We start from the raw sequence: 66,622 nt of genomic DNA on the forward strand, positions 1-66,622 counted from the left end.
GGGTGTAGGCAGTGCGGGCAGGAGAATCCGGGGGACCCCTGGGCCCTTTCTGCGGGAAAGTGGCTCCCTGCAGGGCAGAGGTGCGGGTGGAGGGGTGGGCGGTGCAGGGTAGGACGAGAGGACTGAAGGGCCTATGAGGTGAGAGATGGCCGATGGAGTTGTTGGGGTGTTAGTGTGAGAAGCTCGGCTCGAGGGGACTGGGGCACTGGGATGGATGTGTGTCGCTAGAGGGGACTTGGAAGCAAGACCAGGAGCGTCCAGGCAGGCGAGTGACCCTGAGCCCGAGGGCCCGCGGATGTGGAGCACAGGTGCTCAATATGTTACTGCCTCCCTCTCCGCGCCCTCCCAGGGGGAAGACGAGGTGCCCACAGGGGGCCGGGGAGGGATCTAGGAGCCCCAGGAGGGCCAGGCTGTTGGGGAGGGACAGTGCGTGTGGGGGGGGACACAAGGACAGGGCTCTGAACAGTAAGACTGGAAAGACCGTCCCCCAGCAGCCCGCGGAGCCAGCCGGCCCCCCAACCTCCCAACCCTACCCACCCCTCCGCCTCTGCACCTCACACACACGTATGTCCTGACTGACCTCGGGAAAGACATCTTCCATCTCGGCAATGGCAACGTTTTTCCTACCTTTCCACAGAAGAAGATAAACCTGTAGTCGCACGGCACCGCTTTTTGTAAGTTTATTTATTTTTGAGAGAGACAGAGACCACAACCAGGGGAGGGGCAGAGACAGAGGGGCACAGAGGATCCGAAGCTGGCTCCCTGCCCACAGCAGAGAGCCCGACCCGGGGCCCCGAACCCGCCAACCGTGAGATCATGACCTGAGCCGAAGTCGGACGCTCAACTGACTGAGCCATGTCGGCGCCCCGCGCAACACGATTTTGAATAGCTTTGCGCGCATATGGCCTGCAAGGCCATCCGGAGCAGGTGGCGGCCCCGAGCCTGAATTTGGTGGCAACCATGGAGGATGTTTCCAGGTTTTGTGCGCTTGAAATCTCCTAGAAAGGGAGCCGTGTGGTGGGCTTCCTTCTGCCCACGACCCCTTCCCCTCACCACGGCCCTGGGGAGATGTATCTGTGCTGATCCTTGCCGATGGCACATTTATCAGCGTCCACTCGAGGGGTGGGGAGGCGGCCGTCGCTGGTCCGAGCGCCCGGTGGTGCCGTGCCCGGCGTCCTGGCGCTGACTGCTTTCCCAGTGCCAGGCTCTCTCCAGACGCTGGCAGGAGGCTCGCCGGGTCACAGGCCATGTGCCACCGCCATAATTTCCTACTCAGGTATCCTTCCGTCCCTCCGGAATGGGTTTGTTTGCATGTACCTTCTCCTTTTCCACATGGGGGGGCTGTCCACCTTGCCCCTGTGTTCAGCCCACCCCGCTCCACTGACTGTCCCAAGCCTGTGTGGCCGTGGCTCTTTCTTCTGTCCTTTTGGTTGATTTCTCTACCTCTGTTAAACTTACTAAAGCTTGAAAGCTTCTTTTTCTTCTCTTCCTCCTTTTTCTTCTCCTTCGCTCTCCCCCTCAGTTGGCTGCTCCTTCTTCTCATCATCTTTCAAAATTATCTTGCCTATACTAGACCCTTTAGTTTTCCTTAAAAGTTTAAGAAACAGGGGCGTCTGGGTGGCTCAGTCGGTTGAGTGTCCAACTTCGGCTCAGGTCATGGTCTCACAGTTTGTGGGTTCGAGCCCCGCATCGGGCTCTGGGCTGACGGCTCGGAGCCTGGAGCCCGCTTCGGATTCTGTGTCTCCCTCTCTCTCTGCCCCTGCCCCGCTTGCACTCTGTCTCTCTCAAAAATAAACATTAAAAAAAAATTTTTTTTTTAAGTTTAAGAAACAGTTTGTCAAGTTCCAGGAAAAACTCTGTTGGGATTTTTTTGAAGGGGTAAATAGAGATTTTGTTCCATTTTGAAAACCTTTGGAGACTAGCTACCTCTAAAATTTTGTTTCCCCGTCTATGAACATAGCGTATCTCTATTTAATAAGGTCCTTTAAATACACATTTCCCCAAAGGACACGCGCATCATTTGTTACATGTCTCATACCATGATAAATGCTGTCTTCTTTTTAATTTACCTTCTGATAGCGCTGCTGGTATTACGTCTAGTAATGCTTTTTGGAGTCCTTTTGTGGATCCTGTTTGTTTTTTATTTATACAATCATGTCATCTGCCTGGTGACTACTTTGTTTCTTCTTCTGTAGTCCTTTTTTTTTTTCCCTCAAAATGTTAATTTGAACTCTAGTTAGTTAACCTATAGTGTCATGTTGGTTTCAGGAGTAGAACTCAATGATTCATCCCTTACATACGATACCCAGTGCTCATCCCAACAAGTGCCCTCTTTAATACCCATCAACCACCTAGCCCACACCCCCCACACCCACTTCCCTCCATCAACCCTCAATTTGTTCCCTATCATTAAGAGTCTCTTGTGGTTTGCTTCCCTCTCTCCTCTTTCCCTCTCTTCCCATATGTTCATCTGTTTTGTTTCTTAAATTCCACATATGAGTGAAATCATATGGTATTTGTCTTTCTCTGACTGACTTATTTAGCTTCACATTATACTCTCTAGCTCCATCCATGTCATTGCAAATGGCCAGATTTCATTCTTTCTGGTGGCTGAGTAACATTTCATTTCATTGTCTATATGAACCACATCTTCTTTATCCATTCATCCGTCGATGGACATCTGGGCTCTTTCCATACTTTGGCTATTGTTGATAGTGCTGCTATAAACATGGGGGTGCGTGTGTCCCTTCGAAACAGCACCCCTGTATCCCGTGGATAAATGCCTAGTGGTGCAATTGTTGGGTCGTAGGGTAGTTCTATTTGTAACTTTTTGAGGAGCCTCCGTACTGTTTTCCAGAGTGGCTGTACCAGTTTTCATTCCCACCAACGGTGCACGACGGTTCCCCTTTCTCCACATCCTTGCCAACATCTCTTGTTTCCTGAGTTGTTAACTTTAGCCACTCTGACCTGCATGAGGTGGTATCTCAGTGTGGCTTTGATTCGTATTTCCCTGATGATGAGTGAAGTCGAGCATCTTTTCATGTGTCTGTTGGCCATCCGGATGTCTTCTTTGGAAAAGTGCCTATTCATGTCTTCTGCCCATTTCTTCACTGGATTATTTATTTTTTTGCAGGGGGATGTTGAGTTGGATAAGTTCGTTATAGATTTTGGAGACTAACCCTTTATCTAATGTCATTTGCAAATATCTTCTCCCATTTTCCAGTCCTTTTAACTGTAGTTTCTTGTCTTTCGCTTCCTTCCCTGGATAGTACAACATGGAATCAAAGCAGAAAGAATGTTCTCAGTTTAACCGTTAAGTAGGATGTTTGCAGGCGGTGTTTGCTAGACGCCTTTATGAGAGTAAGGAGACTCCCTTTCAGTCCTAGTTTGCTATGTGTTCAATTCTTATCGAATGCTTTTTCTCAGTGCATTGAGATGGTAACAGGAGTTTCTTCCTCTCACCTGTTAATATGGTGAGTTACAGTAATTGATTCTCTAATGTTAAACCACTTTTACATTTTCTGGGCTAAACTCAACCTTGTCATGGTGTATTCTTTTCATATATAGTTCGGGATTGGCCTTTCTTCCTTCCTCCCTTTCTCTCTCTCTCCCTTCCTGCCTGTGTTCCTTCTTTCCTTTCTTCCTCTTCTTTCTTTCTTTCTTTCTTTCTTTCTTTCTTTCTTTCTTTCTTTCTTCTTTCTTTTGTATTATCCTTGTTGAGTTTTGATATAGAGGCATCATAAAATGTGTTGGGAGAGCATTTTGCCTTTTCTGTTCCTTGGGACTATTGATCTGAGAGAGAGTTATTAGTTTCTTGAAGATTTTTTTTTTTAATTTTTTTTTCAACATTTATTTATTTTTGGGACAGAGAGAGACAGAGCATGAACGGGGGAGGGGCAGAGAGAGAGGGAGACACAGAATCAGAAACAGGCTCCAGGCTCCGAGCCATCAGCCCAGAGCCTGACGCGGGGCTCGAACTCACGGACCGCGAGATCGTGACCTGGCTGAAGTCGGACGCTTAACCGACTGCGCCACCCAGGCGCCCCTAGTTTCTTGAAGATTTGATAGAATTCATCTATAAACCTTGTTTTTGCAGTCTTTTGCCCCTCTTTCCATACATTTTAACCTTAAGAAATGTTTATTTTATTTTTGAGAGAGAGAGAGAGAGAATGAGCAGGGGAGGGGCAGAGAGAGGGAGACAGAGAATCCTAAGCAGGCTCTGGACTGTTAGTGCAGAGCCTGTCTGGGGCTCGATCTCACAAACCAGTGAGATCATGAACTGAGCTGCCCTTAAGAGTCAGATGCCTAACCAACTGAGTCACCCGGACGCCCCTATCCCTACATTTTAAACTACCTATCCAATTTCTTTAATAATTATGGGACTGTTCAGGTTTTCTTGAGTCAATTTTTTTTATTGTGATAGAAAATTCATAAAGTTTACCATCCGAACCATTCTAGGTATACATTTCAGTATGTTAAGTACACTTACATGGGTATGAAACAGATCTCCAGAACTTTCATCTTGCAAAGCTGAAACTCTATACCCATTAAACAACTCTCCTTTTGCCCCCCTCGCCAGCCCTTGGCACCTATCATTTTATTTTCCATTTTTATGAATTTGATCCCTTTAGATTCCTTGTAGAAGTGGAATCATACAGTATTTGTCATTTGTGCCTGGCTTATTTCACTTGGCATAATGTCCTCAAGGTTCATGCGTGCAGTAGCCTATGACAGGATTTCCTTCCTGTTTTAGGAAAGTAGTGTTGCATGGATAGACCACATTTTGTTCGTCCATTCATCAGCTGGTGGCTGCTGAGGTTGGCCATTGTGAATAATGCCGCCATGATCACGGATGTACAAAAATCTCTGCTTTCAACTCCTTTGGATATATATCCAGAAGTAGGATTGCGGGATCATGTAGTGGTTCTAGTTTAAATTTTTTCAGGAACCTCCATACTGTTTTCCATGGTGCTTGCACCATTTTATAACTCCCAACAGTGCACACGTTTCCAATTTCTTCACATCCCTGCCAACACCTGATATTTTCCATTCTTTTTCAAGTTTATTCATTATATTTTGAGAGAGAGAGGCAAAGAGAAAGAGAGAGAGAGAGCAGGGAGGGGGCAGAGAGAGAGAGGGAGAGAGAGAATCCCAAGCAGGCACCATGCTGTCAGCACCAAGCCCGACACTGGGCTCGAACCCGTGGACCGTGAGATCGTGAGTCAAAGAGCCAAGTCAAGAGTGGGTCACTTAGCAGACAGAGCCACCCAGGCTCCCTGAGATCACGAACTGAGCCAAAATCAGGAGTCGGACGCTAAACCGATTGAGCCACCCAGGCGCCTCGGGAGTTTTATAGTCTTAGGTCTTACATTTAGGCCTTTAAGCCATGTTGGATGGGTGTATGTGCACGATGTAAGGTAAGGGTCCAACTTCATTCTTCTGCATGTGGATGTCCGGTTTCCCAGCTCTGTCTGTTGAAGAGATCATCCTTTCGCCCACTGAGTGGTCTCGGCACCCTTTCGAAGATCGTCTGGCCTTCTCTGTCAGGATTTATTCTGGGGTCTGTGTTCTGTCCTGTCGGTTTGTCTGTCTGTCTTCATGCCACACCACACGATTTCGGTTCCTGTAGCATGTTTTGAAATCAGGAAGTGTGACTCCTCCAACTTTGTGCTTCTTTTTCAGCATTGTTTTGGCTGTTTGGGGTCCCTTGAGAGTCCATGTGAACTTTTGCACGAGTTTTTCTACTTCGACTTAGTTTTTGATAAACAGTATTTTATTAGGAGCATGCCCCTTTCGTCACAATTTTGCATTTGTTAGGATAAAGTCTTTTGGTTTTATTATTACGAAATTTGGTAGGTCAAAAGCAGATGGAATTGCTTAATATCCAGCTATCTTTGGCTTGTAAAAATGGCAGCTTCATCTTATCCGACGTAATACATACACAAGAGAACACACCAGTTCTGTGCACTGTGTAGAGAATGACGATAAAGCGCTACGCCTACATCTCCGCCATCCCCTGGAGGACTGCACTCCCAAAGCCTCTGAAGACCCCAAGTACCCTCCTCCTCCCTCAATGGAGGTAACCATGATCCCTCCATGTTTTTCTTTTTTTTTTATGTTTATTTGTTTTTGAGAGAGAGAGAGAGAGAGAGAGAGAGAGACAGAGCATGAGCGGGGGAGGGGCAGAGAGAGAGAGAGGGAGACACAGAATCCGAAGCAGGCTCCAGGCTCCGAGCTGTCAGCACAGAGCCCAACGCGGGGCTCGAACTCATGATCCGTGAGATTATGACCTGAGCCAAAGTCAGACACCTAACCGACTGAGCCACCCAGGCACCCTTCCTTGTTCTTCTTTATACTTATCCCAAATATGAATTATCCCGAAACAGTATGATTTAGTTTTGTATATTATGCACTTTATATAAATGGAATCGTAGCAGATGCAATTTTCTGTAACTTGTCGCTTTAATCCCGTATCACACTTGTGACAGAGTCCAGCCTGCTGCACGGGGCTGCGGTTTCCTCACTCTTATTGCCGAGGGCTCGCTGCGGCAGCACATACGCTGAAATTGGCGCGATACAGAGATTAGCATGGTCCCTGAGCAAGGATGGCACTCTTATTGCCGAATAGTTTCCTGTCCTATGACTCTAACATACCGTGTTTATTCTCCTGCTACTGGACACTTGGCTCGTTTCTGGCTTTGGCTTGTTATAAGATGGTTTATTTGTAAACCATCTGGTTTATTTGTAAAAGAGCTTTTCCAGGATGTGCCCAGGGGTGACATCCTTAGGTCATACATATGTACATCTTTAAGTCTACTGGATAAGGACAGATCGTTTTCCAGAGTGGCTATACCAGCTCACATAGCACCCCCCGCTCCGCGCCGCAGTGTAAGAGTTCCTGCTGCCCCATAGCATCGCCAGTGTCCAGGGCGGTCACACTTTCTAATTTCTGCCAATTGGTGGCAATACAGGGATATTTCACTGTGACTTTAGTTTGCATTTGCACAGGCCTTCTGTCCTAACTACATCAAGGGTGAAGTCTGGTCTTCTGCAAGACGTGGGGCAAGGATGTGAGCGTCTAGCAGTTTCTTTATTTTTTTAAATATTTTATTTTATTTTATTTTATGTGTATTCCGTCTTGAGAGAGACGGAGGGAGAGCATGAACAGGGGAGGGGCAGAGAGAGTGGGAGACAAAAGATACGAAGCGGGGTCTGCATTGACAGCAGAGATCCCGAGGTGGGGCTGGAACCCTGGAACAGTGAGATCACGACCTGAGCCGAAGTCAGATGGTTAACTGCGCCACCCAGGTGCCCCTTTATTTTACTTTATTTTTAAAAAATATTTAGGGGCACCTGGGTGGCGCAGTCGGTTAAGCGTCCGACTTCAGCCAGGTCACGATCTCGCGGTCCGGGAGTTCGAGCCCCGCGTCGGGCTCTGGGCTGATGGCTCGGAGCCTGGAGCCTGTTTCCGATTCTGTGTCTCCCTCTCTCTCTGCCCCTCCCCTGTTCATGCTCTGTCTCTCTCTGTCCCAAAAATAAATAAACGTTGAAAAAAAATTAAAAAAAAATATTTATTTATCGAGAGAGAGAGAGAGAGAATCCGAAGCAAGCCCCGCGCTGTCAGTGCAGAGCCCAACTTGGGGCTCAATCTCACCATCCACAAGATCAAGGACTGAGCCGAAATCAAGAGGCTGACGCTTAACCGACTGAGACACCCAGGCCCCTGCAGCTTCTTTATATGTGTGTGTGTGTGTGTGTGTGCGTGTGTGAGTGTGTTTAAGATCAAGCAGCTTCCTATACAGATTTTCCATCAATCCCCCCCACCCCCGACCGAGCATGCACACATATTTTCTTCTGAGAGATCTCATGCCTCCAGGTCTTGCGCAAACCAGCCCCTGCTCCTGGCTGCCTCTTCCTGCGGTTTTAAAACTTTGCTCTGGTCTCCTGAATCACCTGTTACTCCCCCACCTGTCCTCCAGCTTCTAAAACATCCTTGGTAGGCACCCATCCCATTTTCTGTGGTGAGTTCATTCCTTTCCGCCTTGGTCATCCCCTTAGTGTCATTTGCACCAGATTTGTCGAGCCAGGACTCCCCAGGTGCTCACGCTCCCTCGTAACTTCTCTACTTCCGTTCTGGCCAGAGACTTGTTTATTTTACGAGTTTCAGAGAACACACTTTGCGTTTTATTGATCTTTCTTTTTTCCATTTCATTAATTTCTGCTGTCTCTGTGATTTCCTTTGGTCTGCTTTCTTAGCGTTTATTCTGCCGTGGTTTTTCTAGCTTCCTGAGTTGTGCTCATCTTAAGCTCTTTAAGGCTATACATTTCCTCCTAAGCACTGCTCGAGCTATACATCCCGTTAAGTTTTCATACGTAGTGTTTTCGCTGTTGCTCACTTCCGTTTTTAGAATTTCATTATAATTCTTCTTGCGCCAGTCAGTTAGGTGGAAGTGTATTTTAAAATTTACATTTGTACATTAAAATTTCCAAATATATGAGAGGACTTAGTTGTGTTATGGACTTAGGATTTTATTCTCTCACAGTTTGAGAACGTCATTTGTACAATACCAATTCTTTTAGTATTTGTTGCAGCTCGTTTTGCGGCCTGGGACGTGATGAGTTTTAGTAAACGTTCAAGGTGAACTTGAAAAGAATGTGTAGTCCCTAGTTTTGCGATGTCCATTAATGAAGCGTGTTCAATTTTTCCTATAGCGTTACAAGTTCTTTCTTTAATGTTTATTTTTGAGAGAGAGAGAGAGACAGAGACAGAGACAGAGGGATGGAGAGAGACAGAGAGAGGGGGACAGAGAATCCGAAGCAGACTCCGTGCCGACAGCACAGAGCCCGATGTGGGGCTAGAACCCATGAACCGTGAGATCATGACCTGAGCCGAAGTCAGAGCTTGGTGGACTGAGCCACCCAGGCACCCCTAGTCCCACAAGTTTTGTCTCTTTGAGCTACCAACCGTAGTGAGGAGCACCTCCTCCCCAGGCTCCTCGCATCTTCACCCGCCACCTGCCCTCCTTCAGCGAAGGCTGCCATCACCCACCTGGCCACGTCAGCCAGAGCCCAAGGGTCATCTTGACTATCCCTGTCTACCTCCCCCTGAGTCTGATCCCCGCCCCCCCATGCTTCTTGACTTTCTTCTAATCTCGCTCTTATATATCCAGGATCTGAAGCGTCAGCACATCTTGCCTGGGCTGCTTAAAGTGGTGCTTTAAGGGCTTTTACCTTTATCTATCATCCATCATCTCTCTGTATGTATCATCTCTCTATTACCTATCGATCATGCATCATCCAGCTATCATCAATCAATCAATGTATCTATCACGTATTATCTACAGATCTATTTTCTGAGGTGAAATTCACATGACCTACAATTCGCCCTTTTAAAGGGCACAGTACAGTGGCACTCGGTACAGTGACCATCACCTCTACAGTTCCAGAACCCCACCCCAAAAGGAAAGCCCATGTTCCTTACGCAGTCCCTCCATTTCCTACCTCCCTGGCCGCTGGCACCCACCCGTCGTGTTCAGCCTCCGCAGATTTGCCCATTCTGGACATTTCCCGTCCGTGAAATCACGCACCATGCGGGCTTCTGTGTCCGGCTGCTCTCACTCCACCCCGCCCTCCAGGTCCTGTTGTGGCAGGTCCTGTTGTGGCAGGGGTCAGAACCGCATTCCTCGTTCCGGCCGAGTCGCCGCCGTCACCCGGACAGACCGCATTCTGTGTGCGTTCATGTTGATGGGCTTCTGGGTTGTTTCTGCTTGCAGAGTATCATCGACACCACTGCTATGAACGTTCACATCGAAGTGTTTGATTGAACATCTGTTTTCAGCTGGCTCGGCTTTAAGCCAGGAGTGGACGTGCTGGGTGGTATGGGAGCCCCATTTCCCTTGCTACCCGCAGGGGACGGGGACCAAGCTGCGCGCTCTTGCCTCCTTCCAAACAGCCCTCCACACACCTGCCATAAGCGGAGCTGCGGGTCGCCTCCCTCTCTCCTGCTGAAAACCCTTTGCTGGCCTCTTCTCGTCGTAGCCGCCGAGGTAAGTCCAGGCTCCCCAGCGTGGCCCCAGCCCCTCCCTCCCTCTGCCCTCTGCATCACGTGGACGTCCCGCGTCTGGCTCCTGATTCACCTCTGGGCTTTTGCACCAGCCTTCCCTCCTCCTAGAAGGTCTGGAACCGTCTTTTCCCTGCCGCCCGGAGGCCAGCAGCGTCGGGACGCTTCCTCCTCTGTGGCCCCCTCCCTCTGCCCACTTTGCAGGGATTGGGCGTCAGTCCCCTCCCCTCCACCCCAGCGCTGTGAGGCCGGGATTGCACCGCACTCCGGTTGGCGCTCAGCCAGTATGTCTGGGAGATGTTGCTAAATCTCCCTCCTCGGCATGTCCCCAGGAGACTACGCCGAGCTGTGCGTTTGGGTGGGGGTCAAGTTTATTCTTCGAGCCCAGGCGACCTGATGCCCGCTCCGCCTCTCCCCCAAGCCCTGCCGCACAAAGAGGCTAGGCGACGCCACTGCACTTTCCGTGGGAGGCTTTTACTGAGGGATTGAGGGAGGCTCCCCGGCCAGAGGGCTGAGGGCCTGGAAAGGCACATGCGGTGGTGGCTGTGGTGGGGTCTCCCTCTTGGGTGGGTGCTGGCTTTGCAGAGACAGCTCCCCTGGCTGACCCCTCTTTGGCACTGAGCTGGGCACAGAGGTGCCCTCATGCCCGGCAGCCCCAGCAGTCATCCCCCATTCAGTTGGTCTGCAACCCCCACCCCCCCGGAGGTGGGCGGCAGTGTGGGCTGGTGGGGCACAGGGCCTCTGGGGGCTGGCTCAATGGCTAGGCCGCCTGCGGAAGGACCGTGGCCCGGGCCGCCTGCGCTGCTGGCAGGGTGCCCATGTTGGCAATCGAGATGGCTACAAACAGGGATCCAATAAATTAGCTTGTAGAAGGAAAGAAGGCTAGGGGCCGAGGAGGACAGGGACCACATTCTTGTCATCGCTTGCTGAGAAATACTGTGCGCTTCCTCCCAAGGGCTCCTGGAAACAACTGGTGGGGAGAAGGGGTTCACACTGGGGGCCCCTTCCGCCTGTGGGCCCCATTCGCCCGTTCCTATGGCAGGAAGGGCATCCCGTGGGATGGGAGCCTCGGTGGGCCATCCGGGGGGACCTCGTGGGGTCTCCGAGGGACTGAAGAGGAGGGAATGAGGGGGACCACGGTGTCAGGAGGGCAGGGCCCCGCAAATGCCAGGCTCTGCACAGTCTGGCCGGCAGTGCGAGCTGGGGGTGTCACCTCCACCCCCACCCCCTCCTGGAAGAGAAGAAAGGACCACCCGCCCGGCCCGGGGAAGGGGGCGCAGGGACAGGTGCGTGCTTTCGCTGGCGGCCAGGAGGCCCGGGAGGGAAAGGCATGCGGGGTGGGCCTGCGGCAGGGCTGGCTGGAGGGGTGAGCGGCCGGGTGCTGCTGTTTCCTCCACGTGGTCCCGGGGCTCAGGGAGAGGCGGCACCCTGGAGGACCCCAGAGCCCTGGCCCAGGATCTGGCAGAGCTCCTGGAGGCGCCGCTGCATCTTGGGAATGCCGGCCAGCTGCTGCTCAAGCCGCTGCTTCTCCTCAGTCAGGCTCAGGCGAGCGGCGGAGTCTAGCTTCTCGAACTTCCAGCCACCCTCCCCATCAAACTGCAGCAAGTGCGTGTGGTACTTCCTAGGCCGGGAGAGGGACGGGGGCGGAGGGGCAGAGGCTGTTCGGCAGGAGACACTTGGCACCCTCCTCCCGCCCCACTGCCATGTCCCCGGGGGTGCCGAATGCAGGAGGGAAGGGAGGGCACCTACCACAGGGAGGGCCGGTGGGTGATGGAGAGCAGCGCAATGCCAGCGTCCTTGGCCGCCTGGAAGATCTTGCCTTCCACATCGATGCTCACGGCGCTGGTGCATTCATCCAGGAGAGCGTACTGGGGCCGGGGGCCAGGGCCCAACGTGGTTGGGTGGGGGGACCCCCTTTCCCAAAGCCTGGGGCCCCCCCCCCCCCCCGCCCCAGTGCAAACCCCGATTCTGCTTTTTGGGGCCAATCCGAGCCCGGGGTGAGGCCTCCGAATGGTCCCGGGGCACCTGGCTGTCCCACCCAGCGCGCTGGGATCACCCAGGCTGCCCTTTCGGCTCTGCCGCTGGCTCGGTGCGGGAGGGAGCCCGAGCGCCGCGGACAGCCCAGCTCACCTGTGGTAGAACATGCGCGCCATCCCGATTCTCTGCTTCTCACCCCCCGACAGCACATCCTTCCAGTCACACACGGCTTCCCAACCTGGGCGGGGCACAAGGGGGTTCTGCTGGATTCAGCAAGGGCTGGGCATCAGCAGGGGCCCAGACCCGGGGGACGTGGGAGGGGCTGGAGAGGCTAGTGAGAGTGGAATACGGTGGCACGTTTGACTTTGGAGAAGGCTGGCCACTGGGCACGCGTGTCCTGCCTACTTACCTACCTGGAGGTAAGACTTTAATAGCCCAAAAAGACGTGATCAGAATTGTGCAGACGGTCGTGGCACAGCCCCACGGATGACTGCAGCAGCGTCTCCTGAAGGGTCCTCACCCACGGGGACTGGGTGTTTGTCACTGCCTGTCGCCAGTGCCTTAGCGAGTCTGAGCAGAAGCAACTACCTCCACTCGGTCCTCCCTCGGGACTCGAAGTTTTGTCGGGGCGCACGCCCAGCCACAAGAAAGCCTCTACTCCATACCTTGCCTTGAGGCCATAGCTTGCCCGGAGGTGAGGGGCGACCGGGTGACTGATTTCTGGCCGACGTGTGTAAGTGTGTTACACATGTGGCAGCTTCTGGAACTTTCTTTAAAAGACACATGGCATGTGCCCTTGGCCCTTCCCCCCCTTCTCCAAGCCACGGCCTGGGATGTTATGTGGTAGCCGGAGCAGCCATCTTTGGACCACGAGGTGGCTTCAGTGGCGGAGGCTAACATAGCTGAGCGACCTGAGGGACCTTTCACAGCGCAGGGCTGCCTCCATCAGTGGTGGCCTGCTTTCCTCAGGACTGTTATGTCATGGTAAGGTAAACTTGTGAACGATCTTGCTGATGCTCGTTCGGGGAAGGGGGTTCTGCTGCTCACAGCTGAACTCAGTGCTAATAGGTTGTGACGGCAGGCCTCAGGGGCCCAGCGCACTCAGGGGTGCCAGGGAAGACAGGAGGAGGGGTGCACCCCCGGCGTGGGGCCGCTGGAACAGAAGAGGGCTGACCAGGACACAGGGAAGCTGGAGATGAAGCCTGGGGGCACCACAGCCACCAGGGTCGGCCCAGGAGGTGCCGCCCCCCCCCCCCCCAAATCCACCACCTCCAGCCCTCTTTGTGACACAGGCGACCACATCTGGGAAGAAGCTTCATGAATCATCTGCTGTGCCCTGAACACCTGCTATGAGTCCTTACAAGACGGATTTTGTGTCAGGCTGGTGCTAAGGGAGCTGTCCCCTTTTGCAGGGGAAGAGTCTCAAGAGGTGAGGTCACTGCTTACAGCCAAGCTGTCCCCAAGTGACGAGGCAGGAAGCGCAGCCCAGGCTCTCAGATTTCAGGAAGAAAATTGAGCCCAGCCCCACCTCCCTTTCCTCCAGCAGCTCCGCAGCCCTGGGCTACCAGCTTGTCCCTCCACTCCTGCCGTCTCCTTCCCAGGGGATGGCGCCTCCCAGGCTCAAGACGGAAATGCAAGCGTCCCCTCTGGCTGTGTCCTGCTCCCTGTGCTAGAGGCGCTCTGCACGGACACCCGTGCTCTGTCCTCTCGCTAGACCTGTCACTTCCCTGCCTCGAGCCTTCCAAAGGCTTCCTTCACTGTCAGGGAAAGCCTGGGCTCCCTGCCTGGCCCACAGGAGCCTCCCTGCCCCTGAGCCCGACGGCCTGAACAAGGTGATCCGGGCCAAAAGTGAGCACCCCCATCGCACGCTTCCCGCTGTGCCTGGCTGCCCTTGCCTCATGACTTCCGCCCACCAGCTGGGGCATTCCAGGGCGCTAGCACTTTGGACTCCCGGATGCAGGGACTATCTGTATCCCTCAGGGGCGAGAGGGAGGCAGGGGTGGGGGTGGCAGCCGGTTGGCAGTCTTGGGCCAAAGGGCAATTGATAGGTGGCTCACTCCCTGGCACTGATAGGTGGGACGGGCCACCCCCTCCCTTACCCCCTTCCCGCTGCAGTATGTGGTTCAGGTGCACGATGTCCAGAATGGCCTCCAGGTGCTGCTCCGAAAAGCCTTTCCTTCGCATGTCTTCCACAGAGTCTGGGTAGATCACCTGGTCTCGCAAGGAGCCCACGGACATGTAGGGCCTGCGGGGAAGCTTCACGTCCGCTAAGGGCAGGGTTGACCGTGTTCCCCACCCCCTCCCACCGACGGCCTGTGCCCTAGTGGGTCCTGTCACCCCCTCCCCCCACCAACAGCCTGTGCCAGAGTGGGCTCTGCCCCCACCCCCACCGACGGCCTGTCAAGGGCGCTGGCTGCTGGACTCGGGGCTGACTCGGAGCCCACAGGCCCTTCCACAAAGTGGTCCGGGCAGTGCTCACAACGTGCCCCCCCCCCCATGCACGCGCACCACGCGCTGTGCAGTCCCCCCACGTGCATAAGTGTGTGCTCACACATCTGGCACGCTCACGCACGTGCACAGACACACACCCACTCGCGCACAGACACACGGTCCCCCCCCTTCTGTGCGCACACAGTCACATGCGGTGGAGTCGCCCGGCGGGCAGGCGAGGGCGGGGCAGTGGGTGGAGGCGCTGTGGCCCTTGGACTCCGGGGCAGAATGTTGCCATCCTCTCCCGATGCCCCAAGCTCTGCTGGCTCCTGGGCGGTGGGTCCCACAGGAGGGGGGCGCAGGGGCAGAGCTGGGCGCCGGGCCCCCTTCCCCCTCACCTCTGAGGGATGTAGAACATGCGCTGGGGCGGGGGCTTGTACAGCACGCCGCCGTATGCGGGCCACAGCCCGCCGAGGATCCGGAACAGAGAACTCTTGCCGCAGCCGTTGGGGCCCGTGATGAGCAGGTGCATGCCTTCTTCCACCTGTGGGGGCAGCGGCGCGGTGTGGGGCCCCGGCAGAGGCAGGGCCGCGGGGGCCCTCCCTCCTCTGACCGTGGCCCACACTCAGGGGCTCCCCCAGCCGAGGGCCCGAGGCATGAGGTCCAGCGCCCAGAGCCCTAACCCGATGCCTGTTTCGGGTCCCGGCCTGTCCCCTAAGCTCCTTTCATGTGCCGGAGAGCATGGGGCCAGCATGAGGAAGGCCTCAGAAAGTCCACGTCGCCCTCTCTGCCATGCCGTCCCGCCTCGCTAGGAGTCCCCGTGTGCTCGCTGTCCTAGTAGGGTCGCTGTCCCTTGCTTTCCCGTGAGGGACTGTCCTGGGAAAAGCAGTTTCCTTCGGGTTCTAGGTGGACGGTACAAACTCCCAACTCTGTTCCTCATGCCTGGCCAGTCCTCCTGCCTCCGTGGCCCTCTCACTGTCCCTGCGGGTCCTAGGGTGCTGGGAAGATGCCTCTGTGACCCCCGGCCTCAGTGTCAAGGCCTCAGGCTCCCCGGTCACCTGATTCCATGATGCCTGCTGGTCTTATAGAAACGCCTGCTGCGGGCTGGGGGGGGGGTAGCCTGGGGGTGCGTGTGCAGGAAAGAGGGGGTCAAATGGCAGGGAGACCACCGTCCTCGGGAGGCAGGGGAGAGTACAGGGCATGAGGCCAGGGCACCCGGGCACAGCTCCCAACCTACAACGCCCCCACCCCCCGCCCAAAGCCACGTTAACTTCCAGTCTCTCAGAGCGTGACTGATGGTGGCACCGCTCTCCTGCTGACCCACGTAAGTCCCTAGGTGGCCTGAGTGCACCGGCGTTGTGGGTTGAGCGGGGTCCCTCCAAATGCACATGTTGGAGTCCTACCCCCCAAGACCTCACTCAGAATGTGACCTTATTTGGAAACAGAGTCTTTGCAAATATAATTAATTAAATTTAGATGAGGTCATCCTGGAGTGGGGTGGGCCCCTCATCACACGGGGACATTCAGACGCAGAGACGCGCACACAGGAAGAACACCATGTCAAGATGATGGCACAGTTTGACGTGAAGCCAAGGCCGGGAACACCGCCGATGGCCTGGGATAGACAGACTCTCCCTCACCTACCAGACACCCTGATCTGGACTTCCGGCCTCCAGAATCCACTCCTGTAGTTTGAGCCCCTCACTCTGTGGTCCTCTGTTACACTATAAAGTCTCTCTAGCGGGGCTTGGGCCCATCAATGTGCACCCAGCAGTCCGGCAGGCCTGGCCTGGCCCCCAGCCAGCGCCAGGCTGCCTCTCTGGTCCCCTTCCCTGCCCCTGTCCCACTTCTGCGCCTGGGCGATCACGACTGGGAACCGCTTCCTTCTCTTCCCCAACGTCTTCTAGTCCCGGAGCCCAGCTTCTGCTTAGCCACCCACCCCTGCTCTTCCCCCCCGCCCCCCGCCACGGTCACCCCTTCTCGCCTGGCCATGCTCTCTAACCAGCTGCGCCCTAGCTCGCCAGGGACCCCAGTCTTGGCCTACTTGGCTGTCACTGGGCCTGCCTGGAAATCGTTTGCCTTGGGCAAACCAATCATCGGTGGCTTCCTGCCATGCCGCAAGAGTGACCAAAGGCAGGGGCGATGGGGATCACACCACGATCCTGTGCTGCCTGGGGTGACAAAATGTGCCCGCCTCCAAATGGCTCTCAGGGCCCTCCCGGCAGGCCAAGGAAAGGAGCCCCAGGCACTTGCCTCTTCTCACTTACCCCTGGCCCGGCCATGGCTCCTGCCGATCTGGCTCTGTGGCCAGGTGCACAAGGCCTCTACGGGACCCGGCCCTGAGATCCCTTAGTTCTGTGCTCCTGCCACTTCATGGCCTTCTTTCTGCCTGCCCTAGGGGGAGGCCTTCATCATGCAGCCCACCTGTCCCGAGGCTCCTGGGTGAAGCTTCAGGTGACCTCCGTGCACCACAGGGATGGGACTACTCTTACTGTGGCCTGCACGGGATCCTGGGCAGCTAACTGGGGACCTTTGTAATACTTTTGGGGCCCCAGAGTGGGGCCTCCCAGAGGGCAGGGCCCCTCCAATTTACCTCTAGTTCCCAGTGCCCAGCCCAGGGCTTAGGGAATATTGGTTGAACGAATGAAAAAATGAATGAATGAATGAATGACTCCCTCTCACTTCTCATCCTGACCCCCTGCCCCCACCCCTGCCAACAGGTCTCTCCTTCATCCTATCATTCCCTGACCCTGTCCAAAGCTCTGGCTAGGGACAAGGTGACTGGTGGATGTTGGCCACCAGATAGCCTCTGTAGTGGCTGAGAGCCCTCCCAGCGGGCCAGGCTGAAGTCCGCACACACCTGCACTGGGGGCTTCTCGAAGCAGATGGGGGGACCCCAAGCCCAGGTCACTGGAGCAATCTATTCTACCATAGTTGGACTTGAGCCAGAGTCCCCAAGTCCCAGGCTTCTCAGGGATGGAGCCGGGGAGGGTGGCAAGGATGGGGCCAGGAGCCCTCGGGTGACCCTCGGCCACTCCTGATAGTCGCTAGTCGCTTTGATGAGCTCTGACTCCACTGCGTCAGAGCCAATAGTCAGGGACACGCTGGCCTCTCAACTTGACCTTAGCCCGCCTGCTAAGTACATCCGGGGACTGACAACATATGCAGGCCCGGCAGGCCAGACACCAAGGACTGGGGGCTCATAGATGCAGAAGGCCAGGCCCAGGGTAGCTCAGCCCAGCTCAGCCCACACTTCTGGGCCAGGCATCCCCCACCTGTCCCCCACGTGACTTACCCGGATGTTGAGGCTGGACACCACCACCTCTCCCGTGGGCGTGATGATGGGGATGTTCTCACAAATAATTCCCTGTTCCACATCTACCACTTGGCCTGGAGAGAGAATGCAACGAAGGAATGGAGAGAGCAGTAGCACTCCCTCTGACTTCTGGTGGATTCCATGTGCCCCCCAACCCGCTCACAGCATGCCAGTGTGTGGTCCGGGGCCCCCTTGGGAATATGCTGGGTCTTCCGGAAGTCCACCCCCAACCAGTGTCTGGTGCCGAGCTCTGGGCAGGGGAGGGGCGAAGTCAATTCTGTGGCTTCTGGAACCTGAGGCACGGAGTCCAGCCTTGTTCCGTAAAACCCTCTGCTCTTGCTACCATTTTAATGGCGGCTTCAACGCTTGGGCCCCTCTTCCACAGCATCGTGGCCTCTGCTGTAGTCTTGAACTTTCTCTTGCTGCCCACACGGGGGAGTGGTCCCCTCTACTCGGGGACCGCGTCCCCCTCTTTTGCAAAGAGAAATAACAGAAATCTCAGCCAAGGCACTGGGAAGGAGCCGGCAAGTGAGGGGTTGGCCAGCGGTTACTGCTCTGGGAAAGAAGGCTGCGGGGGAGGGGGGGCACAGCAGTCTGGGGGAAGTCCCTCCCTGGGGCGCAGCTCGAAGATGCTGCCCTCTGGGCCTCTGGGTGGGGGGGGGTGTCTGCAGGGAGGGTGCCCTTACCTCGGATTTGCAGGGGCCCCTCTACACGGACACCAGAGCGCGCCACAGCCCCGGCTCCTGCCTGAGTGCTCTCCAGCTCGCCAGGCCTCTTGAAACGGCAGTGTTGGACATCTTCGAATACCTGGAACATCTCGTGTACTCGGGCCGTGTAGCCGGCCAGCTCTGTCACCTGTGGGGAGGGTGACGCTGGCTCAGACCCTGCCGGCTGGGGGGTGGGGTGGGCGGCACAGCGGAGAGGGGCGCGCGGCTGGGATGGGGGGGTACCTCCTTGTAGGACGACATGATCCGCTCGATGGCATCCGCGGCAGCGGTGAGGAGGTTGCGGGCAATGGTGAAGGCTTCTGTGCGTTCGCTCACGAGCTCCCCTTCCCGCATCTCCAAGGCGGCCTTCTTCACTGCCTCTGAGTCTATGGAGCACAGTGGGAAGAAGGGAGGGGAGAGTGGAGAATCAAAACTGACCCACCAGGGGAAAGACAAGTCTCCCTGGCAGACGGTGCGGGACAGGTGGGTACCCACTCGCCAGAGAATGACCCCTGCTTTGCACCACGCACAAAAACTAACTCAAAGTGGAGCACTGGCCTGCACGTACGTGCTGAGACTGTAAAACTCTCAGGAGAAAGCAGGCGTTAAGTCTTTGTGACCTGGGATTAGGTCTGGCTCCTTAAATATGACACCAAAAATACAGACAACAAAAGGAAAACAGATAAATGAGCTTCATCAAAATTAAAACCTTTTGGGCACTGAAAGAAAACAAAAAAAGTGCAGAGACAACCTATAGACTGAGAGAACATATTCACAAATCACGTATCTGATAAGGGTCTCATATCCAGAATATGTAAAGAACTTTTTCTTTTTTTTAATGTATTTTTTAATGTTTTATTTATTTTTGAGAGAGACAGAGTGTGAGCAGGGGAGGGGCAGAGAAAGAGGGAGACACAGAGTCCGAAGCAGGCTCTGGGCTCTGAGCTGTCAGCACAGAGCCCGACGTGGGGCTCGAACCCAAGGACTGTGAGATCGTGACCTGAGCCGAAGTCGGATGCTTAACCGACTGAGCCACCCAGGCGCCCCTGCAAAGGACTTTTTAAATTCAAAAACAAAGAGACCCAGTTAGACAATGGGCAAAAGATCTGAATTGGCATTTCTACTGTATTTCTTAGATCTACAAACGGCCAATAAGCATGTGAAAAGATGCTCAACGCGATTAGTCGCCAGAGACATAGAAATCAAAAGCACAGCTAAGGGCTCCTGGCTGGCTTCGTCTTGGTTTCGGCTGAAGTCATGATCTCACGGGCTTGTGGGTTCAGGCCCTGCATTGGGCTCCGTGCTGACAGCGTGGGGCCTGCTTGGGATTCTCCCTCCTTTCCCCTCTCTCTGCTCCTCCCCCACTCACGCTGTCTCTGTCTCTCTCAAAAATAAATAAACTAAAAAAAAAAAACAAAAAAAAAAAACAACCAAAGTGAGATACCACTTCACATGCCCTAGGACGGCTAGAGTTAGAAAGAAATGATAACAGGTGTTGGTGAGGAAGAGAAAAGATGGGCTCACACACCGCTGTGAGGGCTGTAAAATGGCCCGGCCTGGAAGACAGTTCGGCGCTTCCTCAAAAAGTTCAACATAGGGGCGCCTGGGTGGCGCAGTCGGTTGAGCGTCCGACTTCAGCCAGGTCACGATCTCGCGGTCCGTGAGTTTGAGCCCCGCGTCGGGCTCTGGGCTGATGGCTCAGAGCCTGGACCCTGTTTCCGATTCTGTGTCTCCCTCTCTCTCTGCCCCTCCCCCATTCATGCTCTGTCTCTCTCTGTCCCAAAAAAATAAATAAACGTTAAAAAAAAAAAAAATTTAAAAAAAAAAAGTTCAACATAGAGTTACCGGAAAACTCAGCAATCCCATGCCTGGGCATGTAGCCAGGAGAAACAAAAGTATCCGTTCACACGGAAACCTGTATACAAATGATCGCGGCAGCGTTATTCACAATCACCAAAGGGTGCAGACAACCCAAACGTCCATCAGCGGAGGGGTAGGAAAGAAACTGCGGTGTATGTACGTACGTACGTACGTACGTACGTATGCATATGAATATTATTCAGTCACGAAAGGCAGTGAGGCACTGACTCATCCCACAATGTGGCTGAACCTCGAAAGTGCTATGCTGAGCGAAAGAGGCCAGATACAAAAGGCCACATGCTGAATGATTCCGTTTATGAGAAATGTCCCCCAGAGGCACATCTACGGGAACAGAAAGAGGTGTAGGTGCCAGGGGCGGGGCGGGGGGAGGGATGGGGAGCCCAGGGTTTCTTTCTGGGGCGATGACAACGTTTTGGACTTAGTGGCGACGGTTGCACCATTTTGCAAATATATTAAAAACCGCTGAATTGTACCCTTTAAAAGGCTGAATTGTATGGTATGTTAATTACATCTCAATAACAGGGGCGAGAAAATGAGCCACGAGGCATTTGGCCTTCTCCTCTGGCACAGTCCGCTCCTTCCCCCGAAACTGCCCTCCTTCCGTGTCCCGCGCTGATGGCAGCAGCCCCTCTCAGGGCCACACCTGCACCTCGTCATCTCACACCCAGAGCTGTGTACCCCGGGGCCTCTCCAACACGAGCGTCCCTTTTGGACCTCCATCCCCACCCCCCATCTCTCCTCATCTCTCCCCTCGAGGCTGCATTCTTGGCCTCCGTGAGCATGGCCATCCTTGATGCCTCTGTTTCTCCCCAGGAGCCCGTTTCTGTCTTGACTTGCTTGTCTGTTTCAGTCTAGAGCCCACGGTTGTGCACTTGGGTCCTCTCCTGTCAGAGGACTTGACTCCCTTGATCCTTAGAGCTCTCAGGGGGGCAGGGCTTTTACACAAGGAATGCTCTGGAAATGACGGGGAGCAAGGGGGGAGGCCGAGTCTGAGGGTCCTGGGGTGTGGCAGAGTGAACAGTGCCCGCTGGGGGTATCCAGGGGAAGCAGAGGCTCCCGGGCTGAAGCGGTGGGAAGGAAGATTCTGTAAAGAGCCTGGGGACTCTAGGGTTATGATGGGCGGGGGTGGGGTGGGAAGGGGCGGGAGGCGGGTTCCGGACAGACGGCCTCCAGAACAGCACACGGTGGAAGATGGATGGGATGGATGGCCCGAGAGCCTTGCGTTGCCTTTTCTTGGGCCTGGCCCAGGAATCCAGGGGACGGGACTGTTAATCCTGATAGCGTATGGTCCCGGGCCTACCTTCCCTTCGTGCCTGGGGGGACATAGCCCCCAACAGGCAGGGGGGCCATAAGCCTTCCTCCTCACAGGTCCCGAGAGCTGGGCAGTGACTGCACACACAGGGAAATGGTGTGCAGCTGCCGGGGGCATCCTGGCAACAGCTGGCACCTCCTTGGAGACAGAACTAACCGACCTCTCCGTAGGTTACTGCAGAGACTCAGGCAGCTAAGGCCAGGGCCCTGGAGCGGAACACAGGCTGCTGTTCATAGCAAGGCCACTCCTCCTCTGGGCCCTCCAGGCTTGCAGCTCCAGGCCAGAAGGGCAAAGGTATCCAAATTTTCCCTACTTGACAATTGGGAAGTATCTGTCTCCTCCCATTGGTCCCCAGTGCTCTCAGCCTCCTCGAAGCACCTAGAGCCCTCACTTAGCCACCGGGGACTGGGGACGCAGCAAGGACAAAACGGACAAAAACCCCTGCCCCCATTGAGCACACAGCCTAAAGTGGCAGAGTGACAATAAAGCAAATAGAGAAGTAGAGTAGACAGGGTGTTCAGTGTCAGGACAGCAGTGAGGCGGGGCAGGGGAAGAGGACGGTGGGGGGGGGTGGGTGTTGTCATCAGAGGGAAGCACATTAGAGCAGTCACCTGCAAAGGCCCTGAGGCACAAGCATTGCTTCAGAGGAATAACAAGGGGGCTGTGAGTCAGAAGTAGAGGGAACAGGGGGGCAGGAGTGTTTTGTTTTCACAGGTGCCGTGAGGCCAGGGACAAGAGCTCACGCTTCTTTGAATTGCTCACAAAGCCTGGTGTAGCAGGGGCTCCAAAAAGTCCTAGGCTTTCACAGGAGGGAGAAGCCTCGGGACCAGACAGGCCCCACGGCCAGCTACAGAGGAAAGTAGCTGCAGGCGCTTTTTCACGGAAACCACAGGTCACCTCGTGGGTGGGTCCCCGTGCTCCAGGCCAGGGGTGCTGACCGGGTCTGGCACCTGTGTCTAAATCAAGGCCGCCCTTTCCGTATGGCCTTTGCGGCAGAAAGCAGTAACCCCCCTCCAATAGATCCTTCCTCTTGGGGGTTACCCAGAGGGGGACAGACAGTGGAGGGTTCAGAAGCCCCAAGGCAGAGACACAAATAGGGAGAGAATCAGAGAGGCTTCTGGTTCTGAAACAAGTCAGCCTCTCTCTCTCTCTTTAAAAAATTTTTAAAGTTTATTTTACTTATTTTGAGAGAGAACGTAAGCACGCACAGGAAGGGCAGAGAGAGAGGGAGAGAGAGAGAATCTCAAGCAGGCTCCGCACTGTCAGCTCGGAGCCTGATGTGGGCCTTGAACTCATGAACCTCAAGATCGTGACCTGAGCTCAAATGAAGAGCCAGTCACTTAACCGACTGAGCCACCCAGGCTCCCCTCCCTCTCTTTACATATGACTGAAAATTCTCTTACTATGGAACTGCATAACACATGACACCTTTTACGTTCAGAAATTTTATAATGTATTTTATTTCTTTTTTTGAGCGAGAGAGAAAACGCAAGTGGGGGGAGGGGCAGAGGGAGAGGGAGAGAGAATCTCAAGCGGGCTCCGCACCCAGTGCAGAGCCCACTGTCAGATCGTGACCTCAGCCAAAATCAAGAGTTGGACACTTGACCGACTAAGCCACCCCGGCACCCACATTTTATTTATTTTTTTAACTAAGCTCTACTCACACCCAACGTGGGGCTCCAATACACAACCCCAAAATCAAGAGTCGCATACGCCACCGAGTGAGCCAGCCAGGTGCTCCAAAATACGACACCTTTTATTTTATTTATTTACATTGAAAAAAAAAAAAGCTTTATTTTAAGTAGGCTCCATGCCCATTGTGGGGCTTGAACTCATGACCCTGAGATCGAGAGTTGCATGCTCTACTGACTGAGCCAGTCAGGCACCCCAAAGTAGAACTATTTCATTCATTCATTCATTCATTCATTTTTTAGAGAGAGAGAGTGAGAGCGAGTGTGAGCAGGGGAGAAGGGCAGAGAGAGAGAGAGAGAGAGAGAATCCTAAGCAGGCCCCATGCTCAGCATGGAGCCCAACGTGGGGCTCGATCCCATGACCCCGGGATCATGACCTGAGCTGAAATCAAGAGTTGGACGCTTGGGGCGCCTGGGTGGCTCGGTCGGTTGGGTGTCCGACTTCGGCTCAGGTTACGATCTCGCGGTTTGTGAGTTCGAGCCCCTCGTCAGGCTCTGTGCCGACAGCTCGGAGCCTGGAGCCTGCTTCCGATTCTGTGTGTGTGTGTGTCTCTCTCTGCCCCTCCCCTGTTCACGCTCTGTCTCTCAATAATAAATAAATGTTAAAAAAAAAAAAAAAGAGTCGGATGCTCAACCGACTGAACCACTCAGGAGCCCCAGCATTACACCTTTTAAAGCAGAGCTGTGCTCCAAGGAAAACAAGAGAAATTCCCAGGAGCACAAAGAGGGGCCAGCAGCCAGGTACTCCTGTGAAATCTCCAGAGATGGGAGAAGACAGGGAAGCTTCTTCTGTGCAGCTGGGGCTCTAGGTGCACCGAACAAAAGGTCTCTTCTAAGAATCTGTAATTGTGTGTGCGCAGTTCAAATTAATACTGCCTCCAAGTTCAGAAACCCCTCCTCCCCGAGCTGAGAAGCTAACGTGAAATGGCCTCCAAATGGTCAATTAGCCAGGTGTGCAGGCCCAAACAAAAGCACACACACACTGCACTGGACAACTACCCCTCCAGTGAGACCACTCGGGGTTCCCACGGAAGTCTGGTTGCAAAGCCCACGGGGAAACAATACACCACGAGTTAGAGCCCCAAGAATTCAGATAATCAAATAGTTGGATAGAGACCGTGGAGCGTAAAAGGAGCGGTCCAAAAGACGAGAAAATCGGACACTTCTAGAAACGGTTTCGAATTCATATTTGAAAAGAAAAATTTCAGCGCGCCTGGGTGGCTCAGTCGGTTTCTTGATTTCACCTTGGGTAATGATCCCAGGGTCGTGGGATCGAGCCCCGTGTTGGGCTCCATGCTGAACATGGAGCCTCTTTTAAGATTCTCTCTCTCCCTCTCTCTCTCTCTTTCTCACTCGGGGTGCCTGGGTGACTCAGTTGGTTGAGCGTCCGACTTCGGCTCAGGTCACGATCTCACAGTTCGTGGGTTCGAGCCCCGCGTCGGGCTCTGGGCTGATGGCTCAGAGCCTGGAACCTGCTTCGGATTCTGTGTCTCCCTCTCTCTCTGCCCCTCCCCCACTCATGCTCTGTCTCTGTCTCCAAAATGGATATAAACATTTAAAAAAATTTAAAAAAAGATTCTGTCTCTTTCTGCCCATCTCTGCCTGCCTATGTGTACTCTCTCTCTCTCTCTAAAAGAAAGAAAGGAAGAAGGAAAGAAGAAAAAAAGGAAAATTTCTGTTTTCAAACTTCTGTGTGAAAGAGAATCAAATAGAACTTATACAAATAGTCACTCACGGGCGCCTGGGTGGTTCAGTCGGTTAAGCATTCAGCTCAGGTCATGATCTCGTGTTTCATGAGAAGCAGTGCAAAGCCTGCTTGGGATTCTCTTCTCTCCCTCCCTCTCTCTGTCTCTTTCTCTGCTCCTCCTGCGTGTGCTCTCTCTCTCTCTCTTTCTCTCTCAAAATCAATAAATAAACTTAAAAAATTATAAAAAAAAAGAAAGTCATTGAAATTTTAAAAAACTTCAAATCAGCGCTCACTTCGGCAACACATATACTAAAAAAACTTCAAATCAGACGCAGCTGAAAAGCGAAGTGATGGGTGAGTGAGCACAGAGGTCAGAGGAAATCTTCCAGATTCAGCACAGTGCTAGGTGGGGGAGAGCAAAGGTCTGCATGTCTAGCAGAAGTTCCAGAAGGAAAGAGTAAAAGAACGAGACCAGGCAACATATGGAAAGATAACGACTGAGAATGTTCCAGAATGATCAAAAAATGTGAACATACAAAGGCCATACAAGTATGGAGAAACAGAAACCTACAGGTAAACACTTCGTAGGGAACCTGGAAGATGGCAAAGAAGGAAGTTTCCAAGTAACTGGAGAGACAATGCAGGCTTCTAGGGGCGGTTAAGCTGATAGATTTTCCAATGGAGAAAATGGAAGATTCTCAAGGGGCTGAGAGAAAATAACAGTCCGCCTCGACTCCCACACCCAACCAAACTTTGGGGGAAACAAACAACAAAATAATCTCAAAGCTCCCATGATGAAAGCCTTGCAGAAAGAACTTTTAGAAGACGTAGAAATCGGTAAACAGGGATGAATTTAAATCCACATCGACCCGATAAAGCAATAGCCGAGCATAAAAACAACAGGAAAGCAAACTTGACACAGGGCTACCTCAAACATCAGCACGGCTGGTCCCTTCCTGAGTTAGAATGTTCTAAAGGCTGGGGGCGGGGAGGGGCTACTCTTCTCCCGTGCGCGGTAACCACGAAAAGACTGGCAGAGGAACAAAGTGGGAATCCTGATGATCCCGTAGTTAAGGTGAAAAGCAAGGAGGCCTTCCTGTCCCCCACCCCCACCCCAGACCACAGGGCAGAGGTCTACACCCACTGCTGCAACCTACAAGAGTTGTTGTAGGCACGGGAAACCCAAGGCCCGAGCGCTTGAGGTGGCCCACAGAAAGCCGCTCCACTTGCAGGCTGCAGTGAGCCGAGGACAGGGCCAGGTGGGCAAGGGTGCACGGGCCTGAGAAAGGGACATGCGTTGTCCCTGACTCACAGTCCCCGGGGCTCAGCTGAGTGCTACCCAGGAGCGTGAAATGCCGGGAAGCGGAGACACACGCAGAGCAGAAGGCAGCCAGGAGCCGTGGGACCTTGGTTGCCATCGAGGATGCCGGGTGGGCCTCACGGCCCTAGCAGAAGGGGTGGGTGGGTCGGCTGAGCTCTTGGTCCTTCCAAGCCTAGCACTCAGTGATCCAGGAGGACAGGACAGGGTCCCTGCCTCCCCCCCCCCGCCTCCCAGAGCTGGCTCCTACCTGACTCGGAGTAGCCGGTGGCAGTGATGATGGGGACGGCCACCATGAGTAAGCCGGAGGCACTCCACACGTACTTCATGAGGAACTGTTCCAGCATGATGTACCAAAGGCGTTCCAGCAGGATGAGGTTAATCTGCGAAGCTAGGTCCTGGTAGGAGTGCCGCAACAGGGCTAGCTCCACCTGTGGGGGAGGGGCGACAGAGAGACAGAGAGAGAGGCCTTCCGGTGACCACCGTGGGGGGCAACAAGTCTCCCAGCACTGCTCATACATGCCCTGCCATTTGATGGCCATGACAAGGTCAGGGGCTGGGGGTTACAAGTGGGCCACGTTTATAGGGGACAGTTTTCAAACTTTGGGACCACTTGATGTCATAGTATGGGGGTACAGTGGCAAGGAAGAGAAGGGACTTGCCGCCCCCACCCTCGGAGGCCCATTCTTTCCACCTGTCTAGTTGGGACACTTACCGTGCCCCTCTCTTTGCCCTGCGCGGCTTTGGGACATCTTTGGGCAACTGCTGGCGAGCGCCACCCTGAACTAAGCAAAGGTCAGCACAGGAAAGTAAAAGGCAGTACTTGGTGTTGAGGAACTTGCTGAGAGAGCGTCTACCTACTGAGGGCCCGCCTCCCCGACCTGCCCGAGGTTCTTCTGGACAAGGGCCCTCTGCTGTGTCCTCCTACAGAAACCCGGGCGGTGGGCTCCCAAGCCAGCCCTGCCCTGCCCTCCCCGTTCCTGCACTGGCCACCACTGGCTACCTCAAGACGGGGACCGCTGGGGAAAGGGGACCGTGCAGGGTCTGTAGAAGAGAGCAGGAGAGGAAAGGGAGGGGGAACCAGGGGTGTCAGGAACCGGTCACAGCCAGGTGGCAATTAGGTTGCAGATTCCTTGGCTCAGTACAGGGGTGTGTGCCGCAGCGCTGCCCTCCCGCCCCGGCTGACCACAGCTGCCCAGCCTGGCACCATTTCCTTTGCCAAGTGCTTCACACCCGACTCTCCACTTGATAATCATCGCGTGCTGTCGAACGTGTATTCTTACGTCCGTTGTACCGTAGGACGCCCCAGCCCAAAGTGGCAAAGTGACGTGCGTGAGCTCGCGCAGCTTGGAGGGAGCAAAAGGTGGGGAATTTGGACCACGCTGGCAGAGCCGTTAAAAGAGAACCAGATTCTCATAAATGATGCTTTGACTTACTAAGGGGTTTACCTTGTTGTCGAGCCAGCAAGAGTCTGTGCACGCGTGTGCGTGCGTGTGTGCATGCACAGGCTCCCACCTCCTGAATGAAATCTAGATCAGCCTCCTCAATGAACTCCCAAAGAGAGCAGAATACTGTGATGTCTGCCCTCCAGCCGGCCAGTCACCTGTGCCCCAGCCTGGGCCAGCATCCCTAGGGGCATCAGCAGCTGAGACTGGGGTGAGCCACATACCCGCACAGCAAAGGCAACCAACCCACCACCCGTGAGGGCTCGTCACCCCACACTGCTGTCCAGCCTAAAGACGTAGGCTGTGGACACACGCCGGGGCTCTCCTGCCCCCACCATCCACGTCTGCCACATCGCTTGGCTTTGCATCCAGCCCAATCCCGGTTCCTGAAGGGAGCACCCTGGCGATCCAGGCTCGTGCTGGGAGCTGGCAGGAGTGCCAGCCGGGGCCGACAGTGTAGCTGCGGGTAATGTGCCAAGCGCCTTACCCAAGGCCGTGGCTGCCTGCCAAGGCCCTGCGGCCCAGCGTGCGGGAGAGATGGGTTGTGGCTGCAGACCAGGCATTTTCTCTTAATCTGGAGCCCGGCCTACACCCGGGCTGCCTCCACTGCAGAGTTCAGGGACAAACCCTGGTTTTTTTTTTTTTTTTTTTTTTTTTTAAACCACAGCCTCCGCCCCCCGTGCAGCCAATGAGACAAGCCCCAGGGACAAGAGCCCACCTCATTTAGGAAGGACACACAGGCCTTCAGGAGGTGGATACCATTGTGCCCCTCCTTGGAGAAGCCCTCGGGAACTGAAACCAGAGTAGCAGAGAGCAGGGCCGGAGGCAGCTGCAGCCCCAGGCACGAGGAAGGGGAGGGGCCAAGGCGAGATAAAGGGAACATTGGCCCCGAGTAACCTTTCCCAGCGCCGGGCTCCCGGCAGGCCTGGGACCCAGGCGGAAGGGCGGCCATGGGGGGGCGGGGGGCAGGGTGGCCGCCGGGCGGGCAGGAAGTGCATCTCGCCGCGGTGGCGGCCTGGGCCGGGCATCCCTGGCCTGGGGCCTGGGGAGGCAGCCGAGCAGGTAGCCGGGGCCGGCCTGGGGGCTGAGGCGGGGGGAAGCTTTGACCCCGAGTGCCCAGCGCTGCCACCGCGCTGGGTGCTGCTCGTTAACCCCCGCTTGGGCTGAGTCATGCCCATAATGCCAGCCTGCCTGCTGGCCCACCAGCTTGGCCAGATGCCGGCCTTCAAAGGGCCCGGGGCGGGGGGGGGGGGCGGCCCAGGAGGGGCCAGGAAGCAGGCCGCGTCCCACAGTCCCTGCTGGCGGAGGGTCGGGAGCCTCCTCCTGGCTGGCAGTAGGAGTGGAGCAAGCAGGGAGCTCTACCATCTGAAACCACTAGGATCCACAGCTCCTAGGCCAGGCCAACCACACCGAGGAGAGGAAGCAGAAGTGGCCTGGAGCATGTGGGCAGCCCCCGCCCAGCCTTCCTGCTTCTCCATTTCCGTGCCTAAGCCTGGGCCGCCCAAGGCCCTGTCATCCCCAGTCTTCGTCTTCTATGACCTACCCACACCTCTGGCATGAGCCCCAGCCAGACCCGAGCTTTCCACGCTGTCCATGGCTGCCTGCCCCCTAGCCTCCCCGCTGTGAGCTTTCCTCTGTGCCCAGCACCCCAACCTGCCCCACCTCGTGGCCCCCATAGAAGGCGATCTCCTCTGAGTTGGCCACCACTCGAGAGTGCATGTAGCGCAGCTCTCCCTTCCGCCGCGCCTCCTCTGCCACCAGCTCGCCAAACTTAGGTGAGAAAGCTCGCAGCACGTTGGCTGTGAGGAACAGGACAAGGCCGGCGATGGCCGAGGGCCAGGCCGTGCCGGCCCCACGGGAGCGGGCCGCTCGAACCAGAGTGTAGGCCGTCACGGCGACGTCCAGGAGCGGCTTGGTGAGGTTGGAGTAGAGGTGGGCCACTGAAGCGGCAAAGGCCACCACATCCTCCGTCAAGGACTGGTCAGGGTTGCGAAGGCGCCCGTCCATATTGCTGACTCTGTAGTAAGTCTGCTGGGAGAAGTAGAGGCTGTAGGCATGGGCCACTAGACGGCTGCGGAAAGACAGGGCCAGCTGGCCCTCGAGGTACCGGATGGCACTGTTGATGAAGGTGGCAGGGAGAGCGATGAGGAGCCACTGTAGGAGCTGCCAGCTGAAGGCCCGCGGGTCCTTGCGCACGATGCAGCGGGCCAGCCGGCCGTCCAGGCGGGCCACATACACGGACAGGAAAGTCCGGCTCACCAGGGAGGCCGAATGCAGCGCCAGCAGCCCTGTTTCCCGGCACAGGGTCCTGGGGAAGAGCAGCCGCAGGAGCCCCAAGAGCCGCCGTAAGAACACCCTGTTCACGCTGGCCTTGGCCGCCGTGGCCCCAGAGACGTCCTGCGTGGACTCCCCTGCCGGTACCTGAGGGCCCCTGCTTGCAGCTAGGTACTGCCGCACCAGGGGGTAGATTTTGTGGGCTCCATAGGCGGTGAGGGCCAGGACCAGAGCTGTGCGCTTCAGCGTGGTCACCCGAGAGGGCCTGGGCGTGGAGAGTACCGGCATGTCACCTGGGCTGGATGCACGGGGCCGGGACTGGTGCCTGAGGCAGAAGTCGAGGCAGGTGGCCGGAAGGGTTGTTGCTCTGACCCCGGGCTCCTGGTCTAGGCCACTGGAAACCTTGCAGTGGTCCCTGAAACTGTCGCGTTAGACCACCGGGGCGGTGCTGGGGCCCCTGGTGCGGTGGGCTCAGGGCCCTCCAGGGTAGCGGCCTCCTCAGGCAGCCAAGGTGGAGAAACTTGTCAGGCCCCTAGCCCCTGGGGTCAGAGCCTCGGGGGGCGGGGGGACGTCCCGGCAGAGAGGGCGTCTCTTCCTCTACACCTCCTCCTCTACCTCCACTCCTGGTGGCTCCCCTCCCCGGGGCACTAGGCGCGTCCGTCCGCTCCGCAGCCCGGCTGAAGCCGACAGTGACTCCGCCACCCGCCCAGAATCCCCACCCACCCTACCCCTCCCCAGGGGCGAGTCGAGGGAAGGGGAGGAGGCGGAGGAGGGGCGGAAGGCGGAGCCCGGGCGCAGCGAGCCCCACCCCGTTCTCGCCCCACGGCTGGGCCCCGCCCCTTCCCCGGACCAGTGAGACGTGGGAGGACCGCGCGGGCCAGAGAAGCGGCCCCTGGCTTTCCCGCCAAGGCCCCGCCCCTCCTCCCGGCGCGCCCTCGAGGCGCCACCGCCCAGCCTCGAGGCGCCCCTTCTCCTCCAGTCCTGGGCGTCGGAGCCACGGCTCGGGGGCGGGGCGAAAACCGGCCGTGGGCGGAGTCGCCGGGGCCTGGGTGCGGTCGGGAGCGGGGCGGGACGCGGCGGGTGCTTCCGGTTTCCGGCCGCGGGGGAAGGGGCGGGGCCAGGGCTGCGGTGGGAGCGTTCGGTGACGGCGGCGGGGCGTGTGCGTCGGCCGTGGGAAGCTCGGTGAGCGTGGGCCTCCGGGCCTTCGGCGAGGGGCAGCGGCGGGTAGTGCGGAGGGGCCGCGGGGCGTGGGGACGACGGCCGAGCCGGGAGTGCGGGGACGGGGCTGGGGAGGGAAGTCGGGGCGGCGGCTGCAGTTGGGCTCCGGGGGCTTGAGGGCCTCCGCGGGGGTGAGGGGCGGTGGCGAAGCCCCTGGGGAGGGGCCGCCGGGGTGGGGCCTGTGGGGGGCGTGGCGGGCTAGGGCCGCGTCCCGGGGGATCGCGCGCGTGGCGCGCGGAGGAGGGCGGGTCTCGAGCCGCGTGGGCGCTGGGGCCGACCAGGGCTGAGGAGAGGGGCTCTTCCGGTTTCCGAAAAGACCGCTTTTTCTAGAACTTTCTTTGGACGGGGCCAGGAGGCGCTTAGTCGGGATCTGCGTTTGTTTTTGGCCCTGACTCCCGCCCGGTAGGAGTCGCTCAGCGGGGCTCTCTGAGGTACCTCGAGTTCTCCCACCTCGTGGGAGGCAGACGCGGCGTCGGAAGGCCATTTTTAGCCCCTGCTCGCGCCCCGGAGGGAGGCTGCAGGTTCTCTTTCGGCCCTGTTTGGGAAGGCTCAGAGGCTCGGCAGGGAAGGGTCTTCCGGTTTTCCTGGGGGGCGGGGACGCCGCGGCTCTGGGGAAAAGTGCGTTATCGAGATGCGGCCGCCCCGGAGCTGGCTGGGAAGGGAGAGGGCCCGATGGATGTCGAGAATTTTGTCTCGTCTGCATGATCCTAATTCAGAACGCTTTCTCGGGTAGGCAGGCCAACCCGAGAGTTTGCCCAACTCAACCGGGAAAGGAATTCTCCAGAAGGGTGGCTTTTAATGCGCGTGCTAGGAGGCAGGCAGCAAGTACCTCCGCCCTGGCAAACGGGAGTTTGTCAGGCCTTTGGGCGCCGTTGGCCAAGTGTCCCTGCCGAGTCGTGCCCAGTTTCAGCCAGTGGTTTGGAAAACGAGTGGAATGCTGGGGTAGAGGGTCAGGAGTGGCCGCTCGGCTCTCACGACTTCTGTCCCTTTTCTGTCCTGCCAGGAAACAAACTCACATCTCACTGCTGGAAACCTTCTAGCAACAGGATGAGTCTGCAGTGGACTGCAGTCGCCACCTTCCTCTACGCAGAGGTCTTTGCTGTGCTGCTGCTCTGCATTCCCTTCATTTCTCCCAAAAGGTAAGGCCCGTGGAGCAAGCGGGCGAGCAAGAGGGTGACTGCGCCGAGCCCCATAGCTTGTGTACGGAAAGCTGGGAAGACCCCGGCCTCGGGGCCACATGGAAACAGGTAGAACCCGTGTGGGGTTGGGGTGGCAGGGGCTGTGATAACTATTGCCGGCCTTCTCCACGGTTTTGCTTTGTCACGTCTTGCTGAGTTCCCTCCCTGGGCACCCTGCCTTCTGGCCTTCAGAATGCCCCAAAAGGAGGAAGAGCTGTCTCTAGTTCTGTTTCTGGGAACTGTGCCCTCCGCCTTCCCTTGGTCCCCAAGGGTTCAGGGGATGGCAGTGTGGCATCTGGAAGACACACACCGTGGGGTCATGTTTGTAGTTGATTTGGTGACTCCTGTCCTCCTCACTAGTCCCGCTGGCATTGTGTAGGAGCCTCATGAGCATTACTCAGCCAGTGAGAGGTGAAGCCATATTCCTTTTAAAGAACGGAGGGCCTGTTCGGAGTTAATTGGAGATTAATTTTTAATTGCAGGTAATATGCGAACATGTTCTGATTTTAATTAGGAAGTTACAAGTAACGGTAGTTCTTCACAGGTATTTAAAAAAAACCTTTTTAATCGAAAGATACGGACCGCTGATGGGATAAAAAGTATTCAACCTTGTCTAAGAAATGTTTTTGCCAAAGCCAGATCTGAGTCTCTTCACACTTCGTACGGTTCAGGGGGGAGATGCAGAGACAGAGGCCCTTTTGGAGCTGCGACCTGGGCAGCTTTGTAAGATAACCAACCTGGTTTCTGCAAAAAGTGGTCTGGGAAGGAAGACAGAAGAGGGTGAGGAGAAATTGAAAATACTAACTAAATGCAGAATCAAAACCTCATCAGTTCAGATTCGAACAAACCAAGCTTTAAAAAGAAATGCAGCAATTGGACTTTGGGACTCTGGCTCTGATAACGAGGGATTCTTGTTAATTTTCTTGAGGTCTGGCGATGGCATTGTGATTGTATTAGCCATTCCCAAAGGTGCTTTCGTGACAGAGTTACATCCTTATGTACTTATGGAAGGAAACGAAGAGGGGTCTTGGGTCTGCTTCACAATAACCTAGGGTGGTGGGAGTCTAGATGAACGCACTTGGGTCACGTGGAGAAGCCGTTTGAAGAAGTGTGCGTGTGGCCAGCGTTTTGAATATCACGTAGAGGAACGCAACAAAAGGTCCGGTTTTCGCTTCTCCTGCTCCTGAAACTGGTAGTGTGTCGTGTGTTAATTATACCTTAGTAATCAAACAAAGGTTTTGTTTCTTTCCCTAAAGATGATTAGCGTTTAAGATTGTGCTTTTTTAGAAATTTTTTATACGTGCACAGGCCCTTTTTTTTTTTTTTTCCTTTCTGCTCTTGAACAGATGTTCTAAATTGGAGCACTGCAGGCCACTGAAGCCGAGTCTTTTCAAGATACTCAGCCATTGGAGAAGAGTGCGGGACTGGCTCTGTTCCTGGGGCCCGAGTCCCAAGTGTGTTTGTTTCTTCAGCCTTTTTGTCTTCACAGATGGCAGAAGATTTTCAAGTCCCGCCTGGTGGAGCTGGTGGTGATGTACGGCAATACCTTCTTCGTAGTTCTCATTGTCATCCTTGTGCTGCTGGTCATCGGTGAGTGAGCCGTGGCTGAGGGCGGCCACCTGCCCAGACCCTTCGCCATGGCATGGCCTCTGCTGCAAGGCTCCGTGCCACGGGCAGCCTGCAGGTTGAGCTTCTCAGAGGAGACCACTTCGGTGCCTCTGTCTTTCTCTTGGGAAGAGGGTGCTGCTGACTGCCGGCAGGGCCTTTATTTTGACCAGCAGCCTTTATGCACTTTATGACAGCCACCTCACTTTTCTGGGGCGGCTCCTGAGGTCATTCCAGAACTGAAACCGAGAGAAGCTGGCTGGTCCTTGTTGACCTTGGTTTAAGCAGTACTGCTCTTGAGTCACACAGACAGGCTGTGAATAAGGAACTGAGCTACCAAAAGGGAGTGGGGCTGGGGAGGAAGCTGCCACGTCCTGTGGCTTGGGGGGGGACTGAGAGGTCTGGCAGTATATCCCAGATCTCTCTAGATGGGTCAGGCCAGGTCTCTCTGGGTGGTCCTTCTGGCCGTGAAGTTCCATAAACACATTGAGGTGCACACCAGCAGGGCTTGAAAGATAAGCTGGTTCCAGAGCATGCTCGGGGATGGGGCCTGGTGCCTTGTGGTGTTAAGATGGAAGGCAGGCATCTTGTGATGTGGTGGCGGTGTGATTGTTTAGAGACCAGAGGAATCAGTATAGTTCTCATCCGGCTGTGAAACGTGCGTTTCGCTGTGGTAAGTGATCAGTACGTCCCCCTATTTGGACTTGAAAGCATTGGCTGGGCTCCGCTGCAGACAGGGGTCCCGTTTCCAGAGTGTGACCTGCTTAGACTCAAAACGCTCTTCTTTCCCTTAGTTTCTGGCAGAAATGTGGTAGTGGGTGGAAGGGCAGGGGGCCGTAGTTCAGAGGGAATGTGCAAGGCTCCACCCACTAGCTGAGCATTAGGCATTTCCTTCCTAATGTCTTGGGGCCTGAAGGGATATGTTCAGGCAGGACTTCCTCTGAACAGGCCAGGTGCGGCCTACCCTTCCCAGCGGTGTAGGGTGGGTACCAGCTGCCCTCATATGCAACCGTGCTGTTCTTGAAATACTTGGCAGGGGCCCAGGAGGTAGCTCTTTCCAATCGAGGTTCTTTCCCTGAGTGTTCTGTGAGCACGGAGTGGGTAGGGAATACCTGCGTTAGCCTTTGCGCATTAAAAAGCTGGACTGTAGGGGCGCTTGAGTGGCTCAGTCTTTTAAGCATTTGACTACTGATTTTGGCTCAGGTCACGATCTCATGCTTCATGAGTTCTAGCCCCGTGTTGGGCTCTGTGTGACAGTGCTGACAGTGTGGGGCCTGCTTGGGATTCATTCTCTCTCTCTCTCCTCTCTCAAAAATAAACTTAAAAAGAAAGCTGGACTTTAGATCGGAACCGAGTGTGTGTGCTTTTGCTTTTGGGTGTAGGGTAGGGGCAAGAATGGGAGTGGCAGGGGCTATGCTGGGGTGCTCCCTTAGGGCCTTGCCCCTCTGCACCGGGCTCCATGAGTGCTCTCTTTTCTAGCATCACTGATGGGCCAGGGAGGCCCTTTGCAGAATCCAGTAGTTGGCAAAGGTGCTATTTTTTTTTTGAGGTCAGGGAACTGCTTGGAAGTTGTAGAGAGACACTAGCTATGATGACTGGCTGCTTTCTACTCTAACGGTAAGAAGTGTAACATAGAGAGGTCTGTGGAGGCTTCTAAAAATATAAACGTCAGTTAGCAGGAAATCCTAGTGGAAGGTGATGGGCGTAACTAGCTATAGCTTCAGCCCTGGCTGGACTCTAGCCTTATCTGGGAGGGGTCTGGGGCAGGGCTGGGGCTGGGGGTGGGCTTGATGAACTTCCAGGGTCAGCTGCCCTGGTCCAGGGGCCTGATACAGGGAGGGCAGCACTCTGTTTTGTGACTTGGGCTAGTGTGGCCTAACACTCCATCCCATCTGTTCCCTGCCATTGGCTATGGTGGTCCTTAGGGCGGTGGGGTTTCTGGATGCAAATGGTGGTATAGAAAAGTGTGTTTGTTTTAAAAGTTTATTTTGAGAGAACGCACGAGTGCGCATGGGAGAGGGGGAGGGAGAGAGAGAGAGAAAGAAAATCTGAACTGTCAGCCCAGAGCCCGATGCAGGGCTTGGTCCCACAAACTGTGAGATCATGATCTGAGCCAAAATCAAGTCAGACACTTAATCTGCTGAGTCACCCAGGAGTTCCAATGTGTATTATTTAAATCACAAAATAACACATTCTTAAAAATCCAGAAGTTTAACCCAGAAAGTTGAATTCCCTCCCCTTCCCCAGTATTCCATGTCTCACAGAAAACCATTGTTGGTATTTTGTTGTATGTTTCGACAGGCATTTTTCGTTCTCTTCTTCTAAGCTGTTGAACTGCCTTTTTTTAAAACGTTTTTGAGAGAGAGAGAGAGAGAGCGCGCGCGTGTGCACTAGTCATGAGTGGTGGAGGAGCAAGAGAGAATCCCAAGCAGGCTCTGCACTGTCAGTGCAGAGCCTGATGCAGGGCTAAATCACATGAGCTGTGAGATCATGACTTGAGCCAAAATCAAGAGTTGGATGACTGAGCCACCCAAGCGCCCCTCCACAGCATTTTTCCATGCTGACATCTTTGTTAAAACATCAAGTACCAGGGGTGTCTTGGGTGGCTTAGTCGGTGAAGCGTCTGACTTCGGCTCAGGACGTGATCACACGGTTCGTGAGTTCGAGCTGCACATTGGGCTCTGTGCTGACAGCTCAGAGCCTGGAGCCTGCTTCGGATTCTGTGTCTCCCTCTCTCTCTGCCCCTCCCCAGCTAGTGCTGTCTCTCTCAAAAATAAACAAACAGCAAAAATATATACGTATATTACGTACCACTTGGGATTGGATTCAGATCATAGTACACGCTATTCTGGATTGGTTGTGTGTTTTCCGTGTTGTCTTAGATATCTTTTTACAGCAATCTCATCCTTTTTAAAGATTGTGTGGTATTCTAACACATGGTTTTGCTGTAATTCAATTCTTTCTTTACAGTCGCACTTGTATCATTACACATTTATGCAAATGTTCGTGTAGGATAAATTCATAGAGGTGGAATAGGTGAATCTGAGGGTATGAACATTTTTTTAAGTTTATTTAGAGAGAGATTGCAAGTGGGGGAGGGGCAGAGAGTGTGAGGGAGAGAATCCCAAGCAGGCTCTGCGCTATCAGCACAGAGCCTGAGGCAGGGCTGGATCTCACAAACTGAGATCATGACCCAAAACGAGATCAAGAGTCAGATACTTAACTGAGCCATCCAGGCACCCCCAAGGGTATGAACATTTTAAGTTTTATGTCTTAGATTGGGCTGCTATAACAAAAATGTCATAGACTGTGTGGCTTAAACAACAGACATGTATTTTTCACAGTTCTGGAGGCTGGAAGTCCAAGATCAAGGTACCAGCAGATTTGATGTCTGGTGAGGGCCCTGTTCCTTGTTCATAAAACCTTCTCGTTTTGTCCTCACGTGGCAAAAAGGATGAGAGCGCTCGGGGGGGGGGGGTCTCTTTTATAAGGGCACTAACTTCATTCATGAGGGCCCCACTTTCATGACCTAACCCTTCTCAAAGGCTCCATGTCCTAATACCAATCCATTGGGGGTTATAGGAATGGGGGGTTATAAGGAAAGGGGGGGGGGGGGGGACAGGAACACACAGTTCATAACAAATAGGTATGTTGTTGTCCTGGTTGTAACTCCTGCTCAGTGTTGGAGAATGCTTGTTTCACGTTCCAGATGTAACACAAGGGTGCAATGTCAGTAAAGAGCACATTTCTTATAATGTGAAGTCAGCTTAAAAACCAGCAGACTCGGGGCGCCTGGGTGGCTCAATTGGTTAAGCATCCACTTCTTGGTTTTAGCTCAGGTCGTGATCTCACAGTTTTGTGAGTTCCAGCTCCACATTGGATTCTGTGCTGCAGTGCTTGTGATCTCTGTCTTCCCCTCTCTCTTTCCCCCTCCCCCGCTTGTGCTCTCTCTCACTTGTACTCTCTCTCTCAAAAATAAACGTTAAAAAAATTTTTTTTAATTGGAAAAAAAAAAACAAAACCCCAAGCAGTCTCGAACCAGACATTAAGAACCAAACAATGTCCATATAGTGTTAACTTGCTCCTTTCCCATGGGTGTCTGTTAACAGACCTTTCTAGGTAGATCTTTATGTGCCAGCTTTTAAAAAGATGTCTCAGGGGTAAGGGAGGAAAAAGCAGTAGGTTATTCCATTTCTACAATAATAGGCAAACAGATATGAGTATATTTGTAAACTGGGGCACTCTATGTCTAACAGTGCCGCCCAGGAGCAGAGGCTATTGGCGATTCAGTAGTTATTTGCATGCCCCCTGTGCACCCAGAGCTGTGCTGGGGCCTGGATGTAGAAGAAAAGATTTCTTCCTTAGTGGAGTTTGTAGTCTGATTCAGCGGAGATGGACAATAAACCTGTAATTAGGATAATATCAGATTAGGGTGTGTGTTACAGAGGAAATAGGGTAACGTGGCTGACAGTGACTGCTTTAGGTAAGATGACCAACGTATTATGCTTACTGGAGGTGATTACGTCATGGGATTCTTTCTCTTTACACATTTCAGGTATACAGGTTGTATTTGAATTTTTTATGAGCTTGCATTCATTTTGTAATGAGAATAAGACAGTTTTTGGTTTTTCTTTGAAGTTTTTTTTTTTTTATCTTTTCTCATGCCGTAGGTTGCCTTTTAGTTTTTGTCGATTGTTTCCTTTGCTGTACAGAAGCTTTGTATTTTGCTGTGGTTCCAGTAGTTTACTTTTGCTTTTGTTTTATTTGTCTCAGGAGACATAACTAGAAAAATGTTGCTGTGGCTGATGTCAGAGAAATTATTGCTTGTGCTCTGTTCAAGGATTTTTATGGATTCAGGTGTCACATTTAGGTCTTTAATGCATTTTTGAGTTTATTTTTGTGTATGGTGAAAGAAAGTGGTCCAGTTTCATTCTTTTGCATGAAGAATTGTCCAGTTTTCCCGGCACCATTTATTGAAGAGACTGTGCTTTTCCCATTGGATATACTTTTCTTCTTTGTGGAAGATTGACCATACAGCTGTGGGTTTTTTTCCTAGATTTTCTATTCTGTTTTGTTGATCTATGTGTCTATTTTTATGCCGGTACCATATGGTTTTAATTATTACTGCATTGTAATATAATTTAGAATTTGGAATTGTGATACCTCCTGTTTTGTTTTTCTTTTTCAGGATTGCTTTGGCTATTCCAGGTCTTTCGTGGTTCCATACACATTTTAGAAGTGTTTGTTCTAGTTCTGTGAAAAATGCTGTTTGTTGGTACTTTGATAGGGATTGCATGCAATCTGCCAATTGCTTTGGGTAATGTAGACATCTTAACATTTATTTTTAGGGTAATATTTATATAATAAAACTCATTACGAAATTTAGGAATGGAAAAGCTTGAGTCTTTTTTTTGTAATGTGTATTTTTTTTTAGAGAGAGAGCACACGTGCACATACAAGCAGGGTAGGGGCAGAGAGAGAGAGGAGACACAGAATTCGAAGCAGGCTCCAAGCTTGAGCTGTCAGCACAGAACCCAACGCAGGGCTTGAACTCACGGACTGTGAGATCATGACCTGATCTGAAGTCAGATGCTCAACCGACTGAGCCCCCGTGTGCCCCAAAGCCCAAGTCTTTAGCAGGCAGGCGCCCTCAGGGTCTTGACTCCTAGGACACTGGTACCTCCTCAGTGGGGGATTACCCTGGTTTATCACTGGGGCACCTGATGGCCAGTCCGACTTGAGCTAAGCAGAATCGCATGTTGGGGGCGCCATGGCCATTGCCAGCAACACTTCAGACTTGGTTAGCACCTTGATATGAGCGGGTTTGTGGTCTGTGAAGGCTGGGGCCAGGGAGCGACCTGAGAAAAACCAAAGGAGAGAATGGGTCTGAGAGCAGAGCTCTTGAGAAGGTGTCCCCCAAGGTGTGTGTAGAACAGGGGATAACTGGGGTGGCGGATGTGACGGAAGTGAGGTCACCTTGAGTCCTGCTGCGTCTCCCCTGGACACCCCAATGTCAGTAGGAGTTAAATGCCCTCACGTCTCTTCTCTGCTGCAGATGCTGTGCGTGAGATCCGGAAGTATGATGATGTGACAGAGAAGGTGAACCTGCAGAATAATCCCGGGGCCATGGAACACTTCCACATGAAGCTTTTCCGTGCCCAGAGGAATCTCTATATTGCTGGCTTTTCCTTGCTGCTGTCCTTGTGAGTGAGGGAGGGACAAGGGGCTAGGGGTTGGGAAGGGAGCCCTGGGCTAGCCTGTGACCTTGACTTCTTCAGTCTTTGGTCTTGAACCGGAGGCCTTGTCTGTGTTCTGGAAGCCACCAGATTTCCCCAGAGCCTCCAGCTTTCCTTCTGACCTTCAGAGGCAGTGTGGTGGTGGGAGATCAGTGACTGGAAGGTCAGAAGACTTGTGTTCTGTCTCTGCCATAACTTGCTACGTGCTCTTTTAGGGCGAAACATGCCCAGCTTGCTCTCTGCATATGGGTTGGAGTAAGTGAAGAGGCGTCGTACTCTGGGAGAGTATCTTTGGAGGCCAACTTAATTAAAGGGGCTAATTGAATAGGAGCCTTTTGGACATGGGCACCTGACCTGAGAAGAGTGGGCAGAAATGTCAGGAAGGGGCTGAGACCATGCTTATGCCCAGCGCCTTCCCCAGTGTAGATCTGTTACAGGAGAATATTGTGCTCCACAGCAGCCTGTGTGTTTCTGGTGGTTTTTGTTTTTTTGTTGTTTTGTTGGCGAGACCGAGTGCCTCAGTCAGGGCTGAGGGGGTGGCTAGTTGGGTAAGACCAAACTGATAATAAAGTACCTGTTTGAGTCTGGAGGCCAGTTTGCTGCCTTCTGCTCTTAAGATTTCCCATCAGAAAGGCCCGGCTGCCCTTGGGCGTGCTAACTGGCTGGGAGTAAACCTTGCACTCGGGCCAAGGGCTTCCAGAGGTTAGCAGGGTAGCGTGTGAATTCTTTAGCAGGGCTTTTCTGCCTCTAGTGAGCTGGATATCCTTCTTCACTGGGCATTAGAATGACTACCTGCTTGGGTTTCAGGTTTGCAAAAGAAAAGTCCCTTGTTCAGGTGACCTTAACCACTTCAGGTCGAAGTTGGAAGGTGGTAGGGCTGGAGCCGGAAAGGGCAGAGCTTTTCCAAGTGGTCTGTTGGATCACTGAAGGGGTCTGCAGGCATGCTGTCTTCAAACTGGAGAGTCCAGCAGCAAGAAGGCTGGGAGGATACATACCCTGGAGTTGGAGGGTTTTGGGATGCTCCGAAAAAGAGGCGTGATCTTGTGGTTTGAGACTGAAAGGGAAGCAGGTCCTGGGAGATTGAGTCTAACTGTAGGTGGGCCCCTGGGAGGAGGAAGAGTTGACTGTGTCTGAAGAACACACAGAGGCCTTGGGGTGTGGGGAGGGACTCCCAGGCCAGCTTACGTTTTCTGTGGAAGATAGGAAGGACAGAAAGAAAACTAAGGACCGCACCAAGAGAGCACACAGAGCTGTAAGAAAAGTGTCGTCAGGAAGGCGAAAGCCTGCAGTGAGCTGGATGGTGAAACACAGAAAGACCTGAGGCAAAGATAGTTACTTTGACCTTTTTATGTAAGGTAAGGAAAGGGCGGGCAGAAAGCCAAGGGTAAAGGAAGCCTTGGAACGAGAGAATGGAAATCCCAGGTGAGAGGCTTAACTTCTGCTCAGACTAACGGCATCCTGTCCAGAGGCTCTTTGAGGCCTTCTGCAGGTGAAATTGCTGGTCCTTGAGGAGCCACGGGGTAGGAGAGGTGCTGGGAGACTCCACACAAACACCCCAGTTTCCAGCCGAGGGAGAGGGCTGGTGAAGAACTGACTAGAGTGTGCAGGCCTGACTTCGACCTCAGTTCATGTTTTAGAAAGAGTAATAGCCTGTATGCTCTCAGAGAAGAGAGAGAGATCGTTGGTGACTGTGAACTCAGAGAGCATGAGTTCTGTCCGTCTCACCTGCCCTCCATCCATTTAGTGTGTCTGGACTTTCTCAGCACGGTGTTTGCCAGGCTCTCTTTGGATTCCTAGGGACCAGATGCCGAAGTGCGGTCAGGGTGCTGGCATAACAGTATGCAGTCAGGTGGGATCCTAACTCCCATGAGTAGCTGCTGCAGGGACCCGCTCCATTTGGGGACAGGCTCCACTCTCAGCCTGCTCAGCATTTCTCTGCGGAGGACACTTGGGGCTTGTCATGGTGAGCAGGTGCTGAGAGAGATGGGAGCTGGGAGGGCTTGAACAGCAGGTGGGTTAGCTGCCACTGGGAATCCACAGCTGTCTAGATGGGTTCACTAATAGGGCCGAGTCTAACAAGACTCGAGGTTTTTGTTTTGTTCTTGTTTTTCAACTTTTTTTTACTCTTTATTTGTTTTTGAGAGAGAGAGACAGCTCAAGCAGGGGAGGGGCAGAGAGAGAGGGAGACACAGAATCTGAAGCAGGTTCCAGGCTCTGAGCTGTCAGCACAGAGCCCGATGCGGGGCTTGAACCCATGAACCGTGAGATCATGACTGGAGCTGAAGTCGGACACTTAACCCACTGAGCCACCCAGGTGCCCTGCGACTCGAGTTTTTAGTGGGGGACACATTTGTAAATGACTGTGTAGGTTCACAAAGGGCGGCAGAGGCAGGGCCAGTCACGATCTCCTAAGGACCTGGGGTTGTGGCTTCTTGCAGCCTAGTGGCAGGTAGTGGCAGAAGAAGAGCTCTTAGCCCCCTGCGTGAAGGCTGGGGCTGCCAGGAGGGAGGTGCCAGCCTCGTTGACCTGTGTCGGCTGGTGCTGCCTGGAGGGTTGCATTTGGGACCCCACCTCTTGCTAGACGCTGGCAAACTGCAGATTTGCATATCTAAACTAACGAGATTAGAATTCAGAGGTGGTCACCGTGGAGGGTAGAGTGGTGCTTATTCTCCACGTTCTTTGTCTTTGAAGTTACTTTCCTGACGGTTCTGCTTTCATAGTCTCTTCCAGAGGGACCCTCCGGGACAGGGCTGTTCTGGCTGGGCCAGGGGCAGTGGGTAGCCAAGAGTGCCAGGCGAGTGAGTGTGTGCTCGGCTCAGTCCCCTCTCTCTGCAGCGCTGCGCACCTGGGTGCTCCAGCGTCATTCCTGCAGTTGACTTGTTGACATGGACAGTACACACTCAAGTCTGGTTCTGGGGATGTTTTGGTAAATGCCGAGTCCGGTAACAGCATCATCATCGGGATACAGTTTCCTTTGTAAACCTAAGGGGGCGGCTTCAGAGAAGAGCACTCCTCGTTTATATGCTAGGCTGTTCCCAGAAGGATGCACAGAAGTTAGGAGGATGGAGTGAAATTTGAGCTCGCCGTTCCGGTCTGCTCTTACTCTCTGCCCTATGAGCCATCTCCCCCACTTTGCCGTGACCTGTCCATTTTACAAGCACCGAACACTTGATCATCAAGTTCCCTTTTAAACGAGTCAGCCGGGACAAGAGACTGTGGTAGCTTCTCGGGCGTGGTTGTTCCGGCAGCCCCGGATCTCCTACCTCTCCATTGTAGCTAGAAGATGCTTCACTGCCCCTGCTGCACCCTCCCATGTCCCTGTCCAGTAGCTGATCCAAAAAGATGTGAGGTTGGTCTCGTACAGCTTCTTAGAAGAGGAAACGGTAACCCCAGGGATCAGTGTGGATTCCCCAGTTGCTCACAAATAGTCTGTGTAATTGTTTCTAAAATTTTCCAGAAAGACATACTCCTCCCTAATCTAGGGGTGAGGTCTTACACGGTGGCTGTGGTCCTTGAGGAACTTCTCTCTTTGCACGTAAACCATAGAAGTGTCTTGTCTAGACTTGACGTCCACATGACCCGTATACGTGGCTTGCAGGAAACTCAATAAAAACAAAAGTGTCATCTTTGTTACTTTTATTATAAAGTTATACCTGTTCATCACAAAATAAAGGCCCCCAAATAATCTAGAAGTGTCAGGCACCTGGGGCACCTGGCTGGCTCAGTCGGTGGAGCATGTGACTCTTGATCTTGCTTGGGGTTGTGAGTTCAAACCCCATGTCGGGTAGAGAGGTTACTTAAAAATAAAATCTTTTAAAAAAAATGTCAGGCGCAGGAGGGAGTGCCTCGTCTCATCCCCAGAGATGGGTAATAATTGGGATGTTTCCAGAGTTTTAAAATAACGTTTTACGTAACGTGTAACTTTTCTCTTACGGGTGCCGTGGGTTCTTTTGCTCTGCTCTGACTTGCCCTTTTCACTCAATGATCTATCTTCGTGATTTTTCCAAATGACTCACGCAGACTTCTCTTGTTTTTAACGGTCGTGTAGTCAGTCACGTGAGGGGACCATTGTGCGTTTAACCAGTTCCCTGCTCCCAGATACGTGAGCTGGTTTGAAATATTTAGTATTAGAAACCGCTTTCCCACGTCAGTCCTCCCAGGCGCTGTGTTCCTTTTTGCCTCTGAACTCTCTCGAGTCGTGGGAAATGGATCCGTGGTGTCCCGTTCCCCTGGCGCCTCGCTGCTCTGACCGCCTGTAGCCCAGCAGCCTCAGTAGGAACTGAGAACCTGGGAGCTTGTTGGAAACGCAGATCCCCAGACCTGCCCCCGGCCTTCTGGTGAGGGCCTGCGCTTGAGCAGGCTCCTGGCTGCTCCCCGCCCCGTGCACATTAGTGCTTGGATGGCACTGCTCTGGCACATCTACCCAAGCGCAGTACCCCAGAGGTCACCGGCGGATGGCAGTGGTGGCCGTGTCGTGCAGTTTCACTACCTGGGATAGGAGTCCTCTGTGTCTGGACACAGTCGAAGGCACTTAAAACACTTGGAGAGCTCTCTTGCTCTCCTCGTTTATCTGCTTGGTTCAGAAACCATGCTGTGCCTGCCCTGTGACGTTTGAAGCACTTTCCCCTTTGAAGAACGGCTGTCTCGTCTGTTAGCACCTACTGTGTGCCCTACGTGGAGGGCTGCCTCCTTGTATTGTTTCGTTCTACGTGTCTTTGTCTGTGGGCCCCTGAACATGTTGTTTTAATATTTTTAAATTCATTTTTTATTTTTTTACTTTAAAATTATTTTTTTAGAGAGAGTGCACACATACACACACAAGTGGGTGGGTGGGGGGGAGAAAATTCCAAGCAGGCTCCACACCCAGCACAGAGCCCGATGCTAGCCTTGATCACAACCACGAGGTCATGACCTGAGCCCAAATCAAGAGTTAGACGTTCAACAGACTGCGCCACCCAGGCACCTCTAAGAATTTTCTTTTCTTTTTAAGTAATCTCTGTACCCAAGGTGGGGCTCGAACTCATGACCTCAAGATCAGGAGTTGCATGCTCTCCCAGCTGACTCAGCGTGGTGCCCCGGAACCACTTAACTCCTGTCAGCTGTATGCAAACCTCCAAAAGAATGAGCAAGAGAGATCTCTCTCTGCAGGGTCAGGTTTGGTTATATTATGGCAGTTGCTTTGTGTGTTCCCACTCACAGTCGTCACTCAGCGGACACGTGAGCATTACTTGCCACGAGACGGTGCCGGGTCGTTGCCACGGAAAGGAGAAGACGACAGGCAGTTGGGGGAGGCCTGCACATGAGTAGCCCTTCCTGCCCTGTGTTGGAGTTACAGCTGGAGAGGATGCCTGGGGTGCCACGCCCGTACAGATCCACACTTAGAGTCTCAGCCTCTGAAGAAGGACTCAACATTGGGAAGTCAGGAGACTGGATCCCCCCCAGGTCAGGGCGTGGCTTTGGATAGGCTCCTCCCCTCTTGGCACTCTGTGTTCTCATCTGTTAAAATGAGGGCTTGTCTCTAAGACTGTGTGGCCCTGTGACCTCACCTCTGTGTGCGAGCTGTTTGTGTGGCTCATTAGGGTTCTGGTTCCGTTCAGACCCAGGAAGAACTTTAATAATCGGCTTTGTTCTGTGGGCCTTATCAGTGGAGAGACAAGTGGCCCGAGCCCAAGCTCACACCTAGTCTGATCCTCTGCTCAGATAGCCGCTCATCTGGTGGCAGCTGTCAATATCAGATTGTTGGTTTTCAGCCTGCCTCTGACTGTAGACCAGATGGTGGGCTGGTTTTTTCCCCCAAGTAGTTATTGCCCAGCTTTTGGTAGAAAGGCTCCTGTGCCGTTCATAAGCTAAAATCTACCTTCCTGCACGTCCTCCTTGTTAGTGTTGCTTTCACGAGTCTGACTACTCTCTCAGTCCCTTTCATACAGCTGAAGATTATTGCCATCTGGCAACACATAGTCCTTGGGGGAAGATGAGGCTTTAAATACATAAAATAAATTTTTTGAAATGTTATTATTCCCGTAACCGCTGTTGACCTATACCTTTGCTGTGTATCTTCCTAAGAGTTTTTTACACCTGATAGCAGCTACCACTTGCTAAGCATTCTGTATACCACACCCAAGCAGGGGTGCCTGGAGGGTTCAGTTGGTTGAGCATCAGACTTAATTTTGGCTCAGGTCATGATTTCACCGTTTGTGAGTTTGAGCCCCACGTCAGGTTCTGAGCTGACAGTGAGGAGCCTGTTTGGGGTTCTCTCTGTCTCTCTGCCCCTCTCCTGCTCACTTACATGTGGGTGCGTTCTCTCTCTCTCTCTCTCTCTAAATAAACATTTAAAAAAAAAAAAGAGGCAGGCTCTGGGGCGCCTGGGTGGCTCAGTTGGTTAAGCATCCGACTTCGGCTCAGGTCATGATCTCACGGTTTGTGAGTTTGAGCCCCGTGTCGGGCTCTGTGCTGCCAGCTCAGAGCCTGGAGCCTGCTTCGGATTCTGGGTCTCCCTCTCTCTCTGCCCCGCCCCTGCTCACGGTGTCTCTTTCTCTCTCTCAAAAATAAACATTAAAAAACTTTTCTTTAAAAGGCGGGCTCAACCAGTAGCTGCCATGTGAGAACTTGCATTTTGTTTCTACCAAGTTTATCATGAGCATCGTTCTAGAACAACTGATCTGCCTCTCCAGCATTATTGCGTGTCTAACCAGTTATCCACTGTTGAGCATCAAACCCATCTTCCCCCATTTTTCTGGTCATAAACCGTGAAAACACCCCTCAGTTGTCATTTTGCACGCACCTCCGGCCAGGTGCTGTGGGTCTCCTGATCCTGTTTGAAGCCTCTGCCTCTTTCGTTTGTGTTTGCATATGTTGCGCTGGCAGGTGCTGGCTCGGCCTCTGAACCCGAGGAAGTTCGTCTGAGTGTGGGGTGCATGGGTCAGATGTGGTGAGAGCTAGGGTAGAGGGCTTTGAGTGCTGCTTTCTGAGTTTGCACCTGACCTCCGTGTGGTAGAGGGCACTGCATCTTGGTCAGAGTCGCGTGTCCGTGTTTGACAACGGCGCAAAGGTTGGAGTGGGTGGGAGAGTCCAGATGGAGGGAGACCGGGTCGGAGTTTGTGGGAGAGCGAGCTGCCGGTGGCCTGAGGCAGGGCACAGTAGCAGGGGTGCTGAGGGAGGTCGGAGAGGTGCAGGTGAGAAGGGGAGGAGCCAGCGGGGTTTCTGAGGCTGAGGGGCTGGCGGTTGTGCTGGGGGCGCTTGCAGAGTGGCGGTGCCAGAAGATCCATGTGTTGGAAGGAAGGGAGCTGGCAGGGCTCGCTGGAAGGAATGAGGACCAGGCTCAAGGAGGCAAAGGGCGGCCGGTCAGCAGGATGGGCCGTGGGCGGCTTCGTGGACGGGTTGACGGATGGGTAGAGGGAAGTGCCGGCAGGGTGGCCGCTCCCTGGGATTGAGATGCAGCGAAACGGAAACAGATGCCAGGAGAGGTAAGACCGGGATAGAGACCCAGAGACTGCAGTGCAGGTTAGTGGATGTGGGGACCACGGAGGAAGAGAGCGATGCTCAGAAGAGAGGCTGCTCGTGGCACTGGCTCCGAGCAGGGTCAGGAGCACGTTGGGTGGCTGGAATTGGGTTGAGCACTCCTCGTAATTGGGGAAGAGGGCCTTGGGCTTAAAGAAAGCATCACATCCTTAAATAAGCCTACTCTTCCCTCCAGCAGTGGGCTGCAGGGGGTGGGAGCGGGGTCTGGGCTTTCGTCCCCTCTCTGCTGCATGGCGGCGCTGATGTGGGCAGCTGCTTCCCTCTCCGGGTCCTCATGCTCCTTTCTCTTTGGGCTGGGCCACAGAGTTGAGAACTGCCGTCCCAACCCAGAAGCCTGGAGGTGCTCTGCCATTTTTCCTTGTCCCGTGTGATCTGTCCCTGTGGGTTTTTTTTTTTTTTAATCCTGGTAAAGTACACGTAACGTTAACCGTCGGAACCGTTTTGAAGCGTACGGTGCAGTACTGTTGACGCTGTGCACGCTGTCGTACAGCCACCTTCCAGAACTCTTCACCTTATAGAACTGAGACTGTCCCCCTTTGATGGCCTAGGGATCCCACCTCCCGAGCCTGCCTTCCTCATCTTTGGAACCACTGCCATGGCGGCACTGCTCTCATCCCAGCTGGGCTTCCTGATGCCATTTGTGCCCCCGTAGCCCCAGACAAGTGATCTTCCCGACACGGAGAATTGATCCCACCACCCCCTCCTTTCAATCCGTCCCTCCACAGCACCTTTGGCCTAGAGACTTGACAGCCAGCTCCTTCAGGACATGACCCCTCCTTTGCAGCCTTCTATAGTCTCTGCCTTGGCCTCTATATGTCATGAGCTGGCTCTGTGGTTCCCCTTTCCCAAGTGTTTCTGTGGCATCTGCTTGGAAGCCCCCCATCCCCATTCTCCCCTGATGGCCCAGCTAACGCCTCCTGCCTCTTCATGCTTTCCTGAAGCTTCTCTCCCGACTCTGCTCTGTGAGGCCCGCTCCGCACCGTTCGCTGGCCTTGAAGGCTGTCCTCCAAGGCCCCGGGCAGCCTGTGAGGTGTGCCACGGGAACCTGGGCTCGTCTGCTGCAGGCTGGTCAGCTCTGTGCCGAGGGGCTGGGTGCACACCACGGGCTGGTTAAACCACTAGGGACTGAATAAGGCGTTGTGGGCAGGTGAGGACAGTTTTAGGCCTCTGTCCGGGTTGAGCCTGGCAGACTGCCACGGCAGGTGTTCTAGATTGGAAGCCCAGCTCTCCGGTCTCCTGAGCTCCCGCAGTAGAGACCCCAGGGGCGTTATGAAAACAGCGCGTGGACCCCCAGAAGGTGCGGATGGCTGTTGGCCCCGGCACCACACTTGGGTCCTCTGGTCTGTGGCAAGGATACCTGCAGGTTGCTGCTTAGTAAAGATTTGGGCAATTGCAGGCTCTGTGCAGTCTATTAGTATCTCATACCCCTTTCCTCGGTTCTTGCTTCCCCACTTGAGACTGGCAGCTGGCCATCATCCCTCTGGAGTCGCTGGGACTGTGGCCGCACGGCAGCTCCTGCTGGGCTGTTTTGAGTGTTCAGAGGGCCACGCTGTCTCTTTTTTTTCCTCTGCTTTTGCTAAAATGTCAGTCCGGGTCGGGACCAAAGTAGTGCTCACCATCCAGACCCAGGACCCCTGGACCCCACAACGTGTAACGACCTGAATTTGGTCCACAGGGATCTCTTGTCTTCTGTGTACCCCTCTGGGTTGGATTGTGTTGCTGCATTTAGTCCAGATGGGGCTACCCCTCTGCTTCTCTGCCAAGTTTCTCTCCTTAATGGCCACTGACCTAGGGGCTGGGTTGCTTGTTTGAAGCTGGTTGAGTCCCTGTTAACCCCCAGGGTAGAATTCATCCAGACCCTCTGAGGTGGGCAAGGGCTCTGCTTTGCCTTCAGGCCAGCCCTGCTTACCGCCGGCCTCTAGCTCTGCGGACAGTTGCTGCCTGCGTGACTACCGGGGCTTGTGCTGAAGGTGAGGGGAGCCGAGCCGCCTGCCTGTGCCGGGCAGGGGCCCGCGTCCGGCCTGGGCTCTGCTGCTCTGCCCTGACCGTTGGCCGCTTCCCCCTCCCCCCGTAATGACCCGTGGCGGCCCTGAGAGGCAGGCTGCTGTGACCATAGTGGGCTTGGGCATCGGATATGGCTTTGGAAACCTGGGTCTGTTCCTGGCTGTTCGGTGACCTCGGGTAAGTCACGTAAGCAACTTCCCTGAGCCTTTCCCCGGATCTGTAGCGCGAGGATGAGGGTACTCCTTGTGTGCTTGGGGTGGGGGTTGAGGGGATTCAGGAGATGTTCTCAGCCTCGTTTCTGGCACGTAGGGAGTATTTTGTAAATAGTAGCTGTTCTCCGCATCACCTCGAGGAGGGCTAGACTCTTGTGGGCTTTTCCTCACTGTGCGGTAGGCTGTGCCAAGCCCAGGTGGAGAGTCAACGAGAAGGCCCAGTCTTGGTCCTCAGGGACCTCGTGTCCCTGGTCGGGCACGGGGCTGGTGCAGTGGAGCAGGAAAGGCACTGCAGCCGGAGCAGAAGGTCGGGGGAGGGCATCCTCAGGGCACCCAGTGAGGTGGTGCTCGGGGGCTCCCAGCCCGGGCCAAGTGCTGGAACCGCCCCGGCTGCTGCTCTTTTTCTTGACCATTCATAGAGGCGGACTAGGAGTCTGGCCGTGCCCCCGCCCCACTGCCCCAGTGCCCCAGTGCCCCAGCGCGATTTCAGCAGCGAGCGCCTCATGGCCGCTCCCCACTGCCAGGGTCCCCTCGCCGTGGATTACTTTGAAGCAAATCCCAGGTCTCATGTTTATGGGCAAAGCAAGATTTAGGTTTGTCTCTTTGCAAAGAGAGGAACTTAAAGTCATAAGCAATAGTAAGGACTTTATGGTAACAGCTTTGTCACGTAATCTTGTTAGTGACTATTCACGTATTCTTGATTGTCTTGTAGGTTTGGGGTTGGGTTTTTTTTTTTTAATTTTTTTTTAACGTTTTTATTTATTTTTGAGACAGAGCATGAGCAGGGGAGGGGCAGAGAGAGAGGGAGACACAGAATCTGAAGCAGGCTCCGGGCTCCGAGCTGTCCGCACAGAGCCCGATGCGGGGCTTGAACTCGCAGACTGAGATCATGACCTGAGCCAAAGTCGGACGCTCAACCGACGGAGCCACCCAGGTGCCCCGGGGTTGGGGTTTTTTTATAGTTTGTTTAAATTGGTATCTAGGTGAGGCAACTGAGGGATTTTTAAAATCCTGATGCTCAGGCCTGCTGAAAGATGGAGTGATTTAGGTGGCGGCCTTGTCACAGAAGGCCAGGCACGGCTTTGGTCCTCAGTTCCTCTTGCCCTGCTGCTCTATCGGTGGCTGTATTGGCTGCGGTCGTTTTTCTGAGGGTACGAACAGATCTGGACACCTGGACACCGGGACAGCACTGCAGACCTGGACACTGAGGAAGTCTTATGGACGCGCCCCCTCCAAGGCCCACTCCGCCCACTTGTAGGGGCATGCAGTGTCCTGTGGGTGCTGGGCCAGGAGGGGCTCTGGTGGAAGGGCTGTGCTGAAGCAGGAGACAGGGAGTTCTTCACACACTGTCCCAGCAGGACCGTCTGACGTGCCTCGGAAAAAGCCTCGCGGAACAGGCGTCCACTTTTAAAATCCAGATTGTCTGCTCAGCTACTTGATTTGGCCTGAAGAATTCCCTTCCTTGTGCCTCTAAAAGCAAACGGTGAATGATCTCCTCCTTTGGGGCAGAGCACCAAGTGCGCAGAGGTTCCTTCTTCTGGGCTCCAGGGTCATGGAAAGCCTGGCCTTCCAGGAGGGCCCCTTTCCGAGGCAGAGGGTGTGGGAGCCGGGAGCAGGGTTCTGGATGGAAAGGGACCAGTAGGGCTCCCTGCACTGCCCTCTACCAGCTGTCTGCAGGGTGGAACTGCTCGTGCTGCCAGAGCGTGCTGGTGGCACTGAAGAGCTGGACTTGGCCATTTAATGTCATTCTAATTCATTTAAACTGAAAAGGACATGTGGCTGGTGGCCTTCGCACAGGACTGTGTAGCTGAAACCACTTCTCATCCTTTAATTCGATGCCCTGGTCCAAGCATGTTTCCCACGCTCCCAGCGCGGCACATTGCCTGCTGGAGGCACTGCCTTGTTTCCTTTGGACTTTAGTTACTACCGTGCTGGGCACATCCAGGGCTGACGGCTCCCTCCCTCCCGCTCCTTTGACTTCTGCGGTCACCAGGTGGACCACCGGCATGTTTGAGTCCTGGCTGTCTGCCCTCATTCAGTTGCTCTCTGTTCTCCAGGTTACACAGAACCTATCAGCTGGTTGCAAGAAGGCAACACGATAGCCCCCCACCCCCAGCAGCACAGCTCGCTCCTGTCCGTTGCTTCTCTTTAGTTCTATGGGGTGGACAGCCACATGCTTCCACCCGGGTCCCCTCTAGCTGGCTTCACTGGCCTCAGGGTGGGCGAGCACCACCTGGCTGTTGCTATAGGCGCTGGCATTTACCCTGACCCTTGTGCCCTGCCTCCCCATTTTCTGTAGTCTCTGTGCTTGAGGGCTAAGAGGAAGGTCAGGCACATATGCAAGGGTGTTCACGCGTAGGCCCTCTGGAACGACTGTCCTTGGATCTTGAGTCAAGTCTTCCTGCTGTTTTCTAGGCCTTCTTTTCATGACTCCAGGCTTCTTAGGGTGTGAGTTTCCTGGGGCCGCTTCTGCACTGTTACTTTCATTCTACTTTCCCCGAAGCCTTTTGCTAGGGCATCACCTGGCTTTTGGTTCCTCTCCATGATGGCCTTTTCCTCCTGTATGTTTTTTCCTGGACAGGTGGGCAGGCTGGGGTCACCCAGAATCCACCCTGTGGAGCTCCTTTCTGGCGCCAGGCTGCAGTCAGTCTGGAGAGTCAACAGGTGGCACTGTGACACTAGCTTGTGCCCACTTGTACAGGGGCAGCGGAGTGAAGGGGAGTTGCCTGCCTCCTTGTCCCCATAGTGGGGTCCTGGTGACCCAGTGATGCAACTCACCCGAGGGCATGGCACCAGGAGATGCCTGGTAAATGCTAAGTGGGCAGGATCAGCAACAGGGTCATGGGGGGCGGGGAGGGGGTTGCCACAACCATGGAATATTCCATTTGGACCTTGGGAGGACCCTCCCCTTGCTTGTACCCCACTTCCTGTTAAGCCCCTGTCTGCCTCCCCCATTTGCCCAGAAGAGGGACACAGGATTGGTGCAAAGCACGTAAGAACCATGTCTTCCCCACTTGATATGGTTGGCACTGTTTCTTTAGTGTCCACACAGAGAGTCTGTTTCTCCCGCGTTCCCTGTTTACTCAACCTTTTATAAAAGCACGAGAGCACTGCTCAGTGTCCAAAAACATTTTATAAGAAAGCTGAGTTGAATTCAGGTATTTGGGGATGACGTTTATCTGCCAAGGAGACATCTGGATTTTCTTAAGGTTTGTGTGCCGGCTTTTCCCCTCTGTCGCTGGGTGCATTTATTCCGGACGCTGGGCCTGTCAGCCTTGTGCCTTTGGGAAATCCCTTTGGCTCCTGGGTTCTCGTGTGTTGTCCAGACGTGGATGGCTAAGAACAGTCACGTGCCTGCATCATAGTTCTTGGGCAGTGGAGCAGAGTGTGATGGAGGGTAAGGGGCAGGAGACAGAAAAGAGTACATCAGTCTTTTGTCCTGCCTGGCATCTCTTACTTAGGCTATTGAGATTTGGAGATTCTGAAGCTGAGCTCTTCTCCCGTGTCTGCTCTGTCCTGGGTCTGGGGCCTGATGGGAGACGCAGAGCACTGAGGGAACTCATAAAAGAGCACATTGGTGTGCCATGAAAGGCCGCGGGGGTAGTGGCGCAGCTGGATCTTGACGGGCAGGTTGGAGGCAAGAACTCGGGCCCAGTATGCGGGGGCACTTCCAGAAGGCCAGCTCCTGGGCTCACTGCTCTTGGCTTGGCCCTGGGCCCCCCGGCTTTGGTGATGAGTGTTTTTCCGCCTGCCTCTTAGCTACCACTGCAGTCACGAGCCTGGCTTGCTCATCAGCACGGTCTTACATGGCATCTCTCCACCGCTGTTTCCCGTCACCCTATTGCTCGACTGAGTGGCAAGTTCTGTGCCTGTGTCCTTGTCAGTGTGGCTGGGTTGAGGGACAGTGGAGTTGGGCGGGGGGGAGCCAGGGCCCCAGGGAACAAATGACGATTTGGAGAGGTGGTAAGGGGGAGAACAGAGTGACAGCAGCGTGGCCACGCAGCACGGCCACGTGGGGGTGTGCAGAGGCGCTGTGGGAGAACCAGGAAAGGAGGACCCAGGAGGGTCAGGAAAGGCTTTTTGGGAAGGTGGTGGTTGAGCTGGATGTGACTCGGCGGTGGGCGTTCTGAGGCAGAAGAGGAAAGGCTGCTGCAGGCTGGGGTGCGGTGGCATGGAGAGCAGGCGAGCGAGAACCTGGCGTGTTCCAAGAATGCCTGGCCATTGGGTGTTACTGGAGCAGAGCCTCCGTGGGTGGTGAGGGGAGAGGGCCCACGGTGGGTCTGGCATCCGAGGGCTTGAAGCAGAGGGGTGACATGATCAGATTGTCCTGGAGAAAGACCACTCTAGTTTGCTTCTGGGGTGTGGATTGCAAAGTCGGATGGTCGTGGATAGGGAGGAGGCTCTCAGGAGCTGTTAAAATCACCCAGGGAAAGGAGTATTGAGGCCATCGCCGTTGGCAGTGGGGACGACTGGGAGATTGTCTGGAGGTGACGTGGACGGGACTGGGTGGGGGCTGGGGGTGGAAGGAGAAGGGTGCAAGGTGCTGTGCAAGCAGAGTGTGGGTAGATTGGCAATGTCCTTCACAATGGGGTGCAGGGACGGCCCGCCCAAGGACATGCTGAGCGGGGCTTGTTTCGGGGCCCCTCTGGAGCCGCCCTTTAGTAGGCAGTTAGATGTAGGGGTTTAGCGTGAGATCAACCCCGTTGGTGGTGAGTTCAGTGGGTGGTGAGGGTTGCTTGAGTCCGAGGCAGGAGAGACTCCCACAAGGAAGGCAACCTGTCAGCTGCACCGAGTGCCACGAATAAGCGCCCCAGGGATTCCAGGGCACTCCTTTGATCTGGTGGTTAGGCCAGAAGCTGTCCTGCCCCTGACTTGGCCAGGGCAGGTCTTAGGTTAGTGGGCTGCCGAATGGAGGGAGGAAAGGAGGGAGGAGAGGAGGAGGGGCTTGGGCCAGCAGGAGGGAGAGCTCCTTGAGAGCCAGGTTCCTGGAGAGAGGAATTACCAGAATCGACCAGGGCAGGGTTGGAGGAACAGGTCTGACAGGGAGCCAGAGGATGAGAGATCAGGGGCTGGGGCGGGGTACCGGAGGGTGCCTCCTCTGGTGGTTTCTGTCCCGCACCGAATGGGGTGATCCTCACTAAGGGCGGTGAGCTCGGGCGGGGCTGGAGCAGGTTGAGGTTTCGGGAAGCTCCTTGCAGGGCTCTTGTGCTAGTTTCTGGGTTTTTCCCTGGCCTGTGTTAGTAATCCTGCTTCTCCGTAGCTGGGGACATGCTGGGAGGGTGCTGAGGAGAGCTGGGCTCCTGCTGTGTCGCTAGCGTCATCACCACAGTCACTCTGGACCCAGCCTCCCTGGATGACCGGGGTGGGGGTGGTAGCCGTGGTCACTTAGAGCGCTGCTGGAGTCCCTCTCACGTCAGCCCCCTGCCTGGCCTTGTCGTGACACAGGGGGTGTGTCACTCTTGGGCTTACTTGCCCCATCTTTGCCTGCTGGGTCCACCAGGTGGCACACGTGCCCTCCCCCCAGGCCGTGTCCATCTGGGAGGAGGGGCTTCCTCCACATCATCAGAATCTGCTCAGAGCTGCCTGAGTACTCCTTGCTGGGAGGTATAAGAGGTTGGGGCTCAGTCAGACTTGCCTTTCTTTCTGGGTCCTTCCAGTGATTTCCGCCCTGCTGACATGAGTCAGGTGTGTTGCTTTTCTCTGGCTTCTGGGGTGCTTGGGAGTTCCTTCCACTTCCAGGGCTCCAGCCCTGTATAGTCAGGGGCTGAGACAGGGAAACCTGAGCCCTGGGCCACGAGGTCCCAGCTGCTAATTTTAGAGAGCACATGTCATTGGAAACTCTCCCTTCCTGCCAGGAACCAGCAGCCTGGCTTTCCCCATACTGCCAGGGGCCCCTGGAGCCTCTCTGCAAACCCGGAAGCACGAGGGGCATATGAGGGCCCCTGTGTGCCCACCTCCCCTACCCCTTACCCAAGTGCTTGTTCATGACAGGGACTCTTCTGGGGGCCAGCGCCAGCAGGGCAGCTCACGTGGTTTGTGTCCCCATCCCTTCGGGCCATCTGAGTAGCAGGTATCCACGAGAACCCTGCGAAGGCTGGCAGGTGCTTGGAAAGGATGGTCTGGGAGCAGGCATCCGAGGCTGTCTTGTCTCTTCTGGGCAAGCACTTTGTTGTGGAAACACCCTGCACAAAGCGGAGTCTTTCTCTGTTTCCCAGGGGTGCCCGTAAGCGCCTTCCTCGTAGCTGTAGCTGGCCCGGGCCTGTGTCCCAGGTGTGTGGGACCCGTCTCCTTTGTTACTGTCGGAGCCGTGCCTTTTCCAGTTCCCCTCTCCTCCCATCAGGCAACATAGCAAGCGCAGGGGTGGCCGTCGGGGGAAATGCAGCAGCCCGTGACCCCCAGCTGCCACCTATTTGCCGTTCGTTGGCGGGTCTGGACCTGAGGTGTGTGTCTGGGCCCTGATTCTTCCTTTTCTGCTTCCCTAGCCCCGGGAGTCCTTTCTGTGTTTCTCTCATTTGGCGTGGGAGCAGTTCCCTCCAAATGGAGAACGGGTGGTGGTTCCAAGCTTGGACCTTGTGGTCAGAGAGACTGGAGTGGGGATTTCTGCCGGGTCCGTTTTTGGCTCTTGACGTCGAGCGGTTGCTTTAGCCAGTTTCCCCTCTATGAAACGGGGGCAGTGGTCCTGCTACAGTGTCAGGTGGGTGTGAGGATTTGGCCCAGGAGTTGGAAATGCCCCCAGACGCTAGCTGCTCTCCTCGTTTATCGCGACGAGCCTGACTTCACGGCAAGGAAAATGGTGCTGTGGCTTCTCTGGAATACCCGAGCGCCGACCTGGAAAGGGGCAGGTTCAGGGTCCTCCGGCCATAGCTAGGCCTGGCCTAGGGTACCCTGTCACTGTGCTGCTTCCCACACCCTCGGGACTGAAGGGCGGCCTTAGAGCTTCAAGCAGCCATTTTGGGGCAGTATTAATCATTCTGGTGGCAGAAGACGGCTCGCAGGCTCCACCTTTTCCCTTGTGTTGCCAGATCCAGGCTGGCGGCATCTTGCTTGGCTGCCCTGGCAATCTAAGAGGACGGGTCTAGGCTGGAGGCAGGCTTGGGGCAGGAGCAACCAAGAGAAGGTCGTGCCAGCCATTTTTCCTGTTTTCTTTTGTGCACTTCCCTTTTCTTTTTCAATTCTAGCCTGCTGAGACGCCTGGTGACTCTCATCTCCCAGCAGGCCACACTGCTGGCCTCCAACGAAGCCTTTAAAAAACAGGCAGAGAGTGCTAGTGAGGCGGCCAAGAAGTACATGGAAGAGAATGACCAGCTGAAGAAGGTGAGCTCTGCCTGCTGGACTCTGTCACGTGACATTCCTTACGGGCCACAGCGTCACTGTTGGCCTGTTGGGCTGGGGAACGTGTGACGGTGCTGGTGTTGGCAAAGCCGAGGGGTTGGGTAGAAGGGAAAGGTTCTCGGTGGGGGCGTGTGTGGGAGGGGCCTGGGGGACTCCGCAGGGAGAGGGACACCCTTGTTGCTCCCTTGTCTCTACGTGCTACATCTGGGCCAGACTTTTTCCTGGTAACACTGACTTTCTAATGAGCTGAACCCTGTGCTGTGAACCACGGGCAGGCTAACAGAGAAGAATGCAAGGTGAGGCCTGTGGTCTCCGGGGGACTGTATCAGCTGGGGACAAGGCAGGGATGGGGGGCCGGCAGCCGGTCTTAAAAGGTTTGTCTGAGGAAGTGAGGTATCTGTGGAGCCGGGAAGGAGATGGATGGATGGACTTGGGCTCATAGACAGGATGGGATCGCATGGGCAGGGATGAGTTCGGGGCTCCGTGGCCGGAGCGAGCTGTGGAGCCTGGGCAGAGGCGGGGAGGGCATTGGTCACTTAGGGCTGATTGGCAAAAACAGATGACAGCGGATCGAGTCACTGGACGGAGGTAAACTCTGCAGAGCTGCTGGGAAAGAGAGGTTGGGCGTATGGCCTGCGGAGTGCAGCAGGCGGCCACGCTGGCCCTTCCCTCTGCCTGTGGCTGGGGAGAAGCAGTGGCCCAGTTCTGTGCTGACATTTCTGAAGGGGCAGGTGCCTGGGACAGCTTGAGGAATCACACTCAGTGGGGAAGACAGAGCTGGATTGCCTGCCTCCCTCCCTCCCTCCCAAGTAACCCGTGCCTTTGGCGTTCTTCCTAGGAAGCTGCTGCTGGCGGAGTCGAGTTGGATGGTAGGGATGCCGAGGAGAAGGTGGGAGAAGAGAACAGGAGCCTGAAGGCCGAGCTGAAGAAACTGAAGGACGAGCTGGACATCAGCAAGCAAAGTGAGCATTGTCCTCAGGTGTCCCCCAGCCCCTGAAAGTCGAGAACTTCCACTCGTGGTGGCTGTCCCCCCCCCCCTTGCCAAAGTGTTAATAACAGACGCACGCTTGGGCTCAGGAGCTGGTTGAAAACAGACGAGTGATACCCTGCTTGTCCAACCCCGAGGGCTGGGGCTCGGTGGTAGAGTGTGCGTCTGGGGGCCCGGGGAGCTCTGGGGTGCTTGTGGACTGACTCCGGAGCACCTCACCCAGCACCGGGCCTGGGGACGGGTGCTCTGTGCAGGCGGTGGCATCCCCAGGGTCTTTGGGGCGGGGATAGAAAGAAGCCATGCCAGAGCTGCTTGCAGCGTTCCTGAAAAACCTGCCGTGAGCTCATCTGCTCCCTTCCTGAAGGCCCCACCTGACACGCCTTTTGCCGTCAGCTCTGAGGATGGGATTCTGCTCCCTGCCTCCTGCTCTCACCTCAGCATTCTCAGACTGTTTGCCCCGCACCCTCGGCCTCCCTGAAGTCAGCCATGCTGAGAGCCACTTGGAGTCCCTCCATCAAAGGGGCTAGGGGGTCCTTCGTGTTTCTCCGCTTCCCCCAGCTGTGATGGCCACCCCCCCCCCAACTTTGGGGGCTCTCGTGACAGCCGGCAGGGAGCTTTCTTGAGAGGAGCCGTCTCCTAGACAGCCTCAGTGAGGACAGATTTCGGCCTGTGTCCGGTGTCTCCCGCAACTGGGTTTTTACTCCCTAATCCCTATCTTTCTGTTTCCCTTTTCTCCTTACCTGCGTCACCGCCAGAACTAGAAAAAGCTGAAAATGAGGCTCTGGCCATGCGGAAGCAGTCTGAGGGCCTCACCAAGGAGTATGACCGCCTGCTGGAGGAGCACGCGAAGTTACAGGTCAGCACACTGGTCTGCTCTGTTGCATCGGATCAGAACCTCCTGCCTCCCCCCACGCCTCCTGCGCCCCGAGCAGGCACAGAGCAGGCCCATCCCCAGCCTAGCCTGCCCGGCAGAGCCTTTGAGAGACCCCGGTGGCAGACTGGCTGCTCTGTCTCCCACTGCCCCCCCTCTTCCTCCATTGCTGCTGAGGCTGGGTCTAGAGAAGAGCCTGCCAAGCGATGCCAGTCTGGGCCCAGCAGCTGGAACCTGTTTTCAGCCTAGAGGGGTGTGGCTTGGCAGATGGCAGCCACTTGCTAAAGTGGCCTCAGCCATGGGTCCTCTGCACTGTGGCCGGCCCAGCCCCATGCCTGGTGTCAGTTCCTTTGAGAGGAGCTCCTCTTACTTGTGCGCCTGGTCTGTGGTGTGGGGCCCCTGATTCTAGTTCAAGTTTTCTACCGGGAAGCTCCAGGACTGGCAGCTCTCCTGTACACGGGGCTGTGGGGTGATACAGGGCCCTCCACTTACCCCCCCACCCCAGGTCCTCTCCGAGTCCTCAGATGATCCGATCTGGAAGCTCAGGTGGCCCAGAAATTGGGCGTGAGGGGCAAGTAAACACCCCCGAGTTCTGACAGTTTGCCGTGTTGCTTGGCTGTCCAAGTTGGGCCGCAACAGTGGGTGATGAGGAAGGCCCCAGAGGAGGACCGATGGCCCCATTGTAGGGCACGCTCACCAGCAGGACCTGTAAAAGGCGCGCAGAATTGGGAAGGACCTGAACTGGGACCTGGGGGGGACTTGAATGCCGAGTCCGCCACGGGCCCGAGACGGGGTTGGTGTGGGGTCCAGCACCTCTCAGAGAAGAGTGACGACAGAGGCTTCCAGCTGCACCCCTCTGCTTGGCATTAGGGTCACAGCTTTTGGTAGAGCAGGGCCACTCCCACCCTGGCAGGACTTGGAGTGCACTGAAGGGTGGGGTTCCTTGGTCACCTGGTACCTGTCATTTGGGGAGAAGGTAGCAAGCTGGGCCTTTGGGGTGGAGGGCCTAGAGGGTGAAGGGGAGGGGTGCACCCTGCCGACCCCTTGCCTTGTGGTTTCTGTCCCTTCCAGGCAGCGGTAGATGGTCCCGCGGACAAGAAGGAGGAGTGAGGCCGCTCCTCCCTGCCTGCCACCTGGCCGGTGCCCGCTGCTGCCGCCTGCGGCCCGGCCTCACTGGTTACTTCAGTTCGCCCCCTACCGCTTCCCATCCCCTTGCACAGCTTACAGTTTCACGCTGTCCCGGCATACCACAGGGGACCCGGTTCTGCCTGCTCAGGATGGGTTTGCTACCTCCTGGCCGGCCAGGCACGAGGCAGGCATTGCTTCCCGCTGGGTTGAGCCTCTTTTGTGTCTTATGTTGTTTGGGGCCCCTTGTCTCTGGTCCTGCAGGCGGGTGGTTGGAGCAGGCAGAGTATATTTTTCTCTCGGGGGCAATAAAGGTTGTTGTTATGCAACCACGCTTCATGTGTGTGACTGAGGCCACCAGAAGGCCGTCTCCTCCTCCCCTCATGGGAGTGACCAGGAAGGTAGCAGCAGGTGGCTCTGATAGAGACCCCCAGGCTTTGGTCCTGGAGGCCTTCAGGTTATTTTCTTCCCGAAGAAAAATTTTCTTCCTTAAGGGCTCCCTCCTCCCAGGCTGCGCCCAGGCCCACACTTGCTCTCTCTGTCCCTCTGCCTCCTGCTCCCCAGGCAGGCCTTATTTTATGGCCGGTTGGGGCGCGTCTGACCTGTTGGGTTGGCCACTGGGCCCGGGGAAGCTTGAGAGACTCAGTAAACCGGTGGGGCTTCCGGGTGGCAGGCTTGCCCGCCTCCTCTGAGCCTGTTCCATCACATTGTAGGACAGACGGAACGTGGCAGAGTGCCACAAGTCGCTCCCTGCCCCACTTCCTCCTGAAGGTTTGCGGGATGACCTCTGACTAATGCCTGCTAAGGCAGGAGACTTGCCCTTGACGGTCACCTATGACTGGCCTAGGGTAGAGCTAGGTGGTGGGGAGGGTGCCCCCTCTGCTGCCTGCAACCCTGGGCCTGTGTGGGGTGTGCTTACCTGCTCGGAGAGCCCACTCTTGCAGTGGGCTCCACCTTGGCATTTCCCCCCACCCCTGACTGGCTGCGGCAGGTGCCCTCTGCTGAACAGGGCCTGGTCCTCGAGCAGCCTGAGGGCCCAGGGCACGGGTGGCGGGGCGGCTGTGGCCCGTCTCCCATGCGGTGCTCATCCTCCGCTGGCCCTGAGGATGGTAGGAGGGCAGGAGGAGCAGGCCGGAGGGGTTTTCTTTCGGAACTGGGGGGACCCCTGGAGATGTTAGTGCCGGTGGCTAGCTGGTGCTCGCGCTGCTCCTGACCTGGCCGGGCCTGGGCCTGGGCTGCCTTCGCCAGTGTCCCTTCCCCATGCTCTCGTGAGCAGCGAGGTGGTGTCTGATGGGGGGTGGGGGCGGGGACTATGGGTGAGGCTCTCTGGTTGCTGTGCCGAGGCCGAGGGATAGGCCCGCTTTTCCAGGAAGTGTTCCCTGACCACTTTACCCTCCCTTGAGCTCGCCCTCCTGCGAACTTCTAGAGGCCAGAGTCCAAGCAGTGTGTCTGTGGGTTCTTCCCTGGCCAACTTCCGGCAGCCCCCGGGCCCCCTCAGTGTCAGGCTCTGGACCAGGCAGAGGAGAAAGCGGCACCAGACTGCTTTCAGAGTACCCTGTCTGGGGGACGGGGAACGAGACAGTCTCGGGGGTGGTAGGCCAGCCGTGACCGGAGGGCCACCATGGAAACTTTGCTAGCAGCCTTCTGCTCCGGTAGGCCCGTGTGCCCCTTTGCCCCATGGTGTCCTCTCCTTTGCCTCTGGCTGTGGTAGGCCATGGTGCACCACGGTCCTGGGCTGATTCCTTCCCTTACCTGCCTCCCACTAGATTGCCAGACCCCGTGTCCTGAGCCCCTACCACAGAGGCAGACTCCAGAGTAAATGGGGACTGCCCACTGCTCTCAGGGTCCCAGCCGAGCAGTCCCGACTTCCGTGGACTTCTTTTTTGAATGATGTCGATGTTTCCTGAGTCTTCGGTGGCATCGTGGCAGGTGGCTCGTAGACCATTTGGGAAAAGGTGCCGAAGCCTGGGCCGAGGCCTGGCCGTGGTGGGGGGAGTGGAGATGGTAAGGAGCTGGGGTGAGCCCAGGGTAGCGAGCAGAGCGGGCCTGAGGGTGACGCTAGGCTGTGGGCTCCAGTCTGTGGGTGCGGAGGCAGAGACTGTCGATGGAGGAGTCAACAGGGCAGGGCGTAATGGGAGGGCCTGGGACACGGCCCACGTGCCTCGGGGCCGTGCCGAGTCCCGCGGGCAGGCACCTCCGCGTGCCAGCACAGGCCTGGGTTGAGTTGCAGTCGGGCCTGCTCAGCCAGTGCTCCCTTCTGAGCTCTGTGGGGACCTGCCCCATCCAGGTTCTCGGTGACCAGCGCAACATGGCTGGTGGCGGCATCACGAGCCAGAGGCCCCCTTCCCCCCGGCCGTGTAGTTGAGCGCTAAAGCCCCTCCTCCGTAAGGGGACCGTGCCTTGCCGAAGAGCAGGCACCGGCCCGGGAGGGACTGCGGCGGGAAGCAAGCCGGTACTTCCCTCTGAGGGGCCGCCGCCCCTCCGCAGGCCGGCCTCCGGCGTGAGCACCAGGCTTCCCAACCTTGACCCACCATCCTACTTTGTCTGTGAACGTGACCGTGTACCTCACAGAAGCCGTCTCCTGCAGTGTCTTTGTGTCTGGCTTCTCTCCCTCAGCATAAGGTCTTCGAGGTTCAGCCACGTTGTAGCAGGTATCGACTTCTCACTTTTTTTAAAGTTTTTATTTATCTAAGTAATCTCTACCCCCAATGTGGGACTTGAACTCATGACCCCGAGATCAATAGTTACATGCTGTTCTGACTGAGCCAGCCAGGCGCCCCAATTTTCTTTTCTTTTTTAAGACTGAATAATATTCTGTTGTATGGAACGGCCACATTTTGTTCATCCATTTCCTCCCATCAGGGGACACTTGGGTTGTTGCTTCCACCCTTCTTACTTTTTTTGTTTTTAATGTTTGTTTAGTTGTGAGAGAGAGAGAATGTGAGCGGGGGAGAGGCAGAGAGAGGGAGACAGTGTGAGCGGAGAAAGGGCAGAGAGAGGGAGACACAGAACCCGAAGTAGGCTCCAGGCTCTGAGCTGTCAGTACAGAGCCCGATGCGGGGCTCGAACTCACGAGCTGTGAGGTCTTGACCTGAGCTGAAGTCAGATGCTTAACCGACTGAGCCACCCAGGTGTCCCCCTGCCCCTTCTTTCTTAATCCCACGCCAATCAGGCTTCTGCATGTCCCTGTATGCCCGACCCTGTCTTGTGCAGATCTCCAGGATGCTGTCACACGCAGTGAGCATTCTAGGGCCTCATCGCCCTGGACCATCAGCAGCACCCCGGGGAGCTGATCACCTCCCGCCCTAGAGGTGTGTGTGTGTGTGTGTGTGTGTGTGTGTGTGTGTGTGTGAGAGAGACTCCTGATCCAGGAGGCCACCCTGCGCTTGGGGTCCCTCCCTCCCCCCTGGCCACCCCTTCTCAGTCTCTGCTGCCAGTTCCCTCTCTTCTCTGCCGCCTCTAGGGTGTCCCAGGACCCCAGGGCTCGGTGCGTGGGCCGCTTGTCCCTCTACACGGCTCTCGGCCGCCCTTGGCGAGCTGGTGCAGCTTCAGGGCTTTCTGGCCCATCTCTGTGTGCTGAGAGCCTCTAATGTTCTCTCTCCAGTCCAGACTCTTTCTGGAACTGCAGATTCCTTGTCCACCCGCTGACGAGACACTCCCACTGAGGCGACATCTCTGGCACAGTAGGCCCACAGTCAGTGGCCACCGCCACCTCCAGACTTTCTCTCCCGCATCTCCCTGGGTGCAGGGAGGGCCTGGCAGTGCTGCCCTTCCCGGTGCTCAAGTGCTCAGGCTCACGGCGTCTCCCTGGCTCCTCTCGACCCTGCGTCCCAACCGCCCGCAGCCCTGTTGCGGACGGCCTCGCAGTCCTTGCAGACAAGACAGGCCCCCAGTCTGCTGCTCGTGCCCTGTCCGGCTTCCTGGGCTCTGCTGCAGCCTTGTCCCTAGCCTCCTTCCTAGCAGCCCCACCCGCCTGTCCCTCGGGAGGTGACCTGCTCTGTTGGGTGCAGTGTGTGTTTGGGCCGTCTTGGGGAATCTCCGCGCTGGCCACTTCCCACCCACCTTCCCTGCTCTTGGTCTTCCTCTCCAGTTACCCTTTCTCCCGGCTTTGTCACCTTCTCTACCCCTATTCCTGGAACAGCGCCGGGCGCAGACCCTCACAACGAATACTCGCCCGAGGAAGCAGCTCGAGGTGGGAAGGCTCCCCCCGCTTGCAGCCCCAGCACCTCTGACCCGACCCCACTACCCCTCGCGACAAGCAGAGGTGGAACCAGAGCCGGCTTTGGAAAATGACATGTTTTATTGCTATGTTTGCAGTGGCTTTTTAGCACAGTAAGAATGTCCCCGCCGGACCCCCGCCCTCACCCAGTCCCACCCCTCCGACCGACGTCGGGGTGGCGCGGGGTGGGGGAAGCCTTTCTAGGGTCCGCTCGGCTGTCTCGGAATCGGACGTGACACACACGTGGGTTAATTAAAGCTGCTACATGGAAGACTTGAGCCGTGGAAAGTGCATCAGCCTTAAGCTCGCAGGTGGGAGCCGTGTCCGGGGTCCCTTCCCTGGCCGGTGCCCACCTCAGATCCCTGCAGTGGCGCCCGGCCCAGGGGGCAGGGTGGGGGCGAGCCTGAGCGCTCCAGGTGAGCAGCCCCAGATCCCCCAGGGGTCAGGATGCCGCCTCCGCTCACCCCGCCGCCTCGCCTCGCGGGCAGAGGGGGTGCGGGGATGCTCCGGCCCCCCCCACGCCCACCCCCCGCGGCCATGCACTCCTCCACCCGGTCTGGGGCCGGGCGCTACACATGCACACCCACACGACAGACTCGCGCGCTCAACAGCTTGAAGCTTTTGCCTATGAAAATTAGATCTATAAATTCACACTCCTTGGCTGGGGCAGAGGACTTAAGGGGTGCTGAGAGGGGCAGGGAGCGGCAAGGAGAGGGACGCTGGGCGGTTTTCTCTTTAGAAATATACAAGCAGAAATCTCTTTTCCTCAAGTTTTTATAAAATGTGCAAAATACAAGCCTCGTTAGCCCACAGGCACAGTTTACACCTGGTAGTCACCTTTGCTAAGAGATCTAGGTTTATCCTACGTACTCACGCACACATGCATTCGTACACAAGCTCACACAACTGATATTGGTGGCAATTGGCGCAGGAACCGGAAGGTTCCCTTGCTGGCTGGCTCTCTAAGCTTCTAGGATAGGGACTGGGACCGGGAGAGGGGGTCTAGCCCGGCTGAAATACTCGCCCTGGTTCCGCAGCCCCTCCCCCACCTCCCTCCTCCCCTCTCCTGTCCTGTCCCCCAAGCAGCCGCCGCTGCCTCCTCTAGGGGCCACCCTGGGGTGTGCAGGGCAGAGCCCGGAGAGGCAGGCGCACTTGGGGGCCGGTGAGGCGCATCTGCGGCGGGCACTAGGGGGAGGGCGGTGGGCAGGGCCTAGGAAGCAGCGTGTGTACCAGCTTGGGTGGGGGGGTGGGGAGGCATCTATTTTTGGTGGGTTGTGATATTTTTGGCGTTTTATTAAAAATGGAAAAAAAGTTATTTTAGTTAGCACTCATGGTGCTTCCCCCCCCTCCCCAGGCAGACCCCCAAAAGTGTCAGGGAAAGGCAAGCCCCCGGGAGGGGTTGGGGGCCGAAGCAGGGGCTGCTATGGCTACAAGAGGGTGAGCTGGTGATGTGAGCCGGGGTGCCTGTCACATGACGCTCTCTACCACCACCACTTTGCTGCTCTCGGACACTGGGGTCAGGGTGGTCAGGCCCCTGACATCGGAGTCCTGAGCTCTATACTCCAAGTGGTGGAGGCCCCAGACAGGCTGCGTCAGGTGCTGCCAGCGCTGCAGGAGAGAGGGACACGTTCAAGTCCCCGGGCGGGGCGCATATGCTTTTTTCCCTTGGTCTCTCTCCACTTCCCACCACCTGCCACGGGTGGGGGGTCCGGGGCCCCTCCCACAGGCACTGACCACACCCCACACTCTGTCCTAGGGAAACGGGGCAGGGGCTAGGGACAGACCTCTCTCTCCTCCCCCTGCCTTGACCTCAGGACCTGGAGGCTCAGCGTTCCTTCCATCCACCCCCCTGTGGGCCGGCCCAGAGACTCCTAGCGCGATGCTACATCCTAGTAGTGGGTGGGAGAAGGGGCACTTGGGAGGAAACGCCTTGGCCTTGATCCGGTGGGTGAGAGGGAGGGAGGGAGGGAAGGAGGGAGTCGTGCAGGGAAGAGGGGGTGCAGGGGACTGACCTCAGC

General features: G+C 55.4%; 2 protein-coding genes and 1 non-coding gene across 5 annotated transcripts; 2 read left to right on the plus strand and 1 right to left on the minus strand.

Annotated features, from left to right (window-relative positions):
• Positions 1-6,536: 6,536 nt before the first annotated feature.
• On the plus strand, positions 6,537-6,640 carry LOC121025101 (U6 spliceosomal RNA). Its single transcript, XR_005787943.1, has one exon. It is a non-coding gene; the product is annotated as a U6 spliceosomal RNA (small nuclear RNA).
• Positions 6,641-10,513: 3,873 nt separating this feature from the next.
• ABCD1 (ATP binding cassette subfamily D member 1) lies at positions 10,514-30,800 on the minus strand. The gene is made up of 10 exons (XM_040467385.1): positions 29,487-30,800; positions 26,630-26,810; positions 18,734-18,876; positions 18,470-18,638; positions 17,763-17,857; positions 14,866-15,011; positions 14,137-14,282; positions 12,192-12,275; positions 11,810-11,936; positions 10,514-11,681 (listed from the first exon to the last, which is right to left on the minus strand). Exons 1-10 carry the CDS (start codon positions 30,384-30,386, stop codon positions 11,471-11,473), a joined length of 2,202 nt encoding a protein of 733 aa, XP_040323319.1. The 5' UTR covers positions 30,387-30,800; the 3' UTR covers positions 10,514-11,470.
• Positions 30,801-31,180: 380 nt separating this feature from the next.
• On the plus strand, positions 31,181-60,714 carry BCAP31 (B cell receptor associated protein 31). 3 transcript variants are annotated; one of them, XM_040467481.1, is made up of 8 exons: positions 31,181-31,280; positions 32,320-32,455; positions 33,984-34,084; positions 40,155-40,302; positions 57,248-57,383; positions 58,240-58,363; positions 59,145-59,245; positions 60,332-60,714. In XM_040467481.1, the coding sequence occupies exons 2-8, from the start codon at positions 32,364-32,366 to the stop codon at positions 60,368-60,370; spliced, it is 741 nt and encodes a 246-aa protein (XP_040323415.1). In that variant the 5' UTR covers positions 31,181-31,280; positions 32,320-32,363; the 3' UTR covers positions 60,371-60,714. The 3 variants fall into 3 exon arrangements, with proteins under 3 accessions (XP_040323415.1, XP_040323417.1, XP_040323416.1); XM_040467483.1 differs by lacking the exon at positions 31,181-31,280 and adding an exon at positions 31,301-31,322; XM_040467482.1 differs by lacking the exon at positions 31,181-31,280 and adding an exon at positions 31,724-31,747.
• The last annotated feature ends 5,908 nt before the right edge of the window (positions 60,715-66,622 follow it).

Source organism: Herpailurus yagouaroundi, unplaced genomic scaffold (genome assembly GCF_014898765.1).
Source record: "Herpailurus yagouaroundi ecotype Mexico unplaced genomic scaffold, PumYag 67493, whole genome shotgun sequence".
NCBI lineage: Eukaryota > Metazoa > Chordata > Mammalia > Carnivora > Felidae > Herpailurus > Herpailurus yagouaroundi.

Coding starts and splice junctions, on each gene's coding strand:
- ABCD1 (XM_040467385.1), bottom strand. CDS start 30,386: ATGCCGGTACTCTCCACGCCCAGGCCCTCTCGGGTGACCACGCTGAAG. Junction 26,811..29,486: donor CCTTCTATGGGGGCCACGAG/GTGGGGCAGGTT, acceptor CCTCCCCCACAG/GTGGAGCTAGCCCTGTTGCG. Junction 15,012..17,762: donor TGTCCAGCCTCAACATCCGG/GTAAGTCACGTG, acceptor CTGCCCCCACAG/GTGGAAGAAGGCATGCACCT.
- BCAP31 (XM_040467481.1), top strand. CDS start 32,364: ATGAGTCTGCAGTGGACTGCAGTCGCCACCTTCCTCTACGCAGAGGTC. Junction 34,085..40,154: donor CCTTGTGCTGCTGGTCATCG/GTGAGTGAGCCG, acceptor TCTCTGCTGCAG/ATGCTGTGCGTGAGATCCGG. Junction 58,364..59,144: donor GCTGGACATCAGCAAGCAAA/GTGAGCATTGTC, acceptor CGTCACCGCCAG/AACTAGAAAAAGCTGAAAAT.